Source organism: Juglans regia, chromosome 6 (assembly GCF_001411555.2).
Source record: "Juglans regia cultivar Chandler chromosome 6, Walnut 2.0, whole genome shotgun sequence".
Classification (NCBI taxonomy): domain Eukaryota; kingdom Viridiplantae; phylum Streptophyta; class Magnoliopsida; order Fagales; family Juglandaceae; genus Juglans; species Juglans regia.
The window spans coordinates 2057685-2129773 of NC_049906.1; the positions used below are offsets into that span (position 1 = coordinate 2057685).

The following is a 72089-nucleotide window of genomic DNA, read 5'->3' on the forward strand; positions in this document are numbered from 1 at the left end:
CATAAAACTCCATACCCAACTAGGTTGAGTATGGAGAAACCAAACCCCAACATCACCGACTAAGCGGAGGGGGGACAACACGTCCGAAGGGACAAATGTTTTTGGGTTTTTTTTGTTTTCTTGAAAATAAAGACAATGCATAAATAAATTATATAGAGAAAACACTGTAAAGAGGGAAAAACAGTGCACAAAAAACGTCTCGGAAGGGAAAACCGACGGTCGGTCTTGGGAGATCCAGAGTCGCCGGTTCGGGAGTTGCCGCGCGTTGCAACGGCATGGAGCTCCTTGGTGGCGCGTGAGGGCCACCCGCCGACGAACTTCAGAATTTTCGTCCCGCGCGTGCAGGTTACGCTCCATTCCGGTTGGGGCCGTGTTCGGTGGACGTGTAGATTGGCAGCTGGGCAACCTCCTGGTGGGGCACGTGTTAGCTATAGGGACCCCGAAGACCACGAAGGGCGATTCTCCCTTTATTTGGCCTGAAAAACGAAAAAGAAAAAACAAAATACAAAGAAAAATCAGAGAAGTAGAGGGAAAGAGTGAAGGGGGAAGAAGCCGAAGCTCCCAATCTCTCTAGCTGGTCTGAATGAGCTGAGTTTAGAAAGAAAGTTGCAATCTAGGTTTAGGTTTAGAGAGAAAGTTATGTGACTTTTGTTGAAATTTCCACTATACAAACCCCTTAAAGTTAAGTTGAAGGCTTCAATACGCATGGCTTTTCTACAAAATACCACAGATGGATGGGCCTACGGACTTTCTTTATGCGTGAACATTAATTTCTGGTCAAAGTCTTCTTTTAAAAACGCGCAACTTTCAAAGTCTTTTGAAAAATTTTCCATGGCCAAAGTAATTTGTTAGAATGCACAGCGGAAAAATACCTCAAGCTCAATTTAAAGAATTGCTCCACAAGTTTTTCCAGATTGATAAACTCCAAGCGTTTCCTCTTAGTGGCAAAAGTGTACTACGTAGTATAGAACTAGAGTAACACTTAATCAATCCACAGCCTAAGTATTTTATCAAGAGAGAACAAAAAGAGAGAGAATATTTTTTTCTATTTTTCAGATGGTGCCAAAAAACACAATTGAGGAGGACTATATATAGTCCTCCTATGCACGGCCGGCCTTAAAGGCCAGCCTTCAATATTCAAGTGTAACAGCAGTAACGCATGGCTTAAAGCCATGCGTTACATGCGTTACAAGTAACGCATGGCTTTAAGCCATGCGTTACAAGCAGGAGGGGGTCAGCCCCACTTGGGCGCCCCTCCAACTAATATCTCCCACTCGCACACAGTGGGCATGACCCCAGGTCAGCATCTCTCTAATGTTCTCAATCTTGTTTATACAAATAAATAGGCTGTGCGACCACCAAGCACATCTGTAGAAAGGAGGGAGTACATACACCTAATCTCTCCCAGAGAAGACCAGCATAGTAACATCCCTAAAGTGTCTGGTAATGTCCTAGACTTATTCGATCGCATCAAGATCAAGCATTTTCGAACCCTCTTGAGTTTAAAAACTCAGAACAATGCTTGACTACCTCCAAATATTTCAATGTGTTCACAACCTTTAGCCGCTACCAAGATGTAGCGTCATTTGTATGACGTCAGCAAACACTATCGATGATACGATATTGAACAGTCTTCCCTTTACACTCATATCACTCAACTTTGGTTGAACTGCTTTCCCAACAATGCCTCTTTAGACCGTATCAATCATGGCCATAGACAGCATGCCAAAGTAGCAAACATCACAACCTCCATCTCGTGACATAGTTAAAAGTAAAGGACTTTTTTTAAGAAATGAGACTCACACAGTGAGAAAGAGGGAAACATTTTACTCACTTACTCATATGGTCGTATAAGCACATATAGTATGAAACACATGCTACGGTGGATTTCTCTTTCTCAAAGAGCATATGTCTATATCAACACCGTACAGATCTCAGTCTAGCCGCTCCTTAAGCGTCTAACCCGAATTCCTCAATTTGCACGTCTCCAAGGCGTCAAAGAGGAACTCGCATCTGGCTTACTACAGGCTACATGGATGGTGGGGTAACCCATGCATAGTCCTATCAATGGACCTCATCTTAGCTCCCACTAAGGCGACATAACTTTGTGTCAACCAACTTATCCCTTTGGACAAGTACCTAGGGACACAATGTCTCATCTCTACTCGCTACTTAAGCGCTAGAGGCGATCGCTCGTGTGAGTGAGCCGATCTAAGCCTGTTGACATATCTTGTGTGTGTGTATTAGAAACAATACGATAAAGACAAGAACTGAATCATATTGTATTAATATCCCAAAGGAAATGTTACATCTTTATGTCATTTGAAACACAAATTACATTTATAGTCTACGCAGTCCTAGATTCCTAACATGAGCCTCGAAGACATCTCTTGCTATAGGCTTCGTTAAGGGATCAGCAACCATGCGACTCGTAGAAAGATGTTTCAGAACCACTTCCTTTTGCGCTATCATGTCTCTGATGTAGTGATATCTGATATCTATGTGTTTGGTTCTTCCATGATACTTTGAGTCCTTAGCATATGCGAGAGCTGCCATGCTATCGCAGAATATTGTCACCGGATCTGATGTATCCGTGCCAATATCTAAATGCTTGAGGAACCTCCGTAACCAAACAGCTTCTTGAACTGCTGCAGAACATGCTATGTATTCTGCCTCCATGGTGGATAACGCTATACAGGGTTGTTTCTTGCTGCTCCATGTAATGGCGCCTTGGTTGAGCAGAAAGACATACCCAGTGGTTGATTTGCGCTCATCTAGGTCGCTGCCCCAATCGGCATCACTGTAACCTCTTAGCTGCAAATCTGAACCCTGATAGCACAGCACATAGTCCGCAGTTCCCTTGAGATATCGCATAATTCTTTTGACCGCTTTCCAGTGAGCTAGTCCGGGGTTTGATTGGAATCTACTCACTAAGCCAACTGCATAGCATATGTCAGGCCGAGTACACATCATTGCGTACATCAGACTACCCACAGCATTAGCATAAGGGACACGGGCCATCTTTTCTTTTTCTTTTTGAGTCTTAGGACACATCATTTTAGACAAGTTCTCGCTCCTCGCAACAGGGGTGTCAATGGGTTTACATCCATTCATTTGGAAGCGCTCGAGGACTTTCTTTATGTAAGTCTGTTGAGACAAACACAAAAGTCTCTTTGAGCGATCTCTGTAGATCTTAACTCCCAGAATGTATTCTGCCTCACCCATATCCTTCATCTCAAAATTGAAGGATAACCACTCTTTTGTGGCGACTATCAACCCTTTATCATTTCCAGCTAGTAGTATGTCGTCAACATATAATGACAACATAATGAAACTCTTCTTAGACCTTTTGACATAAACACAATGATCCTCTGTGATCATCGTAAACCCATTCGAGAGAATGGCTCGATGGAATCTGAGGTACCATTGTCTAGATGATTGTTTTAGGCCATATATAGATCGTTTGAGCTTGCACACTTTGCGCTCTTGACCTTTGACCACAAAACCCGTTGGTTGATCCATATAGATCTCCTCATCTAGTTCTCCATTGAGAAATGCTGTCTTAACGTCCATCTGGTAGAGTTCCAAATCCATGTTTGCTACTATAGCTAGAATCAGGCGAATTGAGGCAAACCTCACCACTGGTGAAAAAGTCTCCTCATAGTCTATACCCTCCTGTTGGGTATATCCTTTCGCCACTAAGCGAGCTTTATACTTATCTATTGATCCATCCGACTTGCGTTTAACCTTAAGAACCCATTTGTTCCCAATAGTCTTACGCCCTATTGGTAGATCAACCAGATCCCAGACCTGGTTAGTCTTCATAGACTCAATCTCATCATTAAGAGCTTTCATCCACTCATCTTTAGTAGAAGATGAGAGAGCCTCATAAATTGTCCTAGGCTCGTCATCATCATGCGGAGCTACCATAAAAGCTTCCCCTTCAATCTCAAAACGACGACGGGGAATACTTTCACGTGTGCTTCTACGCGGCTGAGGTTGTTGTGATTGATTGACAAGTGATGTGCTCCCACTCGGATTCAAATAATTTGTAGGAGTTTGAAGAATTTCTTCCTCATTCTCAACTAAATTCCTTGGAGCACTTTCCTCTTGTTCCACAATCTCATGAAGTTCTAAACTCCTATCAACCTCACCTCTACTTGGAAACTGATCTTCAATGAAATCCACATCTCGTGACTCAATCTCAGTCATACTTCCATCAGATTGTTAACCTATTAATACATACCCTTTAGAGTGTTCTGAGTACCTTATAAAGATACACTTCTTCCCTCTAGGGCCTAACTTCCCATACTTATGAGAAAGGTTGTGAACAAAACCCGTTGAACCCCATGGCCGCAAGTTACTCAAATTGGGTTTCTCGCCGGTCCATAGTTCATATGGGGTGGAAGTTACTGATTTGGAGGGCACTCGGTTAAGAATGTAGGCAGCAGTCAAAAGTGCATCCCCCCAAAAAGAAATTGGTAGGTTTGCTTGCGCCATCATTGACCTAACCATCTCAAGTAGTGTTCGATTTCTCCTTTCCGCCACGCCATTTTGCTGCGGCGTACTCGGCATCGTCAACTGTCTTTTGATTCCTTTTTCATCACAGAGCCTTTTAAATTGCTCAGAGAGATATTCTCGTCCTCGGTCAGTTCTTAGAGCTTTTAAACTCTTGTCTAACTGATTCTCAACCATTCTTAGATATCGCCTAAAACATTCCAATGCTTCAGACTTATGGGAGATTAAGTAGACATGACCGTAACGTGAAAAATCATCTATAAATGTGATGAAGTAGACACCTCCGTGTCTTGCCCTCACACTCATTGGACCACAGATGTCTGAGTGGACTAATTGCAGTGGAAAAGATGCCCTTGTGGCTTTTCCAAACGGTTTTCTCTTAGCTTTTCCCATTAGACAATGTTCACATGTGGGCAAGATGACCTTAGCGAGATTGCCTATTAGGCCTTCTCTAGCTAACCTAGTCATTCTATCTTGCCCTATATGGCCAAGCCTAGCATGCCATTTATATGAATCCAAATTATCAGATGTAGAAAGAAAAGCAATAGACTCATTTAAGTTTGAATACTCTAAATTCAATATCATAAAACCGTCTTGAAGAAAAGCATTGCCATAAAACACATGGCCCAAATGAAAAGAAACATAATTATTTTCAAATACAATTTGAAAACCAAGTCTTAATAGAGTGACTACAGAAAGTAAGTTTCGTCGGATCTCGGGAGCGTATAGCACATTGTGAAGGAAAAGAGTGCGGCCACCCCGCAAGTCCAGCTTGTAGGTACCAAGTCCCAGTACCTCCACGCTAGCTCCATTCCCCACCTTGATATCACGACTCCCAGCTGGAATCCGGCGATACTCAACAAATCCGACTCTGTCTCGCGCTATGTGTTCGGTCGCTCCTGAATCAACAGTCCACACAGGATAGGAGTGAGCAACCATCACATGGCTAGTTACAAAAACAATGCGAGAAAAGTCAGAGTGTACCTTCTTCGGCTCAGTGCAGTCACGAGCGAAGTGGCCATTCTTTCCACAGTTGAAGCACTCTAATTTCGACTTGTTCTTCCCGCGCTTGCCCCTCTTGCTGCGCTGAGAAGTTCCTGACACCTTCTTAATTTGTCCAGCAGCTACCCCATTCTTGGACTTCTTGCGCTTAGGCCTTGATGCCTTACGCGAACCAGAATCAGCCACATAGGCCGTGTGATTGGGCTTGGCAGCCTCTAGGCGCTCAGCCTCCAATTCCAAGTGACGCGAGACATCATCAAAGTCTTTGATATTCTCGTTATGCGTCAAGTTCTGGCTCATATTCTCCCAAGAATTCGGCAGTGATCTTATCACTGCCTGGACTTGCTGTTCATCAGTCAGGTTGTTTCCTGCCGACTTAAGTTCGCGGATCATGGTTGACATAGCCCTAAGATGCTGCTTCATCGTGTGGTCAGAGCGCATCTTATAGGAGTCAAACCTCATGGTTAACCCACGCAACCTAGTGGCTGAAGTTCCACCAAACTTCAACTTCAAAGCCTCCCACATGCTTTGGGCAGTGTCATAGATCTCGAACTCACACATTAGATCATTGTGCATGCTGCTTAACATTATTATGCGCGCGCACCGACTTTTCTTAGCCCATTGAGTATAGGCTAATTGATCTATTTTGTGTTGTTCCGAGGTCCCTTCCCCGGGCTTAGTAAGGGAGTGAGATAAGGCCTCCAAGACCTCTTGCTCATCTAAAACATATTGGATCTTGCGATGCCAAATGTCGTAGTTCTCCCCATCCAATTTCTCCCCTTTGTTTAAATCGGCAACTATACTCTTGGATGCCATTTCACTACAATACGCAAAGAAGGGATATTACACACACACCTAAGAAATCTGCCGCGTCCATCCAAGTTAGAAAAAAAATAATTTAGACATGTCGCAAGATCGAGAATCGCTTGGCTTCATAATCATCTCTTGCGCCACAATATCTAATTATTAAATTTCTAACCTAATTCCCGTGCAAATTCAAAAAACATATGGGAGAATTAATCATAAATCTCAACCATACTCCCACTATCTTAAGTAGTCATCTAGTCCTAGTCACATGTAAAGACATAACCTACTAAAAATCGTAGTAACCTTTTGGGCCAGTCTACAAGGACAGCTACTCCAACCACAGTAACCTGTTGGGCCAGTCTACAAAGATGGTTCATATAAGACCATTACAGTCCATTTTTCTTGTTCCATCAGTGCATTTACAGTTCTTACTGGGGTCACTGTGGTCTTTTGGCTATACAATGCATTTACAGTTCTTACTGGGGTCACTACAATTTTTTTCAGTCTATCATCTACACTGACATTTCTAACTAAGACTACTTAGTGGGAATTTTTCTATTTTATCAATAAAGACTAATGTATAAACATTTAAGTCTAACATTCATAGATGATAAAATAGTCACATATCCACATGTTCAATTCACATATACATGTCATCACATTTAATATAACAAATTAAATAAAAGATCACATGTAATATAACATAATGGAATAAAAAAAAATAGCATGAATATAACTATATATTCACATGTGATCACATTTAATCTAAAACATTAAATAAAAAATCACATGTAATATAACAATATATCTTAGCATATATTAAGTCATGCAAATTTCATCCCCTCTTTTTATTTTCTGTTAAAAAAATGGCTTGAAAAAATTGGGCCTTTTTTTTTTTTTTTAAAATGCCCAGTTTTTTTTTTTTTTTAGACACTGAAGGGCCGAATGGCCCAAAAAAATTGGGCCAAGCCCAGCCCGAGTGCAGGAAAACAAAAAAAAAAAATTGGGCTGGGCCGTGAGGCCCAAGCCCATGGAAGGCAGATGACCTAATGGTCATCTCCTTCCTTGCTTCGGCTACTGTTCACGTGAACAGTAGCCGTTCGAAGCAGCACCCATGGAGCCTCCCACGCAGCACCGCAGGCGGCGGAAATGATCGGTCCAAGCAGCAGGGTGCTGCCGACCACCTTGCCGGTGCGCTTTGCGCCTCCGTGGTGCGCGCAGCACCTCTCTGGTGCGTGCTGCACCACGGTGGTGCGCGCGGCACCGCAGGGGTGCGCGCTGCACCGCGCTGGTGCGCTCTGCACCGCGCAGGTGCGCTCTGCACCGCGCAGGTGCGCTCTGCACCGCGCTGGTGCGCGCTGCACCTCTGTGGTGCAGGGCAGCACCTCGCGGTGGTGCGCGCAGCACCACTGCGTTGGTGCGCGCAGCACCTCTGTGGTGCAGCGCAGCACCTCGCGGTGGTGCGCCTTCCCCTTTTTTTTTTTTAAAACAGATAAAAAAAAGAGGATGAAAAAAGAACACCATATAAATCTCAAGCATATGCGAGAAAAAAATATAAACTGGAAGTAATTTAAAAAATAGCTCTGATACCAATGTTAGAATGCACAGCGGAAAAATACCTCAAGCTCAATTTAAAGAATTGCTCCACAAGTTTTTCCAGATTGATAAATTCCAAGCGTTTCCTCTTAGTGGCAAAAGTGTACTACGTAGTATAGAACTAGAGTAACACTTAATCAATCCACAGCCTAAGTATTTTATCAAGAGAGAACAAAAAGAGAGATAATATTTTTTTCTATTTTTCAGATGGTGCCAAAAAACACAATTGAGGAGGACTATATATAGTCCTCCTATGCACGGCCGGCCTTAAAGGCCAGCCTTCAATATTCAAGTGTAACAGCAGTAACGCATGGCTCGTTACATGCGTTACAAGTAACGCATGGCTTTAAGCCATGCGTTACAAGCAGGAGGGGGTCAGCCCCACTTGGGCGCCCCTCCAACTAATATAATTTGTACATATTATTTAATTTATACCTTCATAATTTGTGATAATTTATATATATCATTTTTATAAAAAGATTAATATTCTACTAAATTCTCAAGTTATTATTATTTAGTAAATTTAACATTTCTTTGCACCGAATAATTTATGCTGCCGCATTCAAGGGAGAAGTATCACAAATGTGAATGTTATGACAATAGTACATTCCAAGAATATAAAAATATATTTAATTATCGACATTCATCCCATCAGAATGTCATTGAACAAACTTTCGATGTGTTGAAGGAGAATTTCAAATTTTAAATTTAATAACCCCATACCTTCCAACTCGACAACGATATATTATTGTTACATGCATGTTGTACGAGACATAACTTCATCCGCATGATTACACCAGATGATTCACAATCAGAAGAGTATAGAGGTCTTGATGATTATCCGATATTAATGTCGATCACTACATTAGTGGACAATTTCATATTTCTGACATATCGACTGCATCGGCACAGGAGATGGTCGCAACCATGGCTGCTATTGCACTACCTATATGGGTGCATAGTACTGGGCAACAAGAAAACACCTAATTTTAAACATGGTGTAACAATGTTTTTATTGATGTCAGATTCAAATAATAGATCGTAAATTAAGGACACTTTATTTATATATATCGATATTTAATGTAGAGATATTGTTTTTTTATTGGAAATGCACCTACTGTTGAATCTTAATTAAATTTGAAGTACAACAATATCAATATTGGCTTTTTTGAATTTACTCGCTCTTACTATTTATCATAAATTCAAATTAAAAACATTTGGGCACTAAAAATGTGGGAGTGTAGTTTGTTTTTTTGGCATCAAAAGATCTTGCATCATGAAAGTTTTTATTTATAAATTTATTTTATTGATAATTATTTTATTTTGAATTTATAAATTTGGAGTAAGAAAAAATTTGCATACAAACAATATTTTTTTACATGCATTGTGGGAATTTATGTTTGATTTATGTTATTTATTAGTAAAAGATTTGATAAATTAATTATTCAATTATTATAACAATTTTCCAATCATTGATGAGTCTTATACATTTTCCAACTTCTAATAAATATATCTAAACTCTTCTTAACATTTAAACATATATAAATTTATCTTAAATAAACCTTACAAAATTTACTCTACTATCTTAATTTACTGTTATTTATAGAGAATTTAACTCAACTCCACTTAACTCAATATCTAAACGCAACCCATGTCAAATCAATCATATATATTTCTGCCAATTATTTTTTTAATCATTCGAATAATTTTGTTTTTTAACTAATGTTTTATCGTTCTGCATTTAATTTTACTTAAATAATCATTTGTTGCAGTCCTTCCAATTTCCAATTTCCCAACTCCTCAGTTAAATAAACAAATTAGTCAACATCAAGATTCTTTTAAAGAATTCGGGCCAATTTGTTATTGAATGCTGGACAGTGATGTAGTTAGTGGAAGTCTTTTGAGGGACTGTGTGAGTAATGTCTTTGATCTTGATTTCTATCTAACTCTCAAGGCTCAGTTTGGATAGAAGATCTTATTTTATTATTATATTTTTTTTAAAATTTTTTATATAAAATATAAAATATAATAAATAATTAAAATTTTTAAAAAATAATAATAATATTAAATAATAATATTCTAATAATATTTTATTAAATTTTTAAACTAGTACTTTTATCTCAACTTATTTTATTTCAATTCAGACGTATGAGTTTTTACAATTTCTCTCAACTCATTTCATCTCATCCAATTGTGCCATCTCATTCATTCTTTTTATTAAATTTTCGTAAATTTGAATTATTATAAAAGCTCACATCCATAAGTCTAAAAATACGAACGTAACATTTTAAATGTTTGAAACGCTTCATCTTAGTTGAAGGACTTTAAGGCTCCAACCCACACGCATGACTTTTCTATGAAATAACACAGATGGATGGGCCTAGAGACCTTTTTTACGCGTGACCGTTAATTTCTGATCATAGTCTTCTTTTGAATACGCGCAACTTTCAAGTCTTTTGCACAAGGTTTTGAATACTGCGATTTATTGTATCGAAACCGTAACCGGCGCGAGGAGATAGGTATTTTATTGGGTCTAATAATGATGATTTCGGTGTGTTTCGATCAATACAAGCCGGTTTTTGATATAATAATCAAAATTTTGTATTTTTATATTTTTAATATATTTTCGTAATTTTTGTTCCAATTATCATATCTTAAGATTATTTTCTTAAATTTTTTATTCTCTTTTTTCAATGACTGAAAATCAAATTCTTACTCTCATTTTCATGATGAATAAGAGGGATTACTATTTTTAATTATTGGATTAAGAATTTAGAAGTATTATTGAGTTTTATAAATATATATTTTAATTTTTTAAAATTTATATTGATGTTATTTTAAAATATAATTTATACATATATAATTTATTTATTTGTACATAGATTATCCCAAAACGATATCCGAAATAGTATCGGTATCAAAATATTTCGTTCAAGTGATTTAATCGAAACGATTATCAAAATGGTATTCAAAATTTTGCTTTTGTATCTTTAATGATAGGGGGCTGCCTAACCCTCGTGCATTTGTTTTTTTTTTAATAATCTTTTAAATATTTTTTACCATATTTAATTATTAAGAAAAAAATATAATTAACTGCAGTTTGCATAGTGAGTTGAGATAATATAGGTTGAGATAAAAGTTGAATAAAACATTGTTAGAATGTTATTTGTTTAATATTATTATTGTTTTGAGATTTGAAAAAGTTGAATTGTTTATTATATTTGTGTGAATATTTGAAAAAATTGTAATGATGTGATGAGAAGAAATGAGATGAAACATATTTTTTATATAAACCGAGCCTAATAGTCTATTCTTTAATCATTAAATAAAAAAATAAAAAAATATTCGAGCTGTAATTTTGAAAGAATAAGTATGATTTTCTTAAGATAAAATATAAATAAAAGTAGAATTAATCGCATGTGACACGAAGTTTTTATGGTTCGACAATATATCTACAGGTTACGTTTACAGAATTACAAAATATTTTATTTAGATAATAATTAAAGATACAATGTGCTGTATAACATATAATAAATCCTAATTAGAGGATTGCTCCGGCTTGGCCCTAATTGCCCGAACATCCGATTCATGGCCCAACCATCATTAAAAATTTACTAAAAAATGTTGACTGATCATTGTCAGGTCCAAACATTATGCAGTACTTTTCATTTTTCAACCCCAAATTAGAACCGCAATTTTAAACCTTAAAATACCAAAGATTTAACGCATAATAAATCAAAGCTTTTGTTAAAACATATATATTTTGAGGCGAAATAGGTAAATGATCCCCAAATTATCACACTGTTTACAAATATCCTCTTAAACAATTAATTTCGAAAACCATCTCCAACGATAAAAAAAATAAAAAATAAAACAAAAAAACCTGTTTTATTCAGTTCAAATTACTACAAACAATTTTCAACAAGCCCATACATTCATATGGCCATATTCGTTTGTAACTTAGACATCATTATCTATCCAATGAACCCCTTTTTTAGTAAAATAAAATAAAATAAAACACATAACTAAGTACGTAAAGGAGTGTGAGTATTTGTTTTATCTTTTATTTTTGTCTTTGTTAGATAATGGGTAGTTTCAAATTTTGGGTTTGTCTGTAATTTTCAAAAGTTGGAAATAAGGGGCATATTTCCAACTTTTGAATTAAAAAATATAGTAAAAAGCATATTAAATAAAAACACAAAGTAGAGTGGCTATAGTATTACAAACTAGGATCTTTACCACTATGAAAATATAGTAAGCATGGAGGGATAGAAATAAGGGGTATGCTTCCATAGATATTATTGGAGGCAACCCATTGTGCAAAGGCATGCGCGTTTCAATTTTATTCTCGATGTATTTTTGCTATATTCTAGCTTTCCAAGGATTGCAATAAACTTCTGATATATTTGGCTATATATTGGTTCACTAGAGCAATTTGGACTTTTTTCTGGATCCTCAACTGCTTGTATTGCCAATAGTGAATCTCCTGTGATTGTAAGTTTCTTAATATGATGCTCTATTACCTCCATGATTCCTATGAGAATAGCTGTAGCTTCTCATTGATTGAAATTTTGGCTTTGGATAAACTTGTTTTTGCAAATATTGGAGAACCATCACAAGATTTACAAATTATTGCTGCTGTGCTGCCTATGCTTCTAATAGTCACATCAAAAGTTAGAATGAAATGGTCTATTGCAGCTCCCATTGTGAGGCTCAATCAAATATTTATTACCCCAAGCATAACAATGTTTTCTATAGATCTTTAGGGTCCCAAACACAAAATTATCAATGTTAGGGCTAAGGGATTCATGGACAAATTTTATTTCTCAGAAATCATATGCTATCCATTTCAAGGATGGCAAGCAGTTGAAAATGATCCTCTTTATTGATAGGTATACTTAAGACTTCTAGAAGGAGATAAAATGCATTCTAGCCAGTTGCTAGTATTAAAATCAGCAAAACATAAGATATTTAGTGGCCAAGGGGAATGTCTCCACAAAATTCTCGTGAAGGAATATTTAAGAAACAAATGTTTTTGAGACCTCTTCCTCCATGTTGCAGCTAGGAAAGCACGATTGACCATCATTAAAGAGGAAGAAAATTCTTCAACGTAGATTTAGTAGGAATGATGTTGTTTAGAATTTTCAGACAAAAGAGCTTTAATCTATCCTAAATCTTTAATTTCCAAAGTCTTTTTTTCCAAAAGTTAGTTTGAATAGAAGAGGATTGATTATTAGAGCTCATGGTAATTGCTGCATAGGCAGACTTAGCCGAAAATTTCCCTGAAGAGTGATGAACCCATATGAGTTTGTCTTCCCTGCTATAAAAATTTGTTTGAGCAAGTGGAATTTTTTTAATCACTTTAACAAAGTCTCGATGGAAGATAGCATCTAAAATGAGGGTATTCTAACTTCTAGGTCTTCCATGGATAATTCAGAGAGAGTTGAGGATAGACCCTTTTGAACTGTGGCAGACTTGGGTATGGGTTAGAATGATAATTGAGTAGGGACCCAGGGGTCTAGCCGTACTCTAGTTTTTGTGCAATTATTAATTTGGAAACAAACATTGTTCTTGAGGAAATCTTTTTGTCTAAGAACTCCTTTCCAAAAGCTATTGGATGGGGGAGAGATTATATTAGGAAGAATGGATTTGAGTCTGTTTTCTAGAATTTTTGCAATGATTTTATTACAAACGCTTGAGAGACTTGCATGCCTGAATTGATGAACAATATTGAGATTTTTAATCTTGGGAATTGAAGAAATGTGAGTGTGATTCAATTCCTTTAGGAGTTTTCCACGAATAAAGTAGTTCTTAATTGTTGCATAAAAGTCATCCTTAACAATGTCCCAATAATGCTTATAAAAAAGACTTGTGAAACCATTAGGACTAGGAACTTTTGTGGAAGGAGTTTGTCTTAAAGTGGATAGAATCTCCTCCTCAGCAGGAATCTCACAGAAAATGTTGTTTTCCAAGTCTGATAATTTGATGTGAAACAAATCATCCAATTCAGAGGACAATATGGGATCTGAAGATTGATAAATACCTTTAAAATAGTCTAGAAAGTTATTTTGAATAACAGTAGGATTAGCAGTCCATTGATTGGAACTATTTTCCAGACTCTCTACATAGTTAATATGTCTTCTCATAGTGGTTGACATATGAAAGAATTTGGTATTAAGATTAGTAGTTGTCAACCACTATAATCTAGACTTTTGTCTCGAGAGAATTTCTTCTCTTTTGAGTTGCTCATTGAGGTTCTCTTTTAAGTAAGCTTCCATGATAAATGATTGAGTGGTGGGATCCTTAGACTGAATTTGAGATAATATTTGGGTCAGACTCTTTATTGAGGATTGGATGTGACCAAAGCAAGTCTTGTTCCACAATTTTAAAGTTTTTTTTAACCTCTGTTAACTTCTGTGTGAAAATGAATTCAGGAGTTCCTGAAAAGGAGGTATTCCAAGATTTTTGTACGATCATTTGACTAGTTGGATCCCTGATCCAAAACTCATTAAATTTGAAGGAGTTTGAATGATTTTTCCTCCCCATAGCTTTCAAGAAAATAGGGGTATGATCAGGTGAGCTTATGGGGACATGTTGTAGAGTAGCATTTGTGAATAAAATAGTCTATAAATGGTTAGCCACTACTCTGTCTAATCTTTCTCTTACGTTTCCTAGACCTTGCCTATTATTAGACCTGGTAAACTTTGAACCATGGAAACCAACATCAATCAGACCATTCTCATCCATAAAGGATTTAAAACCACTATGATGTGAAGAACAAACAAAAGGATTCCCACAAAATTTTTCGGATTGGCTTAAAATGGAATTGAAATCACCAATACCTAACATGGGACCATTGTAATTTTTTGCAAGGTTTTTCAGTTTATTCTAGAATTGCCATGTTTTACTGTTTTGAGCAGGGCAACAAACAAGATTGATTAACTAGGGGTTATGCAAGGGATCCGAGTACACTAACAGAGCCATCACATTACCATCGATAACCACAGGTTCGACATCTAGTCCCTATCTCCACATAAACAAAAGACCTTGCCACTTTCCAGTTGTGGGATATTTATACACAAGAAAAAGCCTAAACTGTTAACAATACCTAACGTATTTACATCCAACAAAAGCATTTATGAAAGGAAGACAACATCAGACTTGAGTGTCTTGATGTTGGCCCTTAGGCTTCTGATTGCACAAGGACAGGCAAGACCCATGCAATTCCATGATAGAAGCCTCATTCTTTCATGGGTGGCAGTTTTGGCCCTGCCCTGTCGGCCTCAACATCATAATAGAAAAGTTTCAGAGTAGGAGTCTTAGACAGATTACTTGAATGATGATCATAATCCTTCTGCTATGGGGAGAATCTTGGCTTCTTTGGACGGCGAGTGATTGCCTCATTTCTTTTGTTCTTTGCCATCTATAGGTACTCTGCTATCGGTAATTCCTCTTCTTTTGACTGCTCCTTGCTTTCCCTTTCTCTTGTATTCTATTTTGTTAGGGTTTTTGTGAGCTCTTTTCCAGGATAGTTGGACTCTTCTTGTCCCTTTTGAGGAAATCTCCTATTGTTCTCAATATCGGATTGTGTTTCACGGGATGAGGTTGGAGAAAATTTTTGTGGATTGATCTCAGTTGTGTTACGGAGGGTGTTGAGTGGGTTTTCAAAGGTTGGGCTATTCTTTTCTAAAAAGATGTTTTCGTTTGGGTTGGGCCTAATTGCAAGACAAGTCTTTCTTGATGGACTGTCTAGGAGTGAGATTGAGTGATTTTTTGTTGCATTTACAATTGGGCTTGTGATGTGGTTGAATTGGGCTATAATTTTCTTTTACAGATTTGTCTTAGATGTGGTGTTTTATTCATGAAAAGGCCTAATGTCGGCCAGGGTAGATTACAAATGGATGGGCATTAATTGATGTGGGTTGAAGTTACTTTCCACCTTTGGATCAACAAAGTTTGTTTGGATGGATTGATGTGGGTTCAAGCTTAAGATCGTTCCTGTTTAGTGCTTCAGCTTTTGAGATGAGATTTTCCAAGTCTGCATGGGAGGACATGATTCTAATACGTTGGTTTTTGTATCTAGATAGGGAATGGTTGGTGTTTGAGAGGAAGTTTTAGTTTATATGGAATGGTTGATCGCTTTCTCAATAAGAGTGTTGAAGTCTTTGGTTTTTGATCATTTTCCAAAGAAGGGAAATGGTTGTTGGGTATTGGAAATTTATAGCAAACGAATGGTAGGTGTATCGGGGTAAATGTGGCAGGAAGGATCTGGTTTGATTAGAAGAATATTCACCCTTGAGAATCTCTCTAAGAGGGGTTTAACTCACTAGGGAGAGGGAGAGAACTCATCCGGGAGTGAATTGGTTTTTGTTTTTCCAAGACTTGGATTTATAATAACAAATTTAATATCCATAGGAAACAAATGCAATTATTGAACTTTTTTTTTCAGATTTTTTTTTAATTTTTAATTAAGGGTTGTCAACTTGTAATTAGATTGAGGTGTACAGGGGTAAAAAAATAAATCGGTGAATCGGTGAACTAGACCGAACCGGACCGGACTGGTTCATATAAATATATTTTAATTTTTTATATTATATAAAATATTTTTATATGTTTTTTTATATTTTTTATATCAAATATATATAATTATATATAAAATAATCTTATATTATATACTAAATTACTAATTAAAATAACATTAAATTTTAAAATCCTTTATAAATAACTATATATTATCACTATAGTCTATAGTATTAGTAGTTATACTAATATCACTATATATTAAAATATACTATAATATATTATCCATATATTATTATATACTATAATATATATAACATATATTATAGTATATAAAATATACCAGATCAAACCGGATCGAAACTGGTAAAACCACAAGTACTAGTTTAGGGGTATAACCGGTGCGGTATTGGTTTTTCAAATCTTAAAATCGGTGTATACCGGTTCGGTTATAAAGTATATCCAAAATCGAATTGAATCGGACCGATTACACCCCTAGAGGTGTGTTGAAATGTTTTGATATTTTAGGAGATAATTATCGAAGCTGATAGTACCAAGAGATGATGAAAGAAAAACTAGGCCATAATTTGAAGGGTTTATAGGAATTTGTTTATCATATTTTTAATAAATTCATTTAAATACGTGTATATGTATGTATATATATATATACACATATATATATATATATTCATAAGGTATGGAATGAAGGTATACAGAAAAATATTAGAATTTAGAAGTGATGCTTAACTGAATATTAGAAAGCGATAATATAAAGCATAATGGATGTAAAATGATCACCATTTAAATGGAATAAGGCATTGGAACGATAGTAGACGGTTTTATATATATATATATATATATAGAAAGACTTTCATTAAAAGATATCAGCTTTAATCTCTCAGCCCAAATGGCCGGAGCAATTACATTAGGGAAAGATCCCCACCACAAGCTAATATCACTAACATTTCAAGCATGCCTTGGAAGCTTATGTGCAGCTTCATTGCAATTTCTTCCAACATATCTCACTTCACTGTTTTGTAAACAATGCATAAACTCCTTAATATCCTTAATGACATATCCAACCAAGGCCATAAATGGTTCTAATTTTTGCAGTTCTTGTACTAAGGTTATGAATCACTCACGACAATGAGATGATCAATACCCAGATGTACACTCAACTGCAAGCCTTAGAAGATTGCAAGCATCTTGATTCCTATAGCATCATTCACTTCTTTTTCCTTTTTACTAACTGCCATTAGAGCTTCACCAATGTCAGCACTATATCGGTTTTTAAACATAGCCCCATTTTCATTCAATTTGAACACTCCAGGAGGAGGGTACTCCCATTTGCAATGGTGCCTCACCACTTTGAGGGGTTGACCTCTTGTTTACTTGTAGGCCTTCTATACTGCCATGACATGACTAATAGCTTGCGCAACATGTATGCACTTATCTTCAAAAGTAGCTGAGTTGCGCCTGTACCAGCAGCTCCATGAAATCAAGAAGAACAACTCTATCTTATCCTTCTGATTTAATCCACTTAAGTAACCAGCAATATCTCCATATTGTGTTGGTAAACCTGTTGAGAGAACAATAGGAAGATATCGTTCCCATGCCTCTCTTAATGAAAGGCAGTAGGGCATGAGCCACATCTTCAACTTCAGTTTTGCAAAACAGACATAAGTCTTCATCTATCACCTATTTCTTCATCAAATTGTGCTTTGTTGGTAAACTTTCTTTGCAGGCTTTCCAGGCAAAAATCTTGATTTTGTTTGGCAGTTTCATGTTCCATAAGTCTTTCCATAGTTTATGTGGAGCCATATTCCTCGAGCACTCACCCTCCATCTTGTTTTCCTTCGTCTGTTTGAACACTCGAGAAGAACTTCTGACAGTAAATTGTCCATTTGCCTCATGAGCCCATATAATCTTGTCTTCAGAGTTGCTTGGACTGAAAATAATTTTCAAGACTTCATTTGCTGCTTGTACAAGTACTAGGGTTCTTACCTTCTTAACATCCCGCCAGTGTGATTGAGGATCATTTAAACTATCAATTGTTGCATCATCATCACAAGTTTCTGCATAATTCACATGAATGGCCAGATTTGGATGGCCAAGTGTCCAGTTGTCCTTCCATACCTTGATGGATTGTCCTGATCCAACTCTCCATTTGCATCCCATACCCAAGTATTGTTTAGTCTCCCATATACCCTTCCATACAAAGTTGGGTTCATAACCTAGCTTGTAATCCAGAAAAGAGACTTTAGGGAAATATCTTGCTTGAAACACCTAGTGTAACAAGGTAGCTGGCTCTTGCATAATTCTCCAACCCTACTTGGCTAAGAGAGCATCATTAAAAGTTCTGAGGTCCTAAAAGCCCATGCCTCCAGCCTGCCTATGGTCACACATGTTTGCCCAAATAAGCCAATGAATTTTGTGTTCCTCCTTCCTCTGACCCTACCAAAAACGTGCCATCATTTGCTCTAGTTCATGGCATAAACTTCCAGGTTGTTTAAAACAACTCATAGAGTATGTTGGGATTGAAAGAGCAACATCTTTAATGAGTATATCCTTACCACCTTGTGATAGCATTTTCTTCTTCCAACTCTGTAACTTGGCCCAAACTTTATGTTTAATGTCATCAAATGCCTTTGTTTTGGCTTTACCAACTAATGGAGGTAATCCCAAGTACTTCTCATACTGCTGGAATTGTTGCACACCCCAAAATCCATCAACTCCTTCTGCTTCTCTAAATCCACGTTTTTACTAAAAGTCATAGCAGTTTTATCTTTATTCACCTTTTGCCCTAAAGCCTCCTTATACTGACCAAGTAGCTGCTATTTATGGTGGTTTTCTGCACAGTTGGCATTGCAGAATAATATGTTATCACTTGCAAATAGCAAATGAGAAATTCTTGGTGCCCCTCTGCAGACCTTGATACCAAACACTTGCTTTGAGGCTTCAGCTTGTTTCATTAAAGTTATCATACCTTCTATGCGTAACAAGAAGAGGTGTGGGGACAAGGAGTCCCCTTGCCTTATACCTCAAGAAGGAGTTATTGGTCCCTTAGGCTTCCCATTTATTAAAACTAAAAAAGACACAATTTTAATACACATCATAACCAACTGAATCCATCTAGTATGGAAACCCATTCTACCCATCATAGCCTCCATATAGCCCCATTTAATTCTATCATAGGCCTTACATATGCCTAATTTGATAGACACGTATCCCTCCTTTCCTTGCCTCCTATTTCTTAAAAAATGAATCATCTCATATGCAACAATCACATTGTCATTGATTAGTCTACCAGGGACAAAAGCACTTTGAGAATAAGTTTGAGCCTAATAAAAGCACCTTTGAAATCAATTTATGCACAACATTACATAAACTAATAGGCCTAAACTTAGTGATTTTTTCAGGTCTCTTTTTCTTTCGGATCAAAGTAATGAAACTGTGATTAAGGGTAGATGGAAATGTACCACTTTGTAGAGCCTGCAACACAGAAGCTATAACAACATCACCAACAATATGCCAATATTGTTGGAACAACATGGGGGACATGCCATTAGTTCCAGGGGCCTTAGTGGGGTGCATTTGATCCAAGGCAGCTTTCACTTCTTCCCTCTTAAAATCTCTCGAAAGCTCCTGATTCAACTCCTCAGTAACTTTGCCAGCCATGTCATTAAGGAAATCCATACTGCTGGATTGAGGTGCAGCAGTAAATAGGGCCAGAAAATAAGACAAAATCACCTAATCCCTACCTTCCTCTAACTGCCAGACCTCCTCCTCATCCTTCAAGCTTTAATCCAATTTTTTGTTGTTCTTTGAGAAGCCTCATAGTGGAAAAACCTGGTCTTTTGATCTCCCTCCTTCAACCATAGTGCCTTAGCTCTTTATTTCCATAGTATCTCTTTTGTCTCGAGCCAACATTGCAGATTATTCCTAGCCTCTCGATGTGTATCGAAAATAGCATAGTAGGGATCAATATTTTGCACATGTTACAGGTGTTCATGAGCTTGTTTGATTCTCTTTTGGACATTTTCAAATTTTATCTAGTTCTAGTCTGCTAACCTTTGAGAGCAGACACCAATTCTATGGATAATGTTGGGCATAGGCATTCCATCAGTTCTCCTATTCCATGAATCTGCAACAGCTCCTTCACAAGCATCATCTTCACTCTACATAGCTTCAAACTGAAATATCTTCTTCTTACTTGGCCTCCTCTCATGGCTGGTACTGAGAATTATTGGTAGATGGTATGAATGAGCTGCCAGACCATGCAACACACGAGCACCTGGGAACATTTCAAGCCAACTATTAGTTGCCAACTATCTGTCAATTCTTTCACTGATAGTATTATGCATTCCCCTCTTATTACACCATGTAAATTGAGGTCCCTCAAATCCCAAATCAATCAATGAACAATCATCAATGAGACCGAGAGATGATTTGTGATTTGAGCTCTAGGATTAAGCACCATTAGTTGAGCGAAAATAGAGATACTTTACCGCGATTAATGTGATTTTCAAGAAAAATCCAAAGAACTTAATTAATTTCCAATTAGCTAAATTCACATAGAGATATGGAGTTATTAATTGGAAATATTTTTAGTATTGTTTGAGAGAAAATTTTGAATAGTTAAAGGATTTTTATCATCAGCGTGGGATAATTGGAATTCTATAATGATGAGGAATAAATTGTGTAGGATTTGTTAGGTGAAATTAAACACTTTAGATAATCTATTCTTTAAATTTCAGTTTTCCAAATAGTAATTAATTTAGTAAATTTCAATACTCAATAGCATAATTAATATATGTGGGTTCGACATCCGTTTTCTTTAAAACACTTTACTACTTGTTACGATTCTGTGCACTTGTAGATATTTTCAATACAACAAGAACATTGTCACTGATTAGTCTACCAGGGACAAAAGTATTTGGGAACTAGATACAACATCATTAAGAATAAGTTTGAGCCTATTATAAGCACCTTTGAAATCAATTTATACACAACATTACATAAGTTAATAGGCCTAAACTCAATAATTTCTTCAGGTCTCTTTATCTTTGGGATCAAAGTAATGAAAGTGTGATTAAGTGTAAATGGAAGTGCACCACTTTGTAGAGCCAGCAACACAGTAGCTATAACAACATCACCAACAATATGCCAATATTGTTGGAAGAACATGGGGGACATACCATCAAGTCCAGGGGCCTTAGTGGGGTACATTTGATTCACGGCAACTTTCACTTGTTTCCTCTTAAAATCTCTTGAAACCTCCTAATTCAACTCCTTAGTAACTCTACCAGCCATGTTATTTAGGAAATCCATACTACTATACTGAGGTGCAACAGTAAATAGGTCCTGAAAATAAGACAGAATCACTTAATCCCTACCTTCCTCAAACTGCCAGACCCCCTCCTCATCCTTCAAGCCCTTCATCCAATTTTTTGTTCTTCTTTGAGAAGCCTTATGGTGGAAAAACCTGGTATTCTGATCTCCCTCCTTCAACCATAGTGCTTTAGCTCTTTATTTCCACGGTATCTTTTTTCTCTTGAGCCAACATTGTAGATTATTCCTAGCCTCCTGATGAGTATCCAAACTAGCATAGGAGGGATCAATATTTTGCACAAGTTACAGGTGTTCACAAGCTTGTTTGATTATCTTTTGGACCCTTTCAAATTTTATCTGGTTCTAGTTTGCTAACCTTTGAGAGTTGGCACCAATTCTATGGATAATGTTGGGCATAGGCATCCCATTAGTTCTCCCATTCCATGTATATGCAACAACTCCTTCACAAGCATCATCTTCACTCCATATAGCTTCAAATTGAAATATCTTCTTCCCACTTGGCCTCCTCTCATGGTTGGTACAGAGAATTATTGGTAGATGGTCTGAATGAGCTGCTAGACCATGCAACACACAAGCACCTGAGAATATTTCAAGCCAAGTATCTGTCAATTCTTTCACTGATAATATTATGCATTCCCGCCTTATTACACCATGAAAATTGAGGTCCCTCAAATCCCAAATCAATCAATGAACAGTCATGAATAAACTGTCTAAAGTCCCTCATTTGTCTCTCAGGCCACTCCCGTCCTTTCTTCTTCTCCTGCCTGCATAGGATTTCATTAAAATTTCCACAAACGATCCATGCTTCAGAAGCCACCCCCTCAGCGACTTAACTAGGTTCCATGTCCCACTCCTAAGTTCAGTTTCAGGATTTCCGTACACACTTGTAAGGTGCCACTCCCTGTCACTCTCCTCATCATGATCCATAGCATCAATATGATTCTTTGAATAGCTTTAGATACTAAGTTGGACGTCTTTCTGCCACATAAGTGCTAAGCTATCACTTCCTCCATCTCAACTCACTACAAAACAACTCTCAAAATCCACCTTCATTCTAATGAATTCCATCTTCTTTGCGTGTAAGTTAGTTTCCTACAAGAATAGCATCATAGGAACTTCCTTCCTGACCAAGTCACGAAGAGCTTGAACTCCACGTGAGTTCCCAGGCAACCTCACCTTGTTCAACATCCACTTCCTCTACAAAGCCAATTGCACCACCAATTAACTTTCCTACTCTTTCATTCATAGCTAGTAGTGGCATATCCAACAATCTAATCTAGAAAGAGGCTTCTCTTATTTGAATTTTGGACACCTGCATGTCGTTTGCCATCTCCTTCAGAAGAACAAGGTTCCTATCAAAGGACCATGGCCCCTCAAGCATGACACGATGTCTGTCACGTTCATCCTCAAATTCAGTCCATAACAACTTTGACCTCAACTCCTTGAAAACAAGTTTTCGAATTGGCTGCCATATTTTTCTCATTGTGTTTTTGAATGCATCACGACTATAGTATTTCTCTGTGAGAAGAGAGACTACTAGACATTTGTCTCTATGTGCCACAGTAGATTTGATGTATTACGGCTCCACCACAAGCTCACCTCTCTCCCTCTCAGATAGGGACAAGCTTTGGCTGATTGTTTCCAACTCATCTACCATTTTCAAAAAGCATAGAACCTGTACGAAGACAGGAGGGGACCTCTATAGGTAGGGATGTAACCGGTCCGATCTGGTTTTGGACAAAGTTTTGAGCCGAATTGGTATGTACTGGTTTTGCATTTTCGAAAACCGATTATGCTCCTCTCACCCTCCTAAACCGGTACCTCCGATTTTATCAGTTCCGGTCCGATTTTTTTATTTTAATAATATTCTATTTGGGCATAAAATGTAATTGATATATTAGTATCCATTAGTATGTATACTAATTAATTAAAGCAAAATGAAATTAATATATTAATGTATATTAGTATTACTAATATATTATGTATTTACTGAAAGGAATATATTAAGAATTTATTAGGTCAAAAAGATTATTAGTATATATATTTTATGTTTAAAGCATTTGATCAAATAAATTTTCATATTTAAAATTAAAATTTTTTGTTATAAATTATAATAAAATTATCTTATATATAATTATAATTTATATTATTATATATAAAAATTATATATAATACTAAAAAATATATTATATAGAACCGGTCCGATTCTGGCCTAAAAAGCCTAGAACCAGAACCTGATCGATTCCGATTTCGGACTGGATTGGTTTGACCGATTCGAGCCGGTTCGGTCTGGTTTCTCGATTTTTGTTTACACCCCTATCTACAGGAAGAGGTACTTACTCATGGTGTTTTTGGAAAATGATAGTAGAAGTTGATTAAGCTTTCTGTTACTTATAAGTTGATGTGTAACACAATTGTTATGGAATCCATTACAACTATAAAAAAATATATTAAAACTTGTTAAATAAAGTAAATTCTAATTACCTTAATCGGAGCGGAAGTAATGCAAGTTTGAATCTTTGTTTGTTTTATAGTTCATGCTAAATTGATGTGAATATACCTCTACGTTACTTATAAGGCTACTAGAGTCTCGTTAAATAATTTTACACTTCAAAATCAAGAGCTCAACATGGTTGCTCTAGGAAATCAATGAGAGGTGAGAGTTTTTATTTTTTACGTTCGCTTTTTTCACACTCTTAAATTAACGTACATAAAACTCTTATTTATCAAGTTTTCTAATGGGGTGATTAATTAATTTTCATGAAATTAAGTGCTAGTAGTGTGGAGTTAATTCACTCCTAGTGGTGGAGAGTTAATGAACCGCTTGTAACTTCTCCACCTATGTGTACACTACATGAATCATGGGGTACTAGTACTAACAAAACTAATACTTAGGAAATTTGAAACTACCACTCATTTATATTCTAACACTAGTTAGCAATTAGCCAATCAAAAAGAAGGGAACTAATAATTATTTGGAATTTTACAAGGATAATATTAACTATTTTAGGAATCGTATTTTATATTTCTCTTTCTAAATTATATAATGTAATTTTGAGTATTTTAGTACTATTTTTTGTAAAATAGAAAGAATCATATTCTTAATTGATTCTTTCTATATTTTGTAAAACAGAAAGAGTCATATTCCTTTTATATCCTAGAGTGCACTTGTTGCAATGATTGCTGTACAAAAAGGAAAGCAATTAAAAAAGTAAGTTTCCTAGGAAAAGAAAAGCCATCAAAATTTATTCACTAGATTATTGATCAGCAGAACAAATTTCTGATCTGGCTGTTTTTGGGGACTTGGCTACTTGGGTGCAAGGCTAAAATTGACTTGCATAGTTACATGGCACTTGAAAATGGGGTAGGACTAGGAGGAGCTGGTATCTCCACTGTCCCTTCCAACATCAGTACCACCCTCTTCATTGTAGGGCGAAATGATGGTTCTTCCTGGATGCACCAAAGTCCCACCCTAACCATTCTCTCTAGCTTGTTCATTTCCACTTGTTCATCCTTCACCAGCCTATCCAATTCACCAGCTTCAAAACAATCAAAGACCCAATTTGCAAGAACCACTTCCTCCTCTGGAAGATCAACATCCACATTCCTTCTACCACATATGATCTCCAACAACATAATCCCAAAGCTATAGACATCTGCTTTTAAAGTTATGGGCAAGTTTCTGTGCCATTCAGGTGCAACATATCCCCTTGTTCCACGGATCCCAGTGTATGTCCTGGTTTGGTTAGGCATCAGCAGCTTGGCCAAACCAAAATCTGCAATTTTTGTACACTTTTGCTCATCCATGAGTATGTTTTCAGGTTTGATGTCGCAGTGGATGATCTGGTTCTCACACTCATCATGCAGATAGAGAATGCCTCGAGCTACATTCAAAGCTATTCTAGTTTTTTCCTCCCAGCTTGGCTTTCTTCTAGATTTGAAGAGGAAATCTGCTAAAGAACCATTGCTCATGTACTCGTAGACTAAGAGTAGATTTGTTCCATCATGACAGTAGCCAAACAACTTGACTAGATTTTTATGATGAGTTCTCCCAATTGCTTTCATCTCATTACGAAATTCTCTTTCACTTTTAGCCACCACTGTCTCTTGTCTCTTCACAGCCACGACTGTCTTGCCATTGTCTATGACACCTTTAAAAACTGTCCCAAAAGCTCCTTTACCCACTTCATCTGTGAAGCCATTAGTTGCCTTTTCAAGCTCCCCATATGTATATGACCGTAGACTGACTTCTTCAATTAACCCATCATTCCCTTGGTTTTTGATATTTTTATATTCCCGAACACGAGATCTGTAAATGAGAATACCAGTAATTGCTAGAATGCCAACTGCAAAAGCTAAAATCACAGAGCTGCCGATTAAGACGCCCATTCCCTGTTGTTTCTTTCTTCGCTTACTTACCTGTGTTGTGTTTGAACTCCCAAATCTCTCCTTGATTATGGTTGTACCAGAATTATCTTGTCGTTCTCTCCCGAATCTTAGTGGAAACTTCTGTTTTCTGCACTCCTGTTCTTTGAATAGTGCGGCTTCACATTCGCAGTCTTTCGAGCAGTTTTCTCTACACTCAGTTTTGGTCAATGACAAGATAGAATAGGGGTTGTCTTCCCATGTTGAAGTTAAAGGAAGAAAATTCTCGTGCTCTTGGAAGGCCACCAGACTAGACGCAACATGAAGATAATATTTGCATGTGATGAGCTGTACAATTCAATTCATTTATTGTTATTCTGTTATTTTTTGGCTCTTTATACTATAAATAGTAACTGTACATAACAACTCAGTAAGAGGAATCATTCACAGAATTATTCTCCACGTCCCACTTTCGTTCTCTGCATTCTGATACATTGCCGTGCTCTGCACTAGCTCGAGGCAGTGACCTCTCCTCTTACCTTGTGATTGTATCATTCTTAATATGGTACCAGAGCAATGACAGAAAACACTGAATCATCCAAGCACTCCAAAAATGAGAACAATCCCCATCATCCAGCTAGCCCCTACTACATTCAACCGGGAGAAGGAGCATCATCTCCTTTGGTTCCTGACTTACTTACCACCGAGAACTACGTAACCTGGGCAAGAACGATGCGTCGAGCTCTCAATATCAAAAATAAGCTTGGATTCATTGATGGTAGAATCACCAAGCCAACACTTATTTCTGATCCTCTTTTCGCACCATGGGAGCGCTGCAATGACATGCTCATAGCATGGATTCAACATTCGGTTAGCTCAGAACATCGCTCGAGCATTGTGCACGCAGACATTGCCGAGAGCGTTTGGAGTGATCTTCGAGAGCGATTCTCCATCCAAAACGCTCCTCGAATCTTCCAAATTACCAAATCCATTTCATCATCAACACAGGCCAATGATTCTGTCAGCCAATATTACAACAAACTCAAAGTTTTTTGGGATGAACTGGAGATTTACGAACCTATGCCCACCTGCAACTGTGGAGCTATCACAACCATGCTGGGATACAACCATCGTAACAAGGTGATGCAATTTCTTGTTGGACTTGATGACTCTTATGACTCAGTCCGTGCGCAAATCTTACTCCATGAACCACTCCCAGCTCTCAACCGAGTTCTCTCTCTTGTTCAACAAGAGGAACGACGACGCCAACTCCATTCAGTACCTTCACCGCTAGCCATGATAGCTAAGGGACTAGATCCTCGCAGCACCAATCGCAGAGACCGTCTTTTTTGCACTCACTGCAACGTTCCAGGCCACTCTCTAGAGCGTTGCTTCAAAGCAAATCCAAATTTACCCGTGTGCTCACACTGTCGCATACTTGGTCATACCAAGGACAAATGCTACAGATTGCATGGATTCCCTCCCGGCCACAAGACTAGTTCCAAATTTAAATCCTCAGCTAATCAATCTTCCCTTGCACAGGAGGAAATTATCAATGGTCCGCCTATTACTCGAGAGCAGTATAACCATATCCTTGCCTTACTCCATCCTCCTTGTGGTGATGCCAACACCTCTACTGCAAACACGCCTGCTGCAAACACCGCCCATACCAATTCACCTCCTGTCTCTGGTATTTTTCCTTCCACTGTCATGCACACACACAACTCAACATTAAAAGGCCAAACATCTTGGATTATTGACACGGGTGCCACAGATCATATGATCTGTAGCCCCAAATTCTTCACTCATAATATCGATTCCAATTCCCGCATCATCAAGCTTCCCAATGGATCTACCACTACCGCTACACACATTGGTGATGTGCAACTATCACCTCACTTAATTCTTCGCCGTGTCTTATGTGTGCCTGATTTTTCTTTTAATCTAATTTCTGCCAAATCCTTAACACATCACTCTAATTCCTGTCTGTTATTTTTCTCAAATTCTTGCTATATTCAGGACCTTTCATTATGGATGACGATTGGAGTGGGGACGGTGCATGATGGCTTGTATCACCTACAACTGTCCAGACCAAAACCAGAAACTCTACAACACCATTTTCATACTTTATTTCCTTCAATTTCCGTCAATCACACTACTGCTTCCAAGTTGGATAAATTTGCATTATGGCATTATAGACTTGGACATAGCTCCATGGTTCAATATATATTGCATGATGTTCATTCTAGTTCCAATCATTCGGATCAGTCAAAATTCATTTGTGATATATGCCCCCTTGCGAAACAACACCGACTACCATTTCCGGATGCAGAATCCAAAGCCACCAAAGCTTTTGATGTTGTTTCAATGGACATTTGGGGACCTAACCAGACGCCATCATACAATGGTGCTAAATACTTTCTCACCATTGTCGACCAATTCACAAGGTGCACCTGGCTTTATCTACTACAAGCAAAATCTGAAGCTCAAACCTCCCTTTTAAATTTTTTCTCTCTTATTGAAACCCAGTTCAGCACCAAAATCAAAACCATTCGATCCGATAACGGCATTGAATTTCAAATGCCAGCCTTTTATAATTCCAAAGGTGTTGTACACCAAACAACGTGTGTCACCACACCTCAACAAAATGCACTTGCCGAACGCAAACACCAACATATACTTAACGTGGCTCGTGCTCTCAAATTTCAGTCCGGATTATCACTTCAATATTGGTCCGATTTTGTTACTACTGTCGTATATTTAATCAATCGGACACCTACCCCAACACTCAACTACAAAACCCCATTTGAACTTCTTTATCATCTAAGCCTTCCTACTCCCAATTGAAAACTTTCGGATGCCTTTGCTTTGCCTCCACGTTATCACATGCTCGATGCAAGTTTGAACCTCGAGCTCGAAAATGCGTGTTTCTTGGCTATCCATACGGAGTCAAAGGCTACAAATTACTGGACCTCACAACTCAGCAAATATTCCTCTCTCGAGATGTCACCTTCTATGAAGAAATATTTCCCCTCAAACAACCAAACCAACCTACACCTGGATCGCCCACCCTTATCCAGACACCATCATCCTCATCTTCCTTTTTCGACCCTCACCCACACACTCAACATATTGACACCCCTTACGATACAACACCATCACCTAATCCCAATCCCACAACCCATATAGACACCTCAACCTCACCATCCACTTATGACTCTACAAATAATTCAACACCATTACCCTCGCACACCTCAAATGATCATACCAACACAACGACACCTACCTCAGACCATAATGAACCCACCCAAGTCCTTCGCAAATCTACACGACAAAGAAAGGCCCCTGCATTCCTCCGTGAGTACCATTGTCAACAAGTCACTGCCACTGGCCCTAACCAATCAGCATCCACAATGATAGCTTTTGGATCCTCCTCTCCATCAGGTATAAATGTCTCTTTTCCCATTTCCGCTGTTTTATCTTATGCATCCTTGTCCCCTCAATTTCGGGCATTCACCACATCAGTTTCCATAAACACTGAACAGACATCATATACTCAAGCCATTCGACAGCCAATCTGGCGTGAGGCCATGGATCAGGAACTTGCTGCACTCGAGCTTAATAGGACTTGGACCATAGTTGATTTACCTCCAGGCAAGAGACCAATTGAATGCAAGTGGATTTACAAGCTAAAATTCAAAGCTGATGGTTCGGTGGAAAGAGCTAAGGCTCGGTTGGTTGCTAAAGGATTTACCCAACGCGAAGGTATCGACTTTCATGATACTTTTTTACCAGTTGCTAAAATTGTTTCCATTCGTTGCCTCTTAGCCGTTCAAAGGGTGGGAACTACAACAGCTCGATGTCAATAACGCCTTCTTGTATGGCGAGCTAGCTGAGGAAATTTACATGAAGCCCCCACCTGGTCATTTTGCAGCCAAAACTCCTCAAGTTTGCTGATTACAAAAAAGTTTGTATGGCTTCCGACAGGCATCCCGTCAATGGAACACCAAACTGGTTTCCTCTCTAGCTGAGTTCGGTTTTATCCAGTCAAAGGCTGATTATAGTCTCTTCACCCAATACACTCCTACTTCATTCATCGCACTACTCGTGTATGTCGATGATATTATTCTCATGAGCTCGGACACCAGCGCAAGCAATGCTGTTAAACAATTTTTGGAGACCAAATTCCGCATTAAAAATCTGGGTGCATTGCGGTATTTCCTTTGCATGGAAATAGGTCGAACGCATGTTGGAATCCAGCTATGCTAGCGCAAGTACGCGTTAGATATTCTTGCTGAAACTGGTCTTTTAGCAGCCAAGCCATCTCCCTTACCAATGGAACCAAACATCAAACTTAGAAGGGATGAAGGTGAAATGTTTCATGACCCAGCACTTTACAGGAAATTGGTTGGAAAATTGCTTTATTTGACTCACACGCGACCTGACTTGAGCTATAGTGTCAATTTGTTAAGTCAATTTATGGTCAACCCGAGAGTGCCACATTATGATGCCATTCTTAAAATTCTCAAGTACATTAAGGGAACTCCAGGGCAAGGAATTTTTTTTCCTGCTAATTCAACCATGGAACTGGTCGCATATTCAGACTCAAATTGGGCAAATTGCCCAGACACTCGGCGCTCCACCATAGGATTTTGTGTCTTCATCGGAAATTCTCTGGTTTCATGGAAGTCAAAAAAATAGAACACAATTTCGCGATTGTCTGCTGAATCGGAATACAGAGGTATGGCTGCTGTCGTTTGCGAGCTTACTTGGATTCGCTACCTACTCACAGATTTACGCATCACCATTGAAGCACCTGCTACTCTACACTGTGACAACCTCGCTGCCATGCATATTGCGGCAAACCCAGTATTCCACGAGTGCATGAAGCACATTGAACTAGATTGCCATCTAGTTCGTGACAAGATTGCAGCTGGACAAGTCAAACTTGTGCATGTATTTTCCTCTGCCCAATTGGCAGACTTGCTCACCAAGCCCTTGCACTCACCAGCTTTTAATCGACTGCTGCTCAAGATGGGAGTCATCAATGTGTACTCTCCATCTTGCTGGGGGATGTTGAAGTTAAAGGAAGAAAATTCTCATGCTCTTGGAAGGCCACCAGACTAGACGCAACATGAATATAATATTTGCATGTGATGAGCTGTACAATTCAATTCATTTATTGTTATTCTGTTATTTTTTGGCTCTTTATACTATAAATAGTAACTGTACATAACAACTCAGTAAGAGGAATCATTCACAGAATTATTCTCCACGTCCCACTTTCGTTCTCTGCATTCTGTTACATTGCCGTGCTCTGCACTAGTTCGAGGCAGTGACCTCTCCTCTTACCTTGTGATTGTATCATTCTTAATATCTTCCCATTCAACACGTCCCAATTCCTGAAGAATATCAACTGTTTCTCCATTCTTGCTCGTGCAACCATCTGTGCTGGAATTTCTCTTGCAGCCCAAATCAGGTTGTCGTCCGTCCAAGAAATCAAAACCAGGAGGGCATGTACATACAGCTTTGTGTTCCTTTACAGTACAATAAGCATTTAGGCCACAGAGACCAATAGGATCGCAATTACTGCTTGAAGGGGACCATTCAATTGACCAATTATCATCATCTTGATCCAAGCGATGGGAATATAACCGCAATATTCCGTCAAAACCCAACGTCAAACGATATAAAGAAAAATTATCAGAGGTGTTTCCTTGGCCGTTTAAATTCTTGATATGGATGCCGGTAAGATTACGTAGGAAAAGCTGATCGTTACGATCAAGATTTAGAGAGATATTATCTCCAGCGTCGAATGTTTTTGAGTCCCAGTAAGCTTAGTCGTTAGCTTTAGGTGGAATGTCTGACGGGTATTGCACCAGGTTCCCATCATGCTGCATTATAAGTTGAAACTTTCCCCTTGCATGATTTGTCTCAGAGCTGCTGGAGACTAGCTTGTTCCCCGCCACGAGAGGTTGATCAGGTAAAATAGTGTCTGTTGGAGCATCAAAAGTCTGCCATATGATGTTTGAACTTGAATTGTAGAGGACAAAGTTTCCAGTATTGAGCATGGAGGCAGAGGAAGCGGAGAACAGAGCATTATTAGTTAGAGCAGTCTGTTGGCCTTGTTCTTGTTCTAGGACAAGCCTGCCATCATTTGCCAGAAACAATTTGACATTTTTTGATAGTGGCGGATTGTCCCGGTTAGCTGTCCATACTACTGTTTTTTGCCGAATCTTTTCCAACCAGATGCCTATGGCAAAGCCACCATCTATTTGGTAGAAGCCAAAAGCAAATTGGCCAGAACCTGATAACCAATATGGTTTGGTAATTGGAGAGAGGGAAGAGCCGAGGCTAATACTGGAATTTCCTTCTTGTGCAATTGTAGCAGAGAATCCAGTAATCAAAAGGAGAGAAAGAAATATTGCAACCATTATTAAATTGCTTTTTTTGGAGTGAATGACAATTGTATTCAACCAAAAGAGAGAAGATACAATGCTGTTTCAGCAGCTAGCTTAGATGCAGAAACTAGAACTTGAATGAGCTGCGAAACAAACGGATAAGAAAATGGAAATCTTGTTGCAGAGAACGAGTCTTCTAGCTCATAGCTAGTCTTTTGATTCCATGCAACTCCTGATTGATCAGTAGTTTGAGTTAATAAAACGTACGTCAAGATTCTTTACAAGCATTCAGGACAATAACGTAGTTTTCATCCAGAATAGTGGAAATATAATAAGGACTACGTACAATAATTTAGATGACACGAAGCTTGGGTACGGTCCCGCATGAAGTCGTACAAAAAATAAATAAATAAAAATATTTGCACCAGTAAAATACTTCATGACTTCTCTAAAAAATAAGTAATTCAACTCTGTGTTCTTGTGACCACGTAATTTGTTTGAGTACTTTATTACGGATGATAATGAAAGATTGCGATACTCTTTCTTTTTTATTCTTACCATCATTTTCTTAAAAACAATAAAGTCGTCTTCGTCTTTTTTTTTTCGCTTAAAAATTGAATCATGCATCTTGTTTTCTACTTAATTTATCTATATGTAAACTATTCCGAAACGATATTCCAAACAATATCAATATCAAAATATTTTGTTCGGTACCTTAATCGAGATCGTCACCGAAATAATATTCTGAACTTTGCTTTTGTATCCTTATTGCTAGGTGGCTGCCCAACCCTAGTGCATGGAACTAGAGGAAGCGGACTGTTGAGCATTAGTTGGCCTTGTTCATCCTACAAGAATAATCTGCCATCATTTGTCAGAAGCAATGTGACATTTCTTGAAAGCGGCGGGTTGTCTCGGTTAGCTGTCCATACGACTGTTTTTTGCCGAATCTTTTGCAACTAAATGCCTATGGCAAGGTTGATGTTTCGTGTGCGAAGAAGACACAAGTGTACTCGAAAAACAACTATCAGCAAGACTCTCCAAGAAACTCTCCAAGAAACTTTCGAGTGATTGGGGCTATGCATGGCTGTCACCGAAGGCCATCAGGCCATTTCGGTGGCTGCTCCTAGCCTCAGATCCTATGCAGACTTGGTCCTGGAGACTCCACAGCCCATCCCTGAAGTCATGGTACCCTTCCGCTCTCACAAAATTGTTGATGGAGAGGTCTGTATTGTCTTCTCTAAAGATGAAGTGGACCGCTCGGCTATACCTTTTCAATACTCACTAGTATTGAAATTCCTCCGACAAAGACCCTCTCTTGATTCCATAAGAGCATTCATCAAAGCTAGATGGGGTCTATCAAACCAACCAATTGTTTCATCCATGAGTAAGCCGCAGAATGTCTTCGTGCGACTGGCGTTGGAGGAAGATTTTGTTAAGGCTTTCGCTCGTGAGAATTGTGAAATCAATGGAGTACCGTATAGAGTTTTCCATTGGACTACTGAATTCCAAGAAGATCAAGAACCTGTCCGTGTGCCGGTGTGGATCACGCTGCTAGGTCTTCCACCAAACTATTATCACAAGTCTTTCCTTCGCAGCGTTACGGCTCCAATTGGAAGATTTCTAAAGCGAGACAATCCCACTCGATGCGCTACTCGTACAGATGGCGCAAGACTCTGTTTAGAGATGGATATTTCTGAAGAGCCTATTCAGGCTTTGTGGATTGGTACCCCCCGAAACCCTCAAAGTCTTTATCAAAGTATTGAGTTCGAGACATTGCCGGCATACTGTCCACAGTGTCACGATCAAGGTCATAACTCCAAGACTTGTAAAGGTGAAGGCAAGAAATGTAATGTGCAGATGAAGGAACCAAAAGAGAAGGCAACGATGGAACAGGTCTGGGTTATCAAGGAAACCAAAGGTGGGAGTCTTGTTCAGAAGGGTGAGTCTAGCAAGGTGGAAGAGAGGCCGTTGAATGAGGAGGACCTTATTCCAAATGATCAGGTATGGGATAAATCGGAATCTGACCGTATGAATGGTGTTGAAGGCAGAGGAATGGAAGCAGTTCCAACATTAGAGCAGGAAGAGGCTGTTAACGATGGAGAGTCGGGTTCCAAAATTCTGGTGCCCATTAATCCAGTTATTGACCAGGTGGGGCATGGTAGATCAATGGACGCAGAACTAGAGGTGGTTGATCTTGAGGAGGGGAAGTTGGTTGCACCTAAGCCGCTAGACGGAAATGCAGGTTTGTGTTCGGGAATAGACCAAGAACGGTTGGCATCGGGTTCTAAAACTGATATGGCAGGTTTGCAATCTGGGGGCATGCTTGCACCCATTATGGAATCTTTTCAAACGGAAGACGACGAAAGATGGACGCTGGAGGAGGTCTCTATCCAGGAAGGAGACGATCCAGTTTATGAGGAGGTTGCGCATACGAATTATTGCTCAGATGGTCACACCTGCTCATTTTTGGACTCGGAAGAGGCATTGGAACACTTAGCTAAAGAAAATATTGTGGCCTCGGATTCAGATTCTCAATTGAACAAGAAAAGGAAAGGGAAAGGTATTAAGATAAGAGGTTCTTCTAGGGTCGTAAATAAGCCCGCCCGGCTTAATTTATGAAGTCATCTTTATTGTATTGGAATGCTCGGGGGATAGGAACGTCAAGAGAGCACCTTAAAAAATTGGTATCAAAATTTCTTACTAAAATTCTTGTTATTGCTGAGCCAATGGTAAGTAATTCCCGTTTAGATTTGTGGCGTGATTGTTTGCGGTTTGATTGTTGTTGTTCTAATGTTGATAACGGAGGTAAGTTATGGATGTTTTGGGTTCAGGAATTAAATCTTGTTGTTGAGTATATGGGTGATCAATTTTTGCCAGTTCGTATTGATAATCCTAATGTTGTCCGAATTACTTTTGTATATGCGAAATGCTCCTATTTGGAGCGTAGAAGACTGTGTGATGTTTTGATGGCAGCTAATATTCACCAGTTACCATGGATGGTGATGGGAGATTTTAATATTATTAGGAATGATTCGGAGTGCAGAGGGGGACGGCCAAGATTAGCTTTGGCTATGGAGGAGTTTAATGATTGGGTGGGTGCTTGTGGTCTTCTTGATATGCCTTTTTGTGGGAATTCTTTTTCCTGGTGTAATGGTCATTCAGGGAGATCTAGGCAATGGGCGAGGCTTGATCGCTGCTTTCTTAATACAGCGGCTCTTGATATTTTTCCGGATGCTAAATTGGAATATTTATCACGTACCTCTTCTGATCATGCACCGATGTCGATCTCTTTGGAGAATCTGTTTGTTACTTATGGTTATCCTTCTTTTAAATTTCAGCAAATGTGGGTATCTCATGCCCAATTTTTTGACTGTGTTTTGAATTCTTGGAAGGAGGATGTTGTTGGAGGCTCAAGCTTAAATGTGCTTATGAATAAACTTAAAAGACTCAGAATTGCTTTGTGAGAGTGGAACAAGCACATTTTTGGGAGGACGAAAATTCATATAGCAGAGCTTGAGGCTCGGATAAAGGGTTTGGAGGATAGGCTGCAATCTGAATATATAAAAGATGTAGAGGATGATCTCGTGGTTTCACAATTGGAGCTTTCAGTTTGGTTGGATAGGGAAGAAAAACGTTTAGCTCAACAAGCTAAACAAGGTTGGATTCAGAAGGGAGAAGGGACATCTACGTTCTTCCGTGCGGTCAGTCGTCGTAATCATAAAGTGGTGAAAGAGATGAAACTTGCCGATGGTACTACTCTTTCCTCACCAGAACAGATCCATGACGGGGCTATTTCTTATTTCTCACAATTCCTGGAGGTTGGTTCTTGCTGTGAAGAGCCGAATCTGGGGGGTTTGGTCCTACCAAGTATTTCACGGGTGAAAATGACTTTCTTTCTCATATTCCTTCATCCGAGGAAGTTTATGAAGCTCTTTGCTCCATTCCGGAAGATAGTAGTCCAGGTCCTGATGGGTTTGGATCGGGATTCTATCGATCATGTTGGCACATAGTGGGTAATGAGGTTGTTGATGCGGTGTCAGAGGTTTTTTGAGGTAAGAATCTTCCGATGTTTTTCAATGCTACTTTCTTGGTTTTAATTCCAAAAGTGGATAATCTGACGAGTTTTGATAAGTTTAGGCCGATTAGCCTGTGTAACGTGTTTTACAAAATATGCACTAAAATTATGGTTAATCGTCTTTCCCCCATGTTGGCAAAAATTATTTCTCCTGAACAAGGAGACTTTTCTTCTGGGTCGAAGCATATTTGAGAATATTAGTATTACACAAGAAATGATCCATTCTATTAACGAACCGGCTCATGGTGGAAATATTGTTTTGAAGATTGACATGGCTAAAGCATATGATAGTGTGGACTGGTCTTTTCTTTTGCATGTTCTTAAAGCATTTAGGTTTTCAGAATTTTTTTGTATGTTGATTCAACAATGCATCACTAATCCTTGGTTCTCTGTGATCATGAATGGGGTTCCCAAAGGTTTTTTCAAAGGAGGTCGTGGGTTGAGACAAGGAGATCCTATCTTTCCTTATTTATTTATTATTGTTGAGGAAATTTTTACAAGGATGATAAAAAAACAGGTGGAAATGGGTAAGATTACTCCTTTTTACCATCCAAGGGGTACCCCCATTATTTCTCATTTACTCTATGCGGATGATATGGTGCTATTTTGTAATGGGGGCAAAAATTCCTTAAGAACTATTTCTGATGTGTTGAAGACGTACGAACAATGGTCGGGGCAAGTAGTTAGCAAAAACAAGTCCTCTATATTTTTCTCTTCGCAGGTTCCTATTTCTAGACGTCGGGCACTTCTTCGTTTCACGGGTTTTACGAAAGGGACTTTTCCCTTTAAATATCTGGGAGTTCCTATTATTTCAGGAAGATTGAAAATAGCTCATTTTGATGACTTGATTGCTAAAGTTCAATTCAGATTGGAGGGATGGCAAGCCAGAATGCTATCCAGTGGGGCGCGTCTGATTCTCATTAAACATGTGCTTCAAAGTATTCCCGTTCACAGTCTTTCTATCTTAAGGACGCCTAAAGCTGTTATTGAGAAACTTCAAAAAATCGTCAGTACCTTTTTCTGGGGTGTAAAAGATGGAAAAGTTAAGAAAAAATGGCGTTCTTGGGTGGATATTTGTAAGCCTGTCTCGGAAGGTGGGATGGGTATTCGAAGTCTTCAAGATGTGCAAACATCTCTACATATGAGGTTAGCTTGGAATCTAATGCAAGGTACATCTCTTTGGTCTAATTTTTTTCATGCTAAGTATGTAGGTGATAGACATATTTCTATGGTGGATCCCAAGAAAAGGGTCTATTTTTTGGAAGATGATCTTGAAAAGTATTCCTTTAGTGCAAGCAAATTCTAAATGGAGAGTTCGAGAGGGTAAGCTTCTTTTTTGGCATGATAAGTGGGTTGATGATGCCCCTCTTTGCTAGAATATTCAGATTTCGGGTATGCCAAATCTTAAGTTGGAAGATTGTAAAACTGGGCTGGGTTGGAATATGGAGATTTTTGCTCGGTTGGTTGGGCATCAAAAAGCTGAAGATATTATTTTGCAATTGGGTAGGGTTAAAAATGGTAAAGATATATTGATATGACTTCCTAACGATGACGGAAATTTCTCTTCGAAGAGTGCTTGGAATTGTATTCGTTTGAGGGGACCAGATTTCCCTTCGGCAAAATGGGTTTGGCATTCTGCTCTTCCAAAAAAAAATTTCAATCACGATGTGGAAGGCCATACATGATTGTCTTCCTGTGGATGACAGAATTTGCAAAATTGGTATTCCTATTGTTTCCCGTTGTGATTGTTGTTCCAGTTATACTTATGAAGATCTTAATCATATTCTTGCGGGAGGAGATTTTGCTGAAAAAATTTGGCGTATATGTTCGGTGGTACTTGGAATTCCTTGGGTGGAAGGTTGCTCATGGAGACAGAGGGTGGAGTGTTGGTATAGAAGGGCTAAGAATTCTAATCGTCCTGGTCAACTGTTGGGACTTCTTCCGGCAATCATCACTTGGCGGTTATGGGGCCGTCATTGTAAAGCCCGGATGGAAGGAGTAATGGAATCGGTACAACAAGTTTGGTGTTCCATAAAATATTGGGTTTCTTGGATTGCAGTTAAACTAAATAATGTTAATTTGCTCAATCGGCGTGATGAAGGTATTTTAAAATGTTTTAATATGCCGTTAAATGTCATGAGGAAAGAGATTGTCATCCTGGTCAGGTGGAAGCAGCCTAAGCAAGGTTGGGTAAAGCTGAATGTTGATGGTTGTTCTCTAGGTAATCCGGGCCCTTCAGGTGCGGGAGGAATTATTCGAGATGAAAAAGGTAATCTGGTTTGTGGGTTTGCAATAGCAATATGGCATCATTCGAACAATTATTCTGAGCTGATGGGTTTACTTCATGGGCTTCGATATATTGGCTTGATGGGTTTTTTATTTGTGGAGATTGAACTAGATTCCTTGTTAGTACTAAATTGGTTGAAGAATCGGAGATGTGGCTTGTGGTATATGGAAGACTATTGGGATGAAATTCAGAGTCGACTAGCTGGGATTAATGTTTCATTTGTTCACTGTTATAGAGAATGTAACTCGGTTGCAGATGGTTTAGCTAAAATGGGTGCTAATGGTATTACGGGATCATGGTTGTCTCTTCCTGAGTTGCCTCCTTCTATTAAAGGAAACATTAGGCTGGATAGAGGGGGCCTCCCTTACTTACGGAGAATCCGAAGCAGTTGATTGAAAGCTATGTGCGCTGGTCTTTTGAGAGGTATGTCTTTTGTTTGCATTTGATCATTTCATTTTTTACTCTATGTTCATGCAGATTTTGTTTTGCAGGTTGTTATTTTGAAGGGTTTTTTTGGAGGCTTTTGTATAGTGGTTGAGTTTACTTGGTTTTTTAGGCTTGGGTTTTGGTTTTATTATAATATTTGTAGCCCCCAGGCCTGGTTGATCAATAAAATTTGGGACGGAGTCACAAATGGACATGTGACCTTCGGCTCTTCTAAAAAAAAAAAAAAAAAAAAAAGAAGATGCCTATGGCAAAGCCACCATCTATCTGGTAGAAGCCAAAAGCAAACTGGCCAGAACCTGATAACCAATATGGTTTGGTATTTGGAGAGAGGGAAGAGCCGAGGCTAATGATTGAATTTCTTTGTTGAGCAATTGCAGCAGAGAATCCAGTAATCAAAAGGAGAGAGAGAAATATTGCAACCATTATTAAATTGCTTTTTTGAGATGAATGACAATTCTATTCAACCAAAAGAGAGAAGATACAAAGCTGTTTCAGCAGCTAGCTTAGATGAATGACAATTCTTGCTCATAGTCTTTTGATTCCCAACTCCTCAGTTAAATAAACAAATTAGTCAACATCAAGATTCTTTTATATAAAGAGAGATCATTATCACCCTTCAAGAAGTATGCTCCGACGGTTTAGGGCGATTTCGTGTAACTGCTTTTCATCTTGAATTTAGTTGTTTCTTCTCTTTGTGCATGAGAGTGTCTTTCTCTCTTAATGAGAGTCTCTTATAATTGAAGTGCTTGGATTTGAGTTTCAATTCATGATTTACAATTGTTTGTTGCTTGGTCATCGATTTTTCATCTCAATGGTGGAATATATTTATGAGAAGTTGAAGGAATTGTCTTTATCTGAACATGAGAAAACAACGGTTAATTTATCTGATCGTTGGGACTCGAACAAAAATTTTGCAACTGATCAATGTTTCCTCTTCAAACTTCTGACTGTGAAGTTTTATAATAAAGAGGCCTTCAAGACAATGATGCAGAATTTATGGCATCCCTCTAATAGGTTCAAAATTTATGATATGGGTGATAATTTATTTTTGGCTGCTTTTGCAAAACAGGGAGAAAAGGAGCATATTATGAATAATGGTGCATGGATGTTCAGTAACAGTTTGGTGGTATTGGCAGAGTATAATGGTTCATTACAGATCTAAAAGATTCCTCTGTCCATGGCTTCTTTCTGGGTACGATTCTATGATCTTCCAATGGATGGGATGAATGCTAGAGCAGTAAGGAAGATTGCGGAGACTTTGGGTCCAGTTGAGGATATCGACTTAGTCTCAGCCAGGGTAGGGAGAATTTGTATGGGTAAGGATCTCCTTGGATATTAATCTGCCATTACCGCGCGGTAAGAGAGTTTCTGTGGGAAGCCAAGATTATGTGTGGATTCATTTTAAATATGAGAGGTTACCACAGTTTTGCTACTGCTGTGGTTTACTTGGGCATGGTGATCAAGATTGTTTGCTGTGGAACAAAAACAAGGAGAAGTCTAAAATTGAAGGATTTCCCTATGGCCTTAGGTTACAGGTTGGAGGGGCATTAATTCGTAGTAGACCCAGAGGTGAATTTAAACAGAATATGACTGAAGGATCTTTGTCTGGTGAAGCGATGCTTGCTGATCATGATGGTACTCTGTCTCCAACGAAGATTGTGCGCTTGGAGGTTCGGGTATCTCTACGGTTCCTTTCAACATCTGAACCACCTTCTTAATTGGAGGGCGAGCTGCTGGGTCTTCTTCTATGCACCACAACCCAATTCTAATCATCCTCTCCAAGCTTTGCTGATCAACTTCTTCAGGTACCAGCGTGCTTACTTCATTAGCCTTGAAACAGTCGCAGACCCAGTTAACAAGAATAGCCTCTTCTTCGGGAGCATTGACATCAATGCTCTTGCGACAACATATAATGACCAAGAACACAACTCCAAAACTATACACATCTGCTTTTACTGTGACGGGCAAGTTCTTGTGCCACTTAGGGGCAACATACCCTCTTGTTCCTCTTATCCCGGTTAGAGTCCTGGAATGGTCTGGCATCAATAGCTTTGCCAATCCAAAATCTGCAATTTTTGCACACCCATGCTCGTCTATTAATATGTTGTTGGGATTGAGGTCACAGTGGATGATGTGAGTTTCGCATTCCTCGTGTAAGTAGAGGATCCCTCTTGCAATATTCAAAGAGATTTTAATTCTTTCTTCCCAGTTTGGCTTTATTTGGGAATTGAAAAGGTAGTCAGAAAGTGTTCCATTGCTCATATACTCGTAAACCAAAAGCCTATTTGAATCATCATGGCAGTAACCTAGTAGTCGGACTAGGTTTCTATGGTGGGTTCTTCCAATGGAACTCATCTCGTTCCTGAATTCAACATCTCCTTCACCCACAACTTTTTCGGGTCTTTTGACAGCAATTTTCATCTGCCCATTTGACAAGACTCCCTTGAAAACTGTCCCAAAAGAGCCCCTACCCAGTATTTCGACAAAGCCATTCGTTGCAACTTCGAGTTGACTGTAAGTAAATACTCGTAGAGAGACATCCTCAACCAATCCTTCATTAACTTCGTAAGGAACCTTTTTGTATGACCATAGACGGTATCTCAAGATCAGAAAAGCATAAAAAGCTAGCACAATTAACGCGAAAACTAAAAGTGCAAAACCGCCAAATAAGACGCCCATTCCCTGTTGTTTCTTTCTTCCCTTGCTTACCTGTGTTGTGTTAGAACTCCCAAATCTCACCTTGATTATGGTTGTACCAGAATTACCTTGTTGTTCTCTCTCGAATCTTAGCGGAAACTTCTGTTTTCTGCACTCCTTTTCTTTGAATAGTGCGGCTTCACATTCGCAGTCTTTCAAGCAGTTCTCCCTACACTCGGTTCTGGTCAATGACAAGAAAGAATAGGGGTTGTCTTCCCATTCAACACGTTCCAATTCCTGAAGAATATCAACCGTTTCTCCATTCTTGCTCGTGCAACCATCTGTGCTGGAATTTCTCTTGCAGCCCAAATTAGGTTGTCCTCCGTCTAAGAAATCAAAACCAAGAGGGCATGTACATATGGCTTTCCGTTCCGGTACAGTACAATAAGCATTTATGCCGCAGATACCAGTAGGATCACAATTATCGCTTGAAGGTGACCACTCAATTGACCAATAATCATCTTGACTCAAGCCAAGAGAATATAACCGCAATATTCCGTCAAAATCCAATGTCAGACAATAATTGTAAGAGGGGTTTCTTTGGCTGTATAAATTCTTTATATTGAAGCCCTTAGAATTAAGTAGGAAAAGCTAACCATTACGATCAAGATTTAGAGACACATTATCTCCAACTGTGTATGTACCTGTAGACCAGTAGGCATACTGAGACTTACGTGGAATGTATGACGGGTATTGCACCAGGTTCCCATCTCCCTGCATTGCCAGTCAAAAATTTCCAGTTGAATGATTTGTCTCCGAGATGCTGGAGGCAAGCTCATTCCCTGCCAACAGAGGTTGACCGGGTAAAATAGTGTCTGTTGGAGCATCAAAAGTCTGCCACATGATGGTTGGGTTTGAATTGTAGAGGACAAAGTTTCCAGTATCGAGCATGGAGGCAGAGGAAGCGGAGAATGGAGCATTAGTTAGAGCAATCTGTTGGCCTTGTTCTTGTTCCAAGACAAGCCTGCCATCATTTGTCAGAAGCAATGTGACATTTTTTGATAGTGGCGGATTGTCCCGGTTAGCTGTCCATACTACTGTTTTTTGCCGAATCTTTTGCACCCAGATGCCTATGGCGAAGCCACCATCTATCTGGTAGAAGCCAAAAGCAAACTGGCCAGAACCTGATAACCAATATGGTTTGGTAATTGTATACTGTATTGGATGCCATATCGGTCAAGAAATTGGAACGAAATATTTTGATATCGGTATCGTTTCGGGATAGTCGATATATGAATAAATTATATATATAAATATATAAATTATATTCTAAAATAATAGTCTATATATGAATAAATTGTATATAAATACATATATATAAATTATAAATAGTCTAGTCTGAATTGGGGGCAAAAAAATGAGCTTGTAGTTTGAAAAAATGAAAAAAAAAATTAAAGGTTGAAATATCAGCCAGTACGGGCTAAAATACAGGCCGGTACGGCCAGTATTTGGACTGGTACGAAATGAAGGGAATACTTGTACCGGATCAGTGGCTAGTATGGCAAATACCGGCCGGTACGGTACGGTATTTAAAACATTACTTGAGAACCCCCGGGGAGTTCGTGTACTCCGAGATTTAATTTAGTGGGAAGATCTCGAAGTAGTCTTCGTTATGGAGACTCACTGATGTTTGATGTATGGAAAGACTCAAGTTTCTGTTGGGGTTCTCTTGCTTTCTTGCTGTGGTTAGCAATGGACGAAGTGGTGGGCTCGGTCTCTTTTGGCGAAGTGAGGTAAACCTTGTTTTACATTCATATTCTAAATTTCACTTTGATGTATGTGATTCCAATCCTGTTAATTCTAGTACTTGGAGATTATTAGCCATTTATGGTCAACCTGTAACTCATCTTAGACATGACACTTGGGACTTATTGCACCATCTGAAAAATCAATCGAATGAGCCGTGGTTGGCTTTTGGTGATTTTAATGAAATTATTTTTCAGTCTGAGAAGTTGGGTGGAAGGGGTTAGGCCTTATAAGTATATGCATGATTTTAGGTGTACACAGATTATTGTCAATTGAAAAGTATTGATTCAATGGGTTCAAATTTCACATGGAGCAATTTGAGGGAAGGGGGAGACTTAATACAAGAAAGGTTGGATCGTTTTACAAGTACTATTGATTGGCTGGAACAATATCCCCGTTGTAAAATCATAAATATTCCTACGTCTATATCTGACCATAGTTGTTTGCTTTTGAATACTATGGATATGGGCTGTTATGTGTCTAATCCTACACATTTTTTTAAATTTGAGGCTATGTGGGTAGGCACAAGGGGATGTGAGACAACAATTGAGGATACTTGAGATTTATATAAAACAACACCTCTAGTTGAGACATTGAAACAATGTAGATTTGGTTTTTAAGATTTTGGAGTTGTCGCCATTTTGGAAATATACAGAGAGACTTGGATGCTAAGCGTAGGGAATTTGCATTACTTCAAGCCTCTCCCACACATTCTCACCAAGCTATCTGTAAAGTGAAATTAATTTTTTGCTCGAAAATGAGGAGCTGATGTGGAGGCAGAGGTCTAAAGTGCATTGGTTGGGAGCTGGAGACTAGAATACGAAGTTCTTCCACATTAAAGCCTCTCAGCGTCGTAGACGAAACTTGATAAATAGTCTTAAAGATGATGCTGGCAGATTATATGAAGACTATAATTTGTTTCCTCTGGTCACTCATTACTTTGATGAATTATCTAAGTCCAATAATCCCACTTATGCTGATGTTGTTCTGAGTTTTGTGCAGCAATATGTATTGGAATTTATGAATGCTGATCTAACTAGGCCTTTCAATGATATTGAGATTAGAAGTGCATTATTTCAAATGCAAGCTCAAAAAGCACCGGGTCCGGATGGAATGCCACCATTATTTTTTCAGAAATATTGAGATGTGGTGGGTGAGAAAGTAATTGAAACGGTGCTACAAGTCTTAAACTCGGGTATTATGCCTACTGATTTGAATTTAATCCGTATTGTGTTCATTCCTAAGAAAAGATAGCCTGTGGATATTAAGGATTATAGGCTCATTAGTTTATGTAATGTGATTTATAAGATCATTGCTAAGGTTCTAGCCAACCGTTTGAAGCTACTTTTGCCACCATCTCAATGTACTTTTATCCCGAGTTGTCTTATTATGGACAATGTTTTGGTGGCTTATGAGACAGTGGATGCAATACAGAGAAGAAAAAGGGGAAGAACTGGTTGTATGTCGATTAAACTAGATATGAGTATGGCTTATGATTGGGTGGAATGGGTATTTTTGGAAAATATTTTGTCTAAGATGCAATTTGCTCCTGCTTTTATTCGGTTGCTTATGATGTGTATCTCTACTGCCTCTTATAAGGTTCTTATTATTGGAATTCCTTCGTATTTAATTATTTCGACTCGTGGTTTACAACATGGCTGTCCACTTTCTCCATACTTATTTGTTATATGTGCTGAGACTTTGTCATCAATGTTGCAGCAGGCTAAATCAAGTCATTTGATGAGAGGGGTTCGTGTTTGCAATAGAGCTCCATAGATTAGTCATTTATTTTTTGCTGAAGATAGCATTATTTTTTGTAGAGTTTCAGTGGCTGAAAATGTGCATTTGCAGAATATTTTGTCTCTTTATGGGACTGCATCACAGCAATTATTGAATAAGGAGAAAATAAAGTTATTGTTTAGTCAGAATGTGGATGTTGGAGTAAGGAATGCCCTTAAGGAACTTTGGGGAGTTGATTCTATTCAAACTCATGATTGATAATAGATACCTTGTACTTCCCTCGTTTGTGGGTAAATAAAAACTAAACACTTTTCGGGATGTTAAAGATTAGGTATGGGCAAAGTTACAAGGCTGGAAAGAGAAGTTTCTGTCATAGGCATGTCGTGAAATCTTGATCAAAGCAGTGGTTCAAGCCATTCCCACATATGCAATGAGTTGCTTCAAAATTCCAAAAGGCTTGTGCAGTGATTTGGAGAGGTTGAATGCTTGTTTTTTGTGGGGACAAAGAGAGCAAAAGAAGAGGATTCATTGGACGAGCTGGAAACGTTTATGTAGATCCAAATTTTCTGGTGGAATGGGTTTTCCAGACTTTGAAGCATTTAATTTGGCCCTTTTTGCAAAACAAGGATGGCGTTTGCAAACTCAGAATAGCTCTATGTTTTACCTGGTTTTCAAAGCAAAATAATTTCCACACAATGATTTTTATCATCTACTATTGGCTCTAATCCTTCTTATGTGTGGCGTAGTATTTTTTAGTCTAAATCTATTATTCAATCTGGCCATTTGTGGCGCATTGCAAGTGGTGACAACTGAACATTTGGAGGGATAATTTGTTGCCGAGCTATCCAAACAGGAGAATTATCACTGCTTGTAATGGAATTGATGCTGATGCATGTGTTAGTGATTTATTGGACCCTTCATTGCCAGGTAGATGGAAAATAGAATTGATACATTAGGTATTCCTTCCTTTTGAAGCTATGAAGATTCTTAAAATTCCATTATTTCCTCATTGTACTACTGATAAAATGGTGTGGGGATGTATGCGAAATGGCCAGTTCAGTGTGAGGTCAGCCTATCATTTAGTGCTTCAGTTGAGGAGTGCTACTGCTGTTGAAAGTAGTTCTCATGTAGGCTTGACTACTAGTTTTTGGAAGAATATTTGGCATCTGAATCTTCCTAATAAAGTTAAAAAAATTTTGTGGAAAGCATGTAACAATGACTTACCCACAAAAAGTCAGTTGCATTATCGTCGAATAATAGACTCTACTGTGTGTGATTTATGCCATCTGTTTTCTGAAGATGTTTATCATATTCTTTGCAAATGTCCTAACAGTTCAAGTGTGTGGATGAAATATTTTGAAAAATACTTACATCTTCTGCATACTTATTCTCGGTTTGACAGTCTGGTTGGGGCAATTATGGATCTTAATGATCCAAGTGCTATCTTCTGTTTTACTATTGTTTCTTGGGAAATTTGGAAATTTAGGAATTTAAAGATTTTTTAGAATTCAGAAGCTACAATGTGTGATGTTGTTAAAAGTTTCTTTTCCTATATTGACTGCTTTTTGTTGGCTTGGAAACGCATGAAAGTTCCACAGTTTCAAACTTTGCTGTGTTGGAAACCTCCACCAAGTGGGCAACTGAAGTTAAACTTTGATGGGGCCATTTTTTGTCAAGAATTAAAGTCTGGAGTATGTGCTCTCTTGAGGGATGAGAAAGGGGGTATGATTATGGCCATGTCTAGAAAGGAAGAAGGCATTATGTTGGTAGAAGATATTGAGGCTCTAGCAGCTTTAAGAGCCTTACAGCTTATTTCTCATTTGGAAATTCCTCACTTGATCTTTGAAGGAGATTCCTTTATTGTAATTGAAGTCATTCAATCAATAACTGTTCAAGAGTTTAGTTTCAACCCTATTATAATGGAGATTCAATTATTGTTATCTTATCTCCAATCTTATGATGTTTTACATGTTGGACAATAGGAAATGAGATAGCCAATAAACTGGCCAGGCATGCAAGGGTTGTGGAGAATACTCTTCAATAGTAGTTTCATCCTCTCGAATTTATTCAAGCTAGCTTGGAAGTAGAAGTTGAAAATTGCCTACGGGCTTAATGTACTTATTAAGTGTAAAAAAAAAAAAAAATCTTTTAAAGAATTCGGGCCAATTTGATATTGAATGCTAGACAGTCATGTAGTTTTTATCACGACTAGTGGAACTCTTTTGAGGGACCGTGTGAGTAATGTCTTTGATATTGATTTCTACCTAGCTCTTAAGGCTCAGTTTCGATAGAAGATCTCATCTCATCATTATAATTTTTTTTCAATTTTCATACAAAATATAATAAATAATTAAAATTTTTCAAATTTTAAAATAATAATAAGATTAATAAATAACATTATAACAAAATTTTATTTAATTTTTAAACTTTCATATCAACTCATCTCATCTCAGTTCACTATTAATTCTTAAGTACTCATCGTTTATTTTTAGAATTCATTTCAACTTGTCTTATATCATCTCTTTTAATTATTATAATTTTCTCATATTTTTACCTAAAATAAAATAAAAATTCAACTTCTTTAAATTTTAAAATAAAAATAATATTAAAAAAATATATTCAAATAATATTTTATTTAATTTTTAATTTTAATCTCATATCATCTCATTTCTGTAAACAAACAAGACGATAAGAAAAGTACTGATTACATGTGCATGGACTCATGTTTAATCTTTGACCGACTTTGGTCAGTAACTTTTGTCTTTGCGAAGACAACTTGCATTTGTTGTTTTATGATGCGTCAGAACAGATGGTTTTCGAAGCAAAAATTACGTAAATTATAAAATCTAAAAATTACAAAAGTTCACATCAATAAATCTAAAAATACGTACGTAAAATTTTAAAGGTTTGAAATGCTTCATCTTATTACCTCTATAACACTTTTGTCTAATTTATTTATGAAAAACGATTACCACAGTTTTTTTTTCCACGTTTACACATGAAATATTCAGTTAAGTTGAAGGCTCCAACTCAGACGCATGACTTCTCTACAAAACAACACAGATGGATGGGCCTACAGACCTTTTTAACGCGTGACCATTAATTTCTGGTCAAAGTCGTCCTTTGAAAACGTGCAACTTTTCAAAGTCTTTTGTATCACTAATATCATGATCATCTTCGTCCTCGCTTGCCAGGAATCTTCCTCCCCTTAAGATATCCAATCAATGTAGCTTGTGTTATTTGACTTTACTTATAGGTATGAATAAATTATTATGACCTCTAAGACATGGACGTTTGATACTGTTCTTTTCAAAAGCATGAGCTCGGGCCATTGTGAGAAACTGACTAATCCCTTCACCATATTCCCTTTTTTTTATAGAAGAGCCGAAGTCACCTGTCCATGAGTGATCCATTCTCAAATTTTATTAATAACCCTCACTTGTGGTGGAGGAATACCGTGGTTACAGACCGACACCTAGTATTACAAACAATACTACCAGATGTCAAAATTACAAACAAAATTACAAACCTACTAAAACGGACAACCAATAAAAACCATTCCACATGAACACGACACTAACGACAACGCAATGAAGGCAATCCCAAAATATCCAAACGGATTAAACCACGAAGCACCCTAGGCACCTCCCTAACAAATCTCCACTCAGAATTAAGACCCGACGCACCACTCCGGGCCAACCAATCCGCAACTTTATTTCCCTCTCTATAAACATGACGAACAACGCACACCATAGAATCCATAAGAGCCAACGTATCTTCCCAAAAATCTTCTAAATACCACACACCACACCTTCTCCTATTCCACCACGAAATCACCACTTGTGAATCTAATTCAATTTCTACAAAATTTATCCCCAAATCCTTACAGGCTTTGAGTCCCTGAAGAACAGCTAACAACTCCGCTCTATTACTTGTTCCGATACCAATATAAGAATTAAAAGCATAAACCATAAGACCACAATCATTCCTAATGATACCGCCCACCCCTGAACAACCTGGATTACCAAGACTACTCCCATCTGTATTCAATTTAAACCACCCTTGAGCTGGCTTTTGCCAAGCCACTAGCTTTAAATGCTTTCTAATATGAACCAAAACAGGAATATTCAATGACTGTAATACCTGTGAATCATGTCTGGAACAATTACTAACCTTTTTCATATCTCGAACTACTTCTCCCATCCATCTATTAATAGAAAGCCGAACCGAAAAAATAGACTGGAACCTTCCCTCCATACGAGCAGCACAACGTCTAATCCAAAGATGCCAAGTAATAATAGACGGTAAAATCCCCACTATTAATCCCAGTTGAGAATTAGAAGATGCCCTTCGAAACCAAATTTGTATCGTCTCCCTCCAAGTACGACCAATAGGAATACCAAAAATAGATTCATAAAAACGCCATAAGGCCGATGCAAATTCACCTGTAAGTAGCACATGATCTTGATCTTCATAATTACCTTCATCACAACAATCACAGCGAGAAACTATCTGGATCCCAATGCGCCGAAGACGATCATCAACACTTAATGCCATGAACCACACCTTCCACATTAAAACCGAAACTTTAAGTGGAAGTAATTTATGCCACACCCAAGGATGCCACTCCATACTAGATCCTTGAACTCGAATGTAATCCCAAGCGGATTTGGTCGAAAAATTCCCACTGTCATTCTTCATCCAGATCAATACATCAGATCCTCCCTTACACCCAGCCAAAGCCTCAACAATATTCTCCACATTATCCTGACCAACCAACGTACTCAAAAACTCCACATCCCAACTATTGGACAACTTGCACTCTTTAACTTTCAACATCGGATTACCCACTATCTGGAACTCATCAATTAGAGGACCCCCATCTCTCCATTTGTCATACCAAAATAAAATATTTCCATCTCTAACTCTCCACTTAGCATTATTAAAAACACTCGAAATACTTTTGACAATCATTTTCCAAAACCTCGTACCTTTTCTCATATCAATAAGACACCAACTCGAATTTCTCACATATTTTCCCTTAAAGAAACTAGCCCACAGAGATTCTCCTTTCAAAAGATTCCATGCAAACCTCATGTGCAAAGCTTTTTGAATATCCCCCAAATTCCGCAAACCAAGACCACCCTCCTCTATTGGCTTACAAATACTCTCCCATGCCACCCACTTTTTTTTCCTTTTACCATTAATCACTCCCCAAAAAAATGTGCTCAACATTCGGTTTAATTCTTTAATAATAGATTGAGGAACCTGTAATACTGCAAATATATGTAAAGCCATACTAGACAGCACATGACGAAGTAAAATTAAACGCCCACCCGCTGATAATAATTTCATTTTCCAACCACTGATTTTATTCCAAACTTAATTAATCATCTCCTCTAGATGCTCATGCTTAAGACGCCCTAATACAATCGGAACCCCAAGATATTTAAAAGGAAACAAGCCTTCAGAGAACCCTGTCAGCCTTTTAAGAGCTCTCTTTCTTACTAACGAAATTTTAGGAGAATAAAATATAGCCGTCTTTTCTTTACTAAGTTGCTGACCTGACCAATTTTCATATTTTTCAAAAACCAACAACAGTTCCTTAATCGATTTCTTTCCTCCATTCAGAAAAATAACAATATCATCAGCGTACATAAGGTGAGAAATATGAGGAGTACCTCTAGCTTGGAAAAATTTTCCAATCTTATTCCCATCAAAGCTTTGTTTCAAAAGTCTAGAAAGCACTTCTTGAAAAATAATAAAAAGGTAAGGCGAAAGGGGATCCCCTTGGCGCAAACCCCGCCTCCCTTGAAAGAAACCTTTCGTCGTACCATTAAGCATCACAGAATACCACACATTCGAAATACAAGCACGAATAAGATCACCAAAGGAAGAAGGAAAGCCAAAACACCTCAATACCTCAATAAAAAAATGCCACTCCACCCGATCATATGCTTTAGCCATATCAACTTTAATCATTATATTACCACCATGTGTCGTCCTCTTCAGAGGGTGAACCATTTCCTGGGTAAGACTGATATTCTCAAAAATACTCCGCCCAGGTATAAACGCTCCTTGCTCTAGAGAAATCATTTTGGGAAGAATACCTGTCATACGATTCACAATAATTTTCGAACAAATTTTATAGAAAACTGAACAAAGGCTAATTGGCCTAAATTTATCAAACCCCGAAGGCACATCTACCTTCGGGATAAGCACAATAAAAGAAGCCGAATAAAATCTCGGAAGGCGTTTTGATAGAAAAAATTTTGAAATAGCTTCTAAAACGTCAACTTTAACCACCTCCCAGCAACTCATAAAAAAACCCACGCCAAAACCATCTGGACCCGGGGAACTATTAATAGGAATAGTTGATAGAGCCTCTTTCACTTCAACCAACGAAGGGATCCCACAAAGCCGGACACAATCCTCTTCATTAATAACCGACGAAATTAAACTAGTTAAATCAGGCACCTCCCTAACCGGATTAGATCTTTGAAGAAACTCAGAAAAATAATCAACAGCACCAAGATGAATTTCTTCCAGAGAATTAAACTCCATCCCATTCGAAGTTCTCAACTTATGAATTTTCCTATGCTTTTTATTAGATAACCAAACATGAAAGAATTTTGTGTTCCTATCACCATCCATTCTCCACTTAATTTTAGCCATCTGCGCCAATCTAATATCCTCCCTAAGCCTCCAAGAAGACAACTCATTAGAACACCTCACTAACTCCCTTTCAATATCATCATCCCAATCTCTCTGCAACAAATTTTCCAGACTCTCAACCTTATCTTCAAGAATAGCGATCTGATTATTAGTTCTCCCAAATACACTCTTGTTCCATTCACGTAATGCCACCTTAAGCTTTTTAAGTTTGCTAGCTAATTTAAAAAGCACCGAACCTATGACCGATTCAGACCAAACATTTTGAACAAAATTCATAAAATCCGGATGCTCAACCCACATTTGCTGAAATCGAAACAGAGGGGGACCATAAGAGAAAGGATCACTTAAAAATTCTATAAACATAGGACAATGGTCCGACGTTGTCCTAGGAAGATACAAACAATGAGCAGTCGGGAATAGAGACAGAAAATTTGCATCAAGTAAAACTCGATCCAACTTTGCCCAAGCTCTAGATAAACCTTGCTGACCATTACACCATGTAAACTTACCTCCTTGTGAATTCATTTCCATCAGCCCACCTTGATGTATCCATCTATTAAACTCATCAATTGCAACTCTATTCCGCGGACGCCCACCACACCTTTCCATATCCGACCGAATTACATTGAAATCACCAGCAAACAAGCACGGCTCCACACCCATTCTATCCGAACCCAACTCCTCCCAAAGCAGCTATCTCTCAAGCCTATTACACTTGGCATAAATAAAATTACCCAAGAAATGACAATCTCCTTCGGTAATACGTAATGACACAAACTGCGAACTCATGCGGACCACCTGCACATCCACTTCATTTTTCCAAAACACCCAGATTTTTCCACCATCATTCTCATTTGATATCACCTCATCAAACTGCAATAACCGCATGAAACTTTGGATTTTATCCACACTCTGAAAAGGTTCCAGCAACACTACCAACTTTAGCTTATATTTAGACAGCAGTTTTTGTAAACGTCTCTTAGAAGTACCTAAATCTCTTACATTCCAAACTAAAATTGAACCAATCATTGAATAAACTTTTGTGTTCTAGTGATCACCCGCCTGGAACTCCGGATCTTCTCAAACTGCCGCTTTTGATATTTTCGCTTTACAATTTCATCTTCTGCAGCCGAGTGATATTCCTTCCCCTGCAAAAATACTTCCGCACTTTTCTCAGGTTCCGGATCAGACATCGAACCATCTTCCAGAAATACCTCTTCCTCAGGACCATCATTAACCTCTTTTTCTGCAGAACTAGGAATTACTTCCCCCTCCCTCATGTCTGTTTCCAACTCTGTTTCCCTTAATCGGTTCGAGCAATCCAATTTTCCTTCAATACTTCGTAGGTTCATCTCTTCCGCAAGATCCGGAATCTCAAGATTATCCTCTTGATCCTTTTCTGGTTCCAACTCCTCATGATCAAGATTGTCCTCTTGATCAACTAACACCCGATTCTCCTCAGTTGCTTTTTTTGTCTCAACTTATGTATCTTCAATAACTGGATTATTAATCTTGTCCGTTAGCTCCTCCATAATCGGTTCTTGTTGCCGAACCCACACATTACTTCCTGCACTCTTTTTCCCAGCACGAAAAGTCTTTAAGTTATGCCCCTGTATTTGACATTTAGAACAGAACGCTGGCAACGTTTCATAAATAATTTCTTGCTTTCGGCTAGTTCCCAAACCAGGCATCCCAATCCAAAAATAAGGTAACGGTTTCTTAGCAACATCCATTTCGACACAGATACGAGTACCATCAGTCCAAGTAACACAACGAGTAGAGTTATCACTTCTAATAAATCTACCAATAGGGGCTGTAAGAATTTTAAGGAAGGATTCATGATAGTAGTTAGGAGGCAAACCTGGAAGTACAATCCACACCGGAACAATCGAGGGTTCTTGTTCTTCTTTAAAGTCTGGAGTCCAGTGGAATGGACGGTAAGGAACCCCATCTATATCATTAACTTCACGAGACAGAGCCTTATTGCAATCTTCTTCCGAAACCATTCTGATAAAAACATTCCGAGGATGCCTCATATTGGAAACGATTGGAATTCCATCAAGATTCCATCGCTTATGAATGAAGGCCCGAATGGCATCCAAGGATGGTCGGTTCCTCAAAAAACTTCAACACAATCGAGTACCGAAAAGGCTCGGCAGATCTTTGGACTTCCTCCTTAGAAAACTGGAAAAAAATTTCACCATCCTTAGATTTCGGCAGACGAAACGCCACAGACATTTATGGAAAAGGCTGAGGAACCACCGATACTAGATCCATGAAGGGACGTCGACCTCCGTTGATAGCAGCAGCAGCCATTACTTGCGTCAAACGTAACAAGAAAAAACTTTCAAGAAGAAAGCCATTCTTGGAGCGTTCTTGGAGCGTCGTTAAACATTACTTTTTTTTCATAAGTTACATCTTTGCACTCAAGTTTTAGAGTTATGAATGTGATTTGTTGACTCATCTCATCAACTTGATTTTTTGAGTCTTTCCCTTCTTTTTTTTGAGTCTTCACCATATTCCCTTGAACTAAACTTATCGGTGATATGCATCCAACTTTCAAAAGTACATAAAGGAGAGTGAGTACATTTATTTATTTATTTTTAATCTTTGTTGGATAATGGGTAGATTCAAACTTCGGGGTTTGTCAATAATTTTCAAAAGTTGGATTTTTTTAAGACAAGCAGCATTCATATTAATAAAAAGAGAATAGTCTGCGGAGTTTGATCTTTGAGAGGCTATAATATTACAAATTGGGAAGATCATTACCACTATGAAAATCTAGTAAGCATGGAGGGATAGAAATGGGGGGTATGCTTCCATAGATCATATTATTGGAGGTTGCCTATTGTGCAATGGCATGCACGTATTGATTTTCTTCTCGATGTATTTTTGTTATATTCCAGCTTTCCACGGATTGCAATAAATTTTTTTTATCTTTGGCTATTGTTTCACTAGACAAATCTGGACTTTTTTCTGGATCCTCAAATGCATGTATTGCTAGTAGTGAATCTATTGTGATTTAATATGATGCTCTAATGCCTCCGTGATTCCTATGAGCATAGCTATAGCTTCTCATTGATTGAAATTTTGGCTTTGGATAAACTTGGTTTTGCAAATATTGGAGAACCATCACATGATTTACAAATTGTTGTTGTTGTGGTGCCTATGCTTCTAACAGCCACATCAAAAGTTAGAATGAAATGGTCTATTGTAGTTACTCTCCCATTGTGAGGCTCAATCAAATGTTTATTACCCCAAGCATAACAGTGTTCTCTATATATCTTTACTGTCTTAGACACAAAATTATCAATGTTAGGGCTAAAGTTCCAAAGGATTCGTGGACAAATTTTATTTCTCAGAAACCATATACTATCGATTGCAAGGATGGCAAATGGTTTAAAATGATCATCTTAATTGATAGGTATACTATGACTTCTAGAAGGAGATAAAATGCATTCCAGCTAATTGCCCGTGTTAAAATCAGCAAAATAGTAGATATTTAGTGGCCAAGGGGAGTGTCTCCACAAAATTCTCGAAAAGGAACATTTAAGAAACAAATTTTTTTGAGACTCTTTCTCCATGTTGCAGATAGGACAACACGATTGATTATCATTAAAGAGGAAGAAAATTCTTCAACACAGATTTAGTAGGAATGATGTTGCTTAGAATTTCCCAACAATAGAGCTTTAATCTATCATGGATCTTTAATTTCCAAAGTCTTTGTCCCAAAGGTTAGTTTGAATAGAAGAGGATTGATTATTAGAGCTCATGGTAATTGCTGCATAGGCAAATTTAACTGAAAATTTTCCTAAAGAGTGATGAGCCCATATGAGTTTGTCTTCCTTACTGTAAAAATTTGTTTGAGCAAGTGAGATTTTTTTAATCTCTTTTACAGAGTCTTGATGAAAGATAGCATCTAAAAAGAGGGTATTCCATTTTCTAGGTTCTACCATGGATAATTCAGAGACGATTAAGGACAGACCCTTTTGAATGGTGGTAGACTTGGGTATGGGTTGGAATGAGAAATGAGTAGGGATCCAGGGGTCTAGCCATACTATAGTGTTTGTACCATTATTAATTCGGAAACAAACACTGTCCTTGAGGAAATCTCTTTGTCTAAGAATTACTTTCCAAAGCCATGAGTTAGTAGACTTTGGAGATGTATTAAAGAAGGAAGAGTTTCTCAAGTATTGATCCGCTTGAACATGTTTCCAACTAGCTTGACTATCATTGATCAATTGCCAACCCAACTTGCAAAGAAGGGCTTTATTATGAGAGGTTAATATAAGGCCAAATTTGCTGATTTAGGTAGACAGATAGACTTTCATGATTTGAGAGTGAAGTTGTCAAAGTTCGCTAGAGGCAATCCCCACCAGAATTTAATGAATGCTTTATCAAAACTTTTGGAAACAGCCTTTGGAACCTAGAGGGTGGACATTAAATAAGAAGGTATGTAGCAGGCTACTGATCTTATGAGAGTAGTTTTACTTGCCTAAGAGAGAAGCTTAGCCTTTCACCCTGCTATCACCTGAAATATTTTTTCCTGGACTTCGTCAAAATGAACCTTTTTTTAAGCTTTGAAGAAAGAGGAAGCCAAAGGTATTTGATTCTTGAGGAGGCAATTTTTAAATCCAAAAATTCTTTTGAGGTATAGCGTTACCACTAAATTGGATGGAGGATTTATCCTTGTGAATTTTTTGACCAGACCAATGCATTCCTTAATCAACATGATCCATTTACTATGAAAGCTGAGACTATCCCAAATTTTAATGATGAAACTCCACTCCATAAAATCAAAAGCTTTTTCCATATCTATTTTGATAGCCATCAGTCCCAATTTACCTTTTTTCCCCCTTTAAAAGATGAAAGACTTTTTCAGCAATGATAGTATTTTCATGAATTGTTCTGGTAGGGACATAAGTTATTTGATGGGGGAGAGATTATATTAGGAAGAATGGATTTGAGTCTGTTTTCTAGATTTTTTGCAATGATTTTATAGCAAATGTTTGAGAGACTTATAAGCCTGAACTGATTAACAGTATTGAGATTTTTATTCTTGGAAATTAAAGAAATTTGAGTCATGTGATTCAGTTCCTTTAGGAGTTTTCCAAGAATAAAGTATTTCTTAATTGCTGCATAAAAGTTATCCTTAACAATGTCCCAATAATACTTATAAAAAAGACTTGTGAAACCGTTAGGACTAGAAAAGTTTTTGGAAGGAGTTTGTCTTAAAGTGGATAGAATCTCCTCCTTAATAGGAATTCACAGAGAAGGTTGTTTTCCAAGTCTGATAATTTGATAGGAAAAAAATCATCCAATTCAGAGGACAATATGGGCTCTGAAGATTGATAAATACCTTAAAAATGGTCTAGAAAGTTATTTTGAATAACAGTAGGATTAGCAGTCCATTGATTGGAACTAATTTGCAGACTCTCTACAGAGTTAATACTTCTTGTCATAGTGGTTGACATATGAAAGAATTTGGTATTAAGATCAGTACTTGTCAACCACTATAATCTTGACTTTTGTCTCTAGAAAATTTCTTCTCTTCTAAGTTGCTTGTTAAGGTTCTCTTTTGAGTTAGCTTTCGTGATCATAGATTGAGTGGTGGGATCCTTAGACTGAATCTGAGATAATGTTTGGGTCAAATTCTTTATTGAGGATTAGATGTGACCAAAGCAAGTATTGATCCACATTTTTAAAGTTTTTTCAAACCTCTTTTAGCTTTTGTGTGAAAATGAATCTAAGAGTTCTTGAAAAGGAGGTGTTCCAAGATTTTTGTATGATTATTGGCTAGTTGGATCGTTGATCCAAACCTCATTTAATTTGAAGGAGTTTGAATGATTTTACCTCCCCATGGTGTTCAAGAAAATAGGTGATGATCAGATGAGCATCTATAGATGACGATTGATATCCCCTTTGGTACTGTTGTGAGGAAATTCAGAGAAATTAAGAAATCCATATAAGTGTGGTTCCTATACTAGACTTTGCATAGAATAAAATGGACTGAGTTTGATTTTATGGAAAATGTACATGATATGTTTTGAAAGAAATTTGAAACCATCTTAACTATTTGTTCTGCATTACTCATGAAATCTATATGAAATAGAAGAGTCTTTTTTGTCATTACTGGTTTAGACATGAGTAAAGTTTTGACATTCTGTTTCTGAACTATGCGAAAAAGAGCAAATATGAAATTTGAAAATTTGTGCATGTGATGTGAAGATGTTCTAAATCTATTTTTTTTAAAATATGAAATGATCTGAAATCGTTCAGTACTCTGTTGTGATATGATGTGGCATCTAAAAAACTTTTGGCATGACTTTTTGATTCTGTATATGATTCTATTTTTGGATATGATCCGATGATTCTAATTATGTTTTGCTATAATATATGGCTCTGCCACGAGTGATAATAGTGGCCTCTGGCTCTGTTACGGGTGATAATAGTGACCTATGGCCATGTTGCAGGACATAATAGTGACCTCTGCCTTGTCACATGATATAATAGTGACCTCTGGTCCTGTTACAAGATATAATAGTGATCTCTTACCCTGCCACATGATATAATAGTGGTCTTTGACCCCGCCACATGATATAATAGTGGTATATGTTCTAAGTGCAATCACTTTGGTATCATGGTGATTTATGTTCTGCTTGGTTTTCCGTTGAATGCACAACCTACCACGGGGGTTAAACATGGTTTCTGTTCTGATATGATATGATGATGATGTTCAGTCATGTTATGTCAAAGGATATTTTTTAATATGATCATTTTGAACTGTTGTTCTGATAACATGTTTTTGGATTTTCATTTCTGAAACTAAAATATTTTGTTTTGCATTCTAAACTATGTGAAAAGGATCATGTTTACATACTAATATATGTTCACCACTTACTGATTTGTTGATAACTCACCTCTTTTCTCCACAATCTTTTTCGGATAAACTGAATATTTCAGTTGAGGATTAAGATTATGGAGCATGTGTGAGATGAATTAAGTTTAGTGGATTAAGCTTAGAAGGTTTTTATAAGTATTGACGAATTTTATTAGGTAATTTTGTCTTGTTTTGATGATTTTGTATTTTGGGAGATTAATTATATTGAGGTAGTTGGTTTGAAATAATAATTTTTTATATGACATTGAGAATTTGGAGTCTATATATTAACTGTGATATATGATTTTAAGTGAAATAAAGTAACTCTCTAACCCTTTCGGAATTGGGGCGTCACACATATAAGGCTACTAGAGTCTCCTTAAATAATTCTACATTTCAAGATCAAGAGCTCAATATGATTGCTCTAGGAAATTGATAAGAGATATGAGAGCTTTTATTTTGTATGTTCACTTTTTTCACTCTTAAAATTAACGTACATAAAACTCTTGTTTATAAAATTTTTTAATGGGATGGTTAATTAAGTTCGATGAAATTAAGTGCTAGTGGTGTGGAGTTAATTAACTCCTAGTGGTGGAGAGTTAATGAAGTGCTTGTAACTTCTCCACCTATGTGGACTCTATACGAGTTATAGGATACTATTACTAACAAAACTAATACTTAGGAAATTTCGTTCACTTTCACAAAATTTTTCATTTCATTTTATCTAATCATTACAACTTTATCAAATTTTCATACAAAATAAAATAAACAATTCAACTTTTTCAAATTTCAAAGCAAAAATAATATTAAAAAAATATATTCTAACAATATTTTATTCAACTTTCAACTTTCATATCAACTTATCTCATCTCATGTCATATGCGAAAACAAACAAGGTAATTATTGAAACTACCAATCATTTATATTCTAACACTAGTTAACAATTAGCTAATAAAAAAGAAGGGAACTAATAATGAGTAATTCTATATTACAACTGTAAAGTGCGAAAAGTCGCGTAATCGCTTTGAAAAAGAGTGGGGGTCTACTATTAAAAAATTAATTTTTTTATGTGGGTCTCATGTTTTATTCACTTTTTTCAAAGCGATTACTTGGCGATTGCACAATTGACGATTGCACATATTTTTTCTTACTAATAATTATTTGGAATTTTACAAGGATAATATTAACTATTTTAGGAATCATATTTTATATTTATCTTTCTAAATTGTATCATGTAATTTTGAGTATTTTAGTACCAGTTTTTGTAAAATAGAAAGAATCATATTCCTTTTATGTTCTAGAGTGCACTTGTTGCATGGATTGCTGGACAAAAAGGAAAGCAATTAAAAAAGTAATTTTCTTGGGAAAAGAAAAGCCATCAAAATTTATTCACTAGATTATTGATAAGCTGAACAAATTTCTGATCTGGCTGTTTTTGGGTCTTAGCTACTTGGGTGCAAGGCTCAAATTGACTTGCATAGTTACATGGCACTTGAAAATGGGGTAGGACTAGGAGGGGCTGGTATCTCCACTGTCCCTTCCAACATCAGTACCACCCTCTTCATTGTAGGGCGAAATGATGGTTCTTCCTGGATGCACCAAAGTCCCACCCTAACCATTCTCTCTAGCTTGTTCATTTCCACTTGTTCATCCTTCACCAGCCTATCCAATTCACCAGCTTCAAAACAATCAAACACCCAATTTGCAAGAACCACTTCCTCCTCTGGAAGATCAACATCCACATTTCTTCTACCACATATGATCTCCAACAACATGATCCCAAAGCTATAGACGTCTGCTTTTAAAGTTATGGGCAAGTTTCTGTGCCATTCAGGTGCAACATATCCCCTTGTTCCACGGATCCCAGTGTATGTCCTGGTTTGGTTAGGCATCAGCAGCTTGGCCAAACCAAAATCTGCAATTTTTGTACACTTGTGCTCATCCATGAGTATGTTTTCAGGTTTGATGTCGCAGTGGATGATCTGGCTCTCACACTCATCATGCAGATAGAGAATGCCTCGAGCTACATTCAAAGCTATTCCAGTTTTTTCCTCCCAACTTGGCTTTCTTCTAGATTTGAAGAGGAAATCTGCTAAAGAACCACTGTTCATGTACTCGTAGACTAAGAGTCGATTTGTTCCATCATGACAGTAGCCAAACAACTTGACCAGATTTTTATGATGAGTTCTCCCAATTGCTTTCATCTCATTACGAAATTCTCTTTCACTTTCAGCCACCACTGTCTCTAGTCTCTTCACAGCCACAACTGTCTTGCCATTGTCTATGACACCTTTAAAAACTGTCCCAAAAGCTCCTTTACCCACTTCATCTGTGAAGCCATTAGTTGCCTTTTCAAGCTCCCCATATGTATATGACCGTAGACTGACTTCTTCAATTAACCCATCATTCCCTTGGTATTTGATCTTTTTATATTCCCAAACACGACATCTGTAAATGAGAATACCAGTAATTGCTAGAATGCCAAGTGCAAAAGCTAAACTCACAGAACTACCGATTAAGACGCCCATTCCCTGTTGTTTCTTTCTTCCCTTGCTTACCTGTGTTGTGTTAGAACTCCCAAATCTCACCTTGATTATGGTTGTACTGGAACTACCTTGTCTTTCTCTCCCGTATCTTAGCGGAAACTTCTGTTTTCTGCACTTCTGATCTTTAAATAGCGCGGCTTCACATTCGCAGTCTTTCAAGCAGTCGTCTCTACATTCAGTTTTGCTCAATGACAAAGTAGAATAGGGGTTGTCTTCCCATTCAACACTTTCCAATTCCTGAATAGTATCATCCGTTCCTCCATTCTTGCTTGAGCAACCGTCTGTGCTGGAATTTCTCTTGCAGCCTAAATTAGGTTGTCCTCGATCTAAGAAATCAAAACCAGGAGGGCATGTACATACAGCTTTCTGTTCCTGTACAGTACAATAAGCATTTAGGCCACAGAGACCAATAGGATCACAATTACTGATTGAAGGGGACCATTCAATTGACCAATTATCATGATCTTGATTCAAGCCATGAGAATATAACCGCAATATTCCGTCAAAATCCAATGTCAAACGATATAAATAAAAATTATGAGACGTGTTTCCTTGGCCGTTTAAATTCTTGATATTGAAGCCGGTAAGATTACGTAGGAAAAGCTGACCATTACGATCAAGATTTAGAGAGATATTCTTTCCAGCGTTGAATGTTTTCGAGTCCCAGTAAGCATAGTCATTAGCTTTAGGTGGAATGTCTGACGGGTATTGCACCAGGTTCCCATCATGTTGCATTATAAGTTGAAACTTTCCCCTTGCTTGATTTGTCTCAGAGCTGCTGGAGAATAGCTTGTTCCCCGCCAAGAGAGGTTGACCAGGTAAAATAGTGTCTGTTGGAGCATCAAAAGTCTGCCATATGATGGTTGAATTTGAATTGTAGAGGACAAAGTTTCCAGTATCGAGCATGGAGGCAGAGGAAGCGGAGAACAGAGCATTATTAGTTAGAGCAGTCTGTTGGCCTTGTTCTTGTTCCAAGACAAGCCTGCCATCATTTGTCAGAAGCAATGTGACATTTCTTGATAGTGGCGGATTGTCCCGGTTAGCTGTCCATACGACTGTTTTTTGCCGAATCTTTTCCAACCAGATGCCTATGGCAAAGCCGTCATCTTTCTCGTAGAAGCCAAAAGCGAACTGGCCAGAACCTGATAACCAATATGGATTGGCATTTGGAGAGAGGGAAGAGCCGAGGCTAATATTGCTGGAATTTCTTTGTTGAGCAATTGCAGCAGAGAATCCGGTAATCAAAAGAAGAGAAAGAAATATCGCAAGCATTATTAAATTGCTTTTTTGGGATGAATGACAATTCTATTCAACCAAAAGAGAGAAGATGCAAAGCTGTTTCAGCAGAATGAACATAAGGAAGAGTACAGACAGAACAGATCTCCCACTTCAAGAGCATCAATAAAGAAACAACTGTGATATGAACAAACAAGAAAAAGGCTATCTTGTTGAAAAAGATTGAGTCATCTAGGAAGGTTTTAAAGGTCTGAATTCAAGACGAATTGACAAACAAGGTTCCAGTCCAAAGAGCTAGTCATATTTTGCTTCTTGTCTTTTGATTCTAACCCTCTGGTTCAAAGAAACAACTTAGTCAACTTGATTTTTTTCTTTCTGATCAACATATAAGCTTCCACTTTTTGGCTGCAAGGAAGTCAACGAAAGATAACAAATTTTTGAAGTTGAAGTCATAGGGACCATTCATGATTCATCTACTAAAGAACCCAAGGAAATTGGAATGTTAGACCGAGACCACCTGTGCCGGTCAAGCTCTTCTATTAAAAACCAGAACTTTCATGGTCTTTTGCAGGACTTTTCAACTCCAAACTTCCGCAATGTTAGACCTTACAATTCCAAAGACTTTCAACTCATACTACAGGTCAAAGATTTTTATTAGGACATACATATTTTTAGGAAAAATACACTACCTCTCATACTATCACTCCATTTGCAATGTTTTAAAAAATTAGCAAAAAAATTCAATGTACCCCTTTTTTCTTTAGTCCCAAATTAATTATTAAGACTTTAAAAAAGACAATATAAAAGTTGCCAAAAATTATCCCAAAGATAAAATACAATTTTTTTTTTAATCTATTATCTATATAATTTTTATAACATTTTATTGACTCTGGTGGATCAGCCACCTCGGTATTCTCCTTGTTGATGTTTTGGTATAGCCAAAGCCCAACAATGCGATTGAAAGATCTACGATAGTGGCATGGGCATTCATACAGCGCTCGGACGTTCAATAATAAATAAAGAGTAGAAAATATAAATGAGAAAGACAAACATATTTACGTGATTTGACATAAAAACTTAGATCTACAGATTATTTGGAGGCAAATCCACTATACATGGAAATTTTTACAGTTCTTCATGGTCTCACGTAACTCTAAGTACAATGAAGCCTCTTTGGAGAAAAATCCTATTTTTTAACTAAGCCACTTGGAAGTTGTTGACATCTTGTCGGTTTTATGTTCCACCTTTCTTCATTCGTAACTTTCCATGCTTTAAAGCTTAATCTCATTCAACTTCAATAGATGTTTTTTCCTTCTCTTCCTACTTTTTCTAATGGCTAGGCCTCGATCATTTTATCTTAGAACTACTAATTACCTCAATATTTTATCACTTCCCTTAATTTTGTTATCCCTTTAAGATTCTTGGAGCAAACCGAGGTTCACGTGCACGGCTGTATTCATGGCGTGTACAATGCATTCCAATCACGTGAGCAAAAAAATTGTAAATTAGTCAAAATTATAATCAAAATGGGCCAAATATCATTGTTTATTTGCATTTGGTTGCATACCAACTAGGTTGGTGGGGTTAATATTATTGCATTCTGATGATATCGATACAAAATTTATGGCTTTTTCCCCCTTATTTTTCCCTATAATGGACGATAGTTTTTACTTGTTAACGTGGGGGTATTGTGCTTTTTAATTCCATTCGTTAAAATACGGGGTTATGTTGTGATTTCTTAATAGTTTGGGGGATAGTTTTCAAAGTTTATAGTTTGAGGGGGTGATAGAAAATTAGGCAGTAGTTTGAGAGAATTGTCATCGTTTTCTCATATTTTTGATATATAATTTGTATGTTTGTATAAGTACATATAACATATATAGAGAAAAATAGTAGAAGTAGGACTTAACTTCATATTAAAAAGCCAACACATAAATTAAGAAGTGAATGACGAGTGCATACACACTAGAATTTACAACGATGATAAACATGGAAGGCTGCACTAGCTTGGTAGCAACAACAACTTGAAATTCTTTAAACTCAATTACAAATCGAGTTTTATGGGGAAAAAAGGAAAAAGAAAATAAAGAACTAATGCTGAAATGAAGATTGCGCGCTTGGAGGTTCGGGTATCTCTATGGTCCCTTCCAACATCTGAACCACCTTCTTAATTGGAGGGCGAGCTGCTGGGTCTTCTTCTACGCACCACAACCCAATTCTAATCATCCTCTCCAAGCTTTGCTGATCAACTTCTTCAGGTGCCAGCTTGCTTACTTCATTAGCCTTGAAACAGTCACAGACCCAGTTAACAAGAATAGCCTCTTCTTCGGGAGCATTGACATCAATGCTCTTGCGACAACATATAATGACTAAGAACACAACTCCAAAAATACACATCTGCTTTTACTGTGATGGGCAAGTTCTTGTGCCACTCAGGGGCAACATACCCTCTTGTTCCTCTTATCCCGGTTAGAGTCCTGGAATGGTCTGGCATCAATAGCTTTGCCAATCCAAAATCTGCAATTTTTGCACACCCATGCTTGTCTATTAATATGTTGTTGGGATTGAGGTCACAGTGGATGATGTGAGTTTCGCATTCCTCGTGTAAGTAGAGGATCCCTCTTGCAATATTCAAAGAGATTTTAATTCTTTCTTCCCAGTTTGGCTTTATTTGGGATTTGAAAAGGTAGTCAGAAAGTGTTCCATTGCTCATATACTCGTAAACCAAAAGCCTATTCGAATCATCATGGCAGTAACCTAGTAGTCGGACTAGGTTTCTATGGTGGGTTCTTCCAATGGAACTCATCTCGTTCCTGAATTCAACATCTCCTTCACCCACAACTTTTTCAAGTCTTTTGACAGCAATTTTCATCTGCCCATTGGACAAGACTCCCTTGAAAACTGTCCCAAAAGAGCCCCTACCCAGTAGTTCGACAAAGCCATTCGTTGCAACTTCGAGTTGACTGTAAGTAAATACTCGTAGAGAGACATCCTCAACCAATCCTTCATTAACTTCGTAAGGAACCTTTTTGTATGACCATAGACGGTATCTCAAGATCAGAAAAGCAGAAAAAGCTAGCACAATTAACGCGAAAACTAAAAGTGCAAAACCGCTAAATAAGACGCCCATTCCCTGTTGTTTCTTTCTTCCCTTGCTTACCTGTGTTGTGTTCGAACTCCCAAATCTCACCTTGATTATGGTTGTACCAGAATTACCTTGTCGTTCTCTCCAGAATCTTAGCGGAAACTTCTGTTTTCTGCACTCCTTTTCTTTGAATAGTGCGGCTTCACATTCGCAGTCTTTCAAGTAGTTCTCTCTACACTCGGTTTTGGTCAATGACAAGATAGAATAGGGGTTGTCTTCCCATTCAACACGTTCCAATTCCTGAAGAATATCAACTGTTTCTCCATTCTTGCTCGGGCAACCAATTGCGCTGGAATTTCTCATGCAGCCCAAATTATGTCGTCCTTGGTCTAAGAAATCAAAACCAAGAGGGCATGTACATACAGCTTTCTGTTCCTGTACAGTACAATAAGCATTTATGCCATAGAGACCCGAAGGATCACATTTACTGGGTTGAGGTGACCATTTAATTGACCAATCATCACCATCTTGATTCAAGCCATGAGAATATAACCGCAATAGTCTGTCATAATCCAATGTCAAACGATAATTGTAAGAGGAGTTTCCTTGGCTGCTGAAATTCATTATATTGAAGCCCGTAGAATTAAGTAGGAAAAGCTGACCATTACGATCAAGATTTAGAGACACATTATTAGGTCCAACTGTATTTGAAGCCCAGTAGGCATACTGAGACTTACGTGGAATGTATGACGGGTATTGCACTAGGTTCCCATCCCCTGCATTGCCAGTCGAAACTTTCCAATTGAATGATTTGTCTCCGAGATGCTGGAGGTAAGCTCTTTTCCAGCCTGCAGAGGTTGATCGGGTAAAATAGTGTCTGTTGGATAATGAAAAGTCTGCCATATGATGGCTGATTCTGAATTGTAAAGGACAAAGTTTCCCTCATCGAGCATGGAAGCTGAGGAAACTGGGGAAAGGTAGAGCCGATCAATAGGTACATCAGTTAGTTGGCCTTGTTCTTGCGACAAGGCAAATCTGCCATCATTTGTCAATTGCAAAGCGACATTTCTTGAAAGCGGCAGGTTGCCCCAGTTAGCGGTCCATACGACTGTTTTTTGCCGAATCTTTTCGAACTAGATGCCAATGGCAAAGCTACCATCTATCTGGTAGAAGCCAAAAGCAAACTTGCCAGAATCTGATAACCAGTATGGATTGTCATTTGGAGAGATGGAAGAGCCAGGGGTAATGATGGAATTTTTTTGTTGAGCAATTGCAGCAGAGAATCCAGTAATCAAAAGGAGAGAGAAATACTGCAACCATTATTAAATCTCTTTTGGGATGAATGAGAATTCTATTCTACCAAAAGGGAGAGAAGATACAAAGCTGTTTCAGCAGCTAGCTTAGATGAATGACAATTCTTGCTCATAGTCTTTTGATTCCCAACTCCTCCGTTAAATAAACAAATTTGTCAACATCAAGCTTCTCATTTACCAAACGCAGCTGTACAACTCACACGCATGACTTTTCTACAAAATAACACAGATGGATCGTCCTACAGACCTTCTTTATACGTGACTATTAATTTTTGGTCAAAGTCTTCTTTTGAAAATGCGCAACTTTCAAAGTCTTTTGCACAAGATTTTGAATACCGCGATTTACCGTATCGGAATCGTAACCGGCGCGGGATAGGTGTTTTATATTGGCTCGAATAATGATTATTTCGACGTGTTTATATCAGTACAAGCCGGTTTTTGATGTACTAATCAAAATTTTGTTTTTTTTTTTGGTATTTTCATGAGTATATTTTCATCATTTTTTCTCCAATTCTAATGTTATTATTTTCTTAACTTTTTTTTATTCCTTTTTTTCAAAGATTGAAAATTAAATTCCTACTCTCATTTTTGTTATGAATATGAGTGATTATTATTTTTAATTGTTAGATTAAGAATATAGAAGTATTATTGAATATGTATTTTAATTTTTTAAGACTTACATTGATGTTATTTTGAAATATAATTTATATATATAATTTATTTATTTATATATAGACTATCCCACAACAATATCCGAAATAGTATCGATGCCAAAATATTTCGTTCAAGTGCTTTAATCGAAACAATCACCGAAATGATATTCAAAACTTTGATTTTGTATCCTTAATGCTAGGGGGCCGCCTAACCCTAGTGCATTTTTTTTATAATATTTTAAATATTTTTTAACATCTTTAATTATTAAGAAAAAATAATTACATACAATTTGAATAGTGAGTTGAGATAAGATAGATTGAGATAGAATTTGAATAAAACATTGTTAGAATATTATTTGTTTAATATTATTATTATTTTGAGATTTGAAAAAGTTAAATTGTTTATTATATTTTGTGTGAAAATTTAAAAAAATTGTAATTATGAGATGAGAAGAAATAAGATGAAACATTTTTTGTATCTAAATCGAGCCTAATAGTCTATTCTTTAATCATTAAGTAAAAAAAATAAAAGATATGCGAGCTGTAATTTTGAAAGGACAAGTATCATTTTTATAAAAGATTAATATTTTACTAAATTCTCAGGTTATTATTATTTAGTAAATTCAACATTTCTCTGCATCGAAGGGTTTATGCTGCCGTATTCAAGGATGAGGTATCACAAATTTGAATGTTATGATAATCGTACATTCAAAGAATATAAAGATGTATTTAATTATCGACATTCATCCATTCAGAATGTCATTGAACAAACTTTCGGTGTGTTGAAGGGGTATTTCAAATTTCAAATTTAATACTCCCATACCTTCAAACTCGGCAACGATATTTTGTTGTTGCATGCATATTGTGCGAGACATAACTTCATCGGCACAATTACACCTGATGATTTGCAATTTGAAGAGTTTAGAGATCTCGATGATTATCCGATATTAATGTCAATCATAACATTAGTAGACAATCTCATATTCCTGACATATTGACTAAATCTGTAACACCCCGTCTTCGAGGATTCGGAGAGTTAACTCATGTCACTTAAAAATCTTTTTCCTTCTACATAATACATATTCTAATTTTTCTTTATCGCACAAAATACTCATATATTTACATCAATTACTCCAGAATAACTATTTTAAGACAATACAAAATTTAATATAAACATCAATCTCCCAACAAATCACATCATCAGAGCACAACAAGCTTATTGAATGAAAATCCTCAATACGCATATAAACCTTCTATGCTTAAACCATCATTCTTAACTCTTCTCACCCATGTTCCATATCCTTGATCCTCAACTGAAACATTCAAATCATCTGAAAAATATTGTGGAAATAAGGGGTGAGTTATCAACAACTCAGTAAGCAGAGAACATATACTAGTATGCAAACATGAGCATTTACAGATTTCAGAATGCAGAACAAAACACTTTATTTTCAGAATGCAGAGTCAGAACATGTTATTAAAAATATCAGAGCAAAAGTTCAAAAATATTCTTATTCAAATTCTTTTGGCATAACATAACTGACCACCATCGTACCAAAGCATCATATCGCATCAGAGGCCATGTTTAACCCCCGTGGTAGGGTTGTGCAAACCCCGGTAGCTAACCGAGCAGAAACAGAATGTGAATCTTTTCCTTATTTATTCTCGGAGCCCGAGTGTGCACACAGGAAAGACCACCAGAAAATCACTTTGTTTTCAAAGTAGGTGCACTAGAAACAGAACAGTTGGTACCAACCCAAACAGAAGCCACTATTAGCACCCGTGGTAGGTCAAATAGGTCACCATCCACAAACCACATCCCAATTCAGAATGTCATGCCAAAAGTTTTCAGAAATCACATATATCAGACTACGGAACACCTTCAGAACAGAACAGAATTTTCAGAAAGCATATCATATCAGAGTATAGACCATCTTTAGAATAGAACAGAGTTTTCAGAAATCACAAAACATTATTTTATCCACAAACTTTTATATTCGCTCTCTTTTTCAGAGTTTAGAAGTAAAATGCAAAATAGCTCATGTTTACACCAGTCATGTCAGAAAATACTTTATTCTTAAACAGAATCTCATGAGTAATGCAAAACAAATAACTGAGGTAGTTCAAGTATATTTGTATAACAAAACATGTTCATTTTCAAAAATTAACCTCAGTCCATTTTATTTTTATGCAAATCTAGCATAGGAACCCCGCTTACCTGGACGACTTAACTTTTCCAGAATTTTTCCTCAAATATGTCGAGTCGACTATAAATCGTCACCTATAAAGATAATCACGTAATTTCCGTAAGTTTCCAATCAATCGTATTTCGATATTTAAGCCTAAGCTTCTTAAATAACCTATTTTAAATTTCTCAAAACTTAAAACCTTCATAATCCCAAAATATATCATTACTTCCTAATCACCAATATCCGCCACAACCCACGTCATACACCAAAACACCAATATTTAAACCCGAACCGCCAGCAAATCTCATAGTCTAAACCAATCATGCTAACAACTCCATCACCCAATCCAATAAACCCCGTTACTCCTCGGACTCAGTCCGACAAAACCAATCAGCAAATAAATACAGTGTAATGTGCTAGTGCAAAAATATATTAAATTCACAAGAATTCTTTGAAAAGTACTTACAATGTTATGTAATAATTTTTGGAGGATCACAGAGGCGCAAGAAGTGGAAAAACAGCTGTGGAACAATGCAAAATACACTGTGGCCGTGGGTCACAGATACCCACTTTTCAACGGGTGCAAACGAAGACCCGAGATTGATAGGGCAGGGCCTAGAGAGGTCGGTGAAGCTAGTGGTGGTGAAGATTGGCTGTGGGTGGCGGCACAAGGGGTGGTTTAAGGCCAAAAATACCCAAAACGGAAATGTGGTTGGTTGTCCTTCATTGGTGACGGATCGGAGGTGGGGTTGGGTCCAATGGGTTGCCAAGAGGTCGAGGATGAAGTGGTGTGAAGATGGTGGCCAATGGTGGTGCGACGGCGGCGCAGTGGCGGAAAGAATGCCGCGGCTTCAAGCCGTGCGTGGAGGAGAATGCCGGCGAGTTAGGAGCTGAGATTGACGGGGAAGGATGACCGGCGGGAGGGGAAGCTGTGGTGGTGGGCGGTGATGGTCACGGCGGCGCGGCAGCGGTGGGCTGGGTGAGTGACGAAATGCACGGGAGAGAGGGAGAGCGGGCTGGGTCGCACGGGAAGGAAGCCAGGAAAAGAAAAGGAAAAGGAAGAAAAGAAAGGAAGAAAAGAAAAAGGAAGGAAAAAGAAAAGGGGAAAGAGAAAATGCAGGGAAAGAAATGAGGTCCAATCTTCACATCTTGGGTCACAAAAATGATCAAACGGAAACGATTTTAAAACAGCAAGTAAAATAAAATAATTCAAACGTAATGATTAAAATGAAAATAAATAATTAAATCCAACAATAAGATAATTTAATTTGAGAAGAAATTTAAACGCATAACAATAATTAATTTAGAGAAAACATTTCAAAAATAATTTTCGTAAACTAAAAAAAAATCATAAAAATAACCCAACTAAAAATCCAATAATTTTAAAACAAGAGAATAAATTTCTGAATAATTAAAAAAAATAATCTCTCATTAAAAATACACTAAAATATGGGGTGTTACAACATCGGCACAGGAGATGGCCACAACCAGGAATACTATTGCACTACCTATATGGGTGCATTGTACTGGGCAACAAGAAAACACGTATTTTAAACATGGTGTATCAATGTTCTTGTTCATGTTAGATTCGAACAATGAATCGTAAATTAGGGATACTTTATTTACATATATCGATGTTTAATGTAGAGATATTGTTTTTTTTATTGAAAATGCACCTGTTGTTGCATCTTAATTAAATTTGAAGTACAACAATATTGAATATTGGCTTTTTCAAATTTACTCATTCCAGTGTTCTTACTATTTATCAGAAATTCAAATTAAAAACATTTGGGCACTAAAAATGTGGGAATGTAGTTTGTTGGTTTTTTATTTTTTTTGGCATCAAAAGATCTTGCGTCATGATAGTTTTTATTTATAAATTTATTTTATTGATAGTTATTTTATTTTGAATTTATAAATTTGGAATAAGAAAAAATTTGCAGACAAAAAGTAGTGAGA

General features: G+C 37.6%; 4 protein-coding genes across 4 annotated transcripts; all 4 read right to left on the reverse strand.

The window, feature by feature from the left end:
* Nucleotides 1–25107: 25107 nt before the first annotated feature.
* Nucleotides 25108–32594, reverse strand: LOC108982211 (G-type lectin S-receptor-like serine/threonine-protein kinase LECRK1). Its single transcript, XM_035691077.1, has 4 exons — nt 32010–32594; nt 31513–31928; nt 30951–31185; nt 25108–26508 (listed from the first exon to the last, which is right to left on the reverse strand). Exons 1-4 carry the CDS (start codon nt 32592–32594, stop codon nt 25138–25140), a joined length of 2607 nt encoding a protein of 868 aa, XP_035546970.1. The 3' UTR covers nt 25108–25137.
* An 8351-nt stretch (nt 32595–40945) lies between these two features.
* LOC108982212 (G-type lectin S-receptor-like serine/threonine-protein kinase LECRK3) lies at nt 40946–42787 on the reverse strand. The gene is made up of 2 exons (XM_035691078.1): nt 42664–42787; nt 40946–42528 (listed from the first exon to the last, which is right to left on the reverse strand). Exons 1-2 carry the CDS (start codon nt 42785–42787, stop codon nt 40946–40948), a joined length of 1707 nt encoding a protein of 568 aa, XP_035546971.1.
* Nucleotides 42788–60488: 17701 nt separating this feature from the next.
* Nucleotides 60489–63025, reverse strand: LOC109019869 (G-type lectin S-receptor-like serine/threonine-protein kinase LECRK3). Its single transcript, XM_019002243.2, has one exon. It carries the CDS (start codon nt 62924–62926, stop codon nt 60590–60592), a length of 2337 nt encoding a protein of 778 aa, XP_018857788.1. The 5' UTR covers nt 62927–63025; the 3' UTR covers nt 60489–60589.
* A 1956-nt stretch (nt 63026–64981) lies between these two features.
* LOC108994611 (G-type lectin S-receptor-like serine/threonine-protein kinase LECRK3) lies at nt 64982–66878 on the reverse strand. The gene is made up of 2 exons (XM_035691079.1): nt 65298–66878; nt 64982–65239 (listed from the first exon to the last, which is right to left on the reverse strand). Exons 1-2 carry the CDS (start codon nt 66876–66878, stop codon nt 64982–64984), a joined length of 1839 nt encoding a protein of 612 aa, XP_035546972.1.
* Nucleotides 66879–72089: the final 5211 nt, after the last annotated feature.

What these genes read in the sequence shown, in the direction of transcription:
- LOC108982211 (XM_035691077.1), bottom strand. Translation starts at nt 32,594, where the DNA reads ATGGTTGCAATATTTCTTTCTCTCCTTTTGATTACTGGATTCTCTGCT. An exon ending in CGTCAGACATTCCACCTAAA is followed by an intron (nt 31,929 to 32,009) that starts GCTAACGACTAA and finishes CGTAACGATCAG; the next exon opens with CTTTTCCTACGTAATCTTAC. An exon ending in CAATGGTGATGCGTAAATCT is followed by an intron (nt 26,509 to 30,950) that starts GTGAGTAGGTAG and finishes TGAATTGTACAG; the next exon opens with CTCATCACATGCAAATATTA.
- LOC108982212 (XM_035691078.1), bottom strand. Translation starts at nt 42,787, where the DNA reads ATGCAGGGAGATGGGAACCTGGTGCAATACCCGTCATACATTCCACGT. An exon ending in TCTAAATCTTGATCGTAATG is followed by an intron (nt 42,529 to 42,663) that starts GTTAGCTTTTCC and finishes GCTTGAGTCAAG; the next exon opens with ATGATTATTGGTCAATTGAG.
- LOC108994611 (XM_035691079.1), bottom strand. Translation starts at nt 66,878, where the DNA reads ATGGCAGACTTTTCATTATCCAACAGACACTATTTTACCCGATCAACC. An exon ending in ACAAGAACTTGCCCATCACA is followed by an intron (nt 65,240 to 65,297) that starts GTAAAAGCAGAT and finishes TGTTGTCGCAAG; the next exon opens with AGCATTGATGTCAATGCTCC.
- LOC109019869 (XM_019002243.2), bottom strand. Translation starts at nt 62,926, where the DNA reads ATGCTTGCGATATTTCTTTCTCTTCTTTTGATTACCGGATTCTCTGCT.